The sequence below is a fragment of the Elgaria multicarinata genome, chromosome 5, assembly GCF_023053635.1.
Source record: "Elgaria multicarinata webbii isolate HBS135686 ecotype San Diego chromosome 5, rElgMul1.1.pri, whole genome shotgun sequence".
Taxonomy (NCBI): Eukaryota; Metazoa; Chordata; class Lepidosauria; order Squamata; family Anguidae; genus Elgaria; species Elgaria multicarinata.
Window position 1 is genome coordinate 111,013,844 of NC_086175.1, and position 60,948 is coordinate 111,074,791.

The 60,948-nt window shown below is 40.3% G+C and overlaps 1 protein-coding gene across 3 annotated transcripts; it reads right to left on the reverse strand.

Annotated features, from left to right (window-relative positions):
* Window positions 1-24,692: 24,692 nt before the first annotated feature.
* WASF3 (WASP family member 3) lies at window positions 24,693-40,262 on the reverse strand. Of its 3 annotated transcripts, none has more exons than XM_063127815.1 (9): window positions 40,083-40,262; window positions 37,862-38,004; window positions 37,154-37,288; window positions 35,720-35,873; window positions 33,952-34,069; window positions 30,038-30,204; window positions 29,123-29,383; window positions 27,516-27,886; window positions 24,693-25,218 (listed from the first exon to the last, which is right to left on the reverse strand). In XM_063127815.1, exons 2-9 carry the CDS (start codon window positions 37,992-37,994, stop codon window positions 25,061-25,063), a joined length of 1,497 nt encoding a protein of 498 aa, XP_062983885.1. In that variant the 5' UTR covers window positions 37,995-38,004; window positions 40,083-40,262; the 3' UTR covers window positions 24,693-25,060. The 3 variants fall into 3 exon arrangements, with proteins under 3 accessions (XP_062983885.1, XP_062983888.1, XP_062983886.1); XM_063127818.1 differs by lacking the exon at window positions 30,038-30,204 and adding an exon at window positions 31,638-31,813; XM_063127816.1 differs by lacking the exons at window positions 37,862-38,004; window positions 40,083-40,262 and adding an exon at window positions 37,581-37,637.
* Window positions 40,263-60,948: the final 20,686 nt, after the last annotated feature.

Here is a 60,948-nt window from a genome sequence, read left to right on the forward strand (position 1 = left end):
TTAGGAATCCCTCCCAAGGAACACTTTTGCAAAACAGAAGAGAATTGGGTTTTTTATTCTTCCCTTTCATGGCTAATTCATGTAACTTCCCTTTCATGGATAATTCATGTAACACCAACCATGGTTCAGTTCAGGCATGATACTAAACCCTGGTTTGACATTACATGAGAAAAAGGCTGTCTTGACAGTGCCAGGTTGCTGCCGTTTTTAGGAAAACCCTGCGCTTTCACTGCTGTGGGGTGTGTGTGTGGCTAATCCCGATGCAGATGGCAGTCTCTCTGGCAGCCATTCTGCCCACCCTCTGCCCGGACTTTTGGCAACCAATAAGGGGTCTTCATCCACTCAAGAACGCCTCTGCCTCGACGCCAGAGTGATGGTGGAAGGGCCGGAGTCAACTCACTCCAGCATAAAAAGTTGGGGTAAGTTCCCGACTTTTTAAAATCAGAGCTTCGCAGGAAAGCCCAGAGTATAACCAACGCAACTCTGCCGCACAGCCGCCACAGGGCTTTTAAAACATATAGACAGCCCCCAAGCCTTAGGTTCATACATGTCCTCCTCTTCCTTATGCACGCTTTGATTCCCTCCCATCCCACGTTCCTCTGTCTCTCTCTCCTTGCTTCCCTCTCTTATTTCCCTACTGCCAATTTTACACTGTAAGCAACTTAGGAGCAGGGACTTGCCATGTGTTGCTTATGAATCTCTGTATGTTGCCATGTGCACAGATGGCATAGTCTAAAAAGAAGCCGGGGAGGGAGAGGAAGAGGGGTGGAAATGAGAGGCTAATTCATGTAACACCAACCATGGTTTGGCATTATGTGTATCGGTGTGCCAAAATGTACCAAACATAAGATACGTTTGGCAGGCTCATTTGGTTTTCTTCTCTTCAGTGACGTTTCTGGATTATTTGCAAGTATAAGATGATTGGGTCGAACAGCTAAGCACAGTCGTAAATCATCTCAAGAATTCATTGAGTGGAGGGGTGATTCAAAAATAAGTTAAATAAAGAAATGCAGTTTGCAAGAGAAATTTTAAATCTGGCAGAAGATGAATGGACTAATGCCATTTGTTCAAGCAACATGGGGCTCATCTACACCATGCAGGATATTCCACTATGAAAGCGGTATATAAAAGGCAGGAGCCACACTACTACTTTATAGCAGTATTGAAGTGCACTGACAACTGTTGGGGCCCATAGACACATACCACATACCTCTTTCATACCACTTTCATAGTGTTATATCCTGCTTGGTGTAGAGCTGGCATGGGCCCCAACAGTTGTCAGTGCACTTCAGTACCACTATAAAGCAGTAGTGTAGATCCCGCAGTGTACTTCAATACCGCTATAAAGCAGTAGTGTGGCTCCTGCCTTTTATATACTGCTTTCATAGAGGAAGATGCTGCTTGCAACACGAATGGGGCAATCTTCATGGACCAGGGAGACATGCTCCATGGCTCTTTTCTGCTCAGCCACACATGAAGGGTTGTATCCAGTGTTAGTCTACCTTAATTCCCATTCATTGCAGTGGGTCTTCTCTAAGTAGGACTAACGTGGAATACAATTCTAAGAGCTGCAAGCTACATTGGAGGAGGGGAAGTTCACTTTCTGCCTGCCTGCATTTCACTCCAAGCATGTGTTTTCCCCAAAACATTCCCAAGAGATTGCTTTACAAACTACAGGGGTGGCCTTCAGGTCACTTGTGAAAACAACCTGACCCTAGCTTATAGCTGTATTGGAAGAATTCTGTTTTTATGCAGATCCGTTGCACAAAAGCCAATCATGATATTAACTTTAATCATAGTTGGGTGATTTCTACAACACTGAAGGCCATCCCATCTCATGAACTGAAAGACTGCAGAGGTGCATGTGTTCTACATGTACTATTTACCCAGTAAGCATACAAATGTAGTGGACACATAGGCCCTTTTCTGTTTGAGACCAAAAGAATGTTCTTTGAATATTTTTTTTAAAGTGGTAATCAATTAATAGGCACAACATGCTGTCATACTTAAAACCTAGCCCCACTGATACCAGAGCCACCAGCCTCCACTGGAGTGATGCATTATTAACTCTGTCCCTTGTATATATAATACTCATTTTAAAGAAAAAAATCCCAATGCATTGGAAAGTAATAACTCCATTCCTCTGCTTACCAGCTGAGTCTTTCAGCCTGTTGAGAGTGACTAAGAGCCTTGAAGGGCTGTGTATCCCCAGATGTTCAAAATCATGAGTCACCTCTTGATTTTAAAACATTATAAATGTGGGTTGCTTTTCTAACGCACCCACCCACCCCAGTTTGTCCTGCTTTCTACATTTCTTTTTCTACATTTCTTTTTCAATTCCCAAAACGTGTCGTCATCGTCATCGCCCGAGATGTGGCCACCAAATGACTGCTTATGTGCCTCACTCTGGCACAAAAGGTTGAAATAATCCAAGCCTCAGATTGATTAATTCATTTAGGGTGCAATCCTATGCATGTTTAGACAGAAATAAGTCTTACAATTTCACAAATTTCCCAGACAGCATGTTTAAACATGCAAAGGATTGCAGCCTATGTTTAGACAGAGAGAGAGAAAATCCTACAGCTCCCAGCATTGCCCAACCAGCATGGCCGGCTGAAGTTATATGACTCCACCCCACCCCCCACCTAAACACGCATAGGACTGCACCCTTAATGTATTTCTAACCTACCATTTGGGGGCAAGCCCTCACAAAGTGGTTTACAATAAAAATGTTAAACAAATGATAGAAAAACAACATCAGATTTACTATTTTCTGAAATACTTCTAGCTCACCTTTTGATTTATGGTCTCCAAGATATTTAACAATGCATTAAAAATAATGGGTTGGATCCAGGATCTGTCTTCTGCACGTGGAAGGCTTTTGATCCAGCAGAGTATTTCTCTTGGTGGAACATAGGAAGAAATAAGCAACAGATCGGCATGGGCAGGATTTCACTAGGAAAAGAGTAAAGGTTCAGGTGCTTCATAAGTCAATACAGGACCAAAGCAGTGGGGCATCCCAGGCACTCCATATTTATTTATTTATTACACTTATATACCGCCCCCATAGCCAGGCCTCTCTGGGCGGTTGACCAAAATTCTAAAATTAAGATAAAAACGAGTATACAAAATTTAAAATTTTAAAACACAGAACATATACACACAAAGCATTAAAAACTGTTTAAAAACTAAACATGTGGGTGATTAAGATGTGCTGCCATATGCCTGGGCAAAGAGGAAAGTCTTAACCAGGCGCCGGAAACATAGCAGCATTGATGCCAGATGAGCCTTGTCGGGGAGATCGTTCCGTAGTCTGGGGGCCACCACCGAAAAGGCCCTGTCCCTCGTTGCCACACTCCGAGCCTCTCTTGGAGTAGGCACCCAGAGGAGGACCTTAGATGTTGAATGTAGTGACCGGGTATATTCACGTCGGGAGAGGCGTTCCATCAGGTATTGTAGTCCCAAGCCATGTAAGGCTTTATAGGTCAAAACCAGCACCTTGAATTGGGCTCGGAAACATATAGGCAGCCAGTGCAAGCGGACCAGAGCAGGTGTTATATGGTCGAACCTTCTGGTTCCCGAAATCAATCTGGCTGCTGCATTTTGCACAAGCTGCAGCTTCTGAACCATCTTCAAAGGCAGCCCTACATAGAGTGCATTGCAGTAATCTAACTTGGAGATTACCAGAGCATGGACAACTGAAGCCAAGTTATCCCTGTCCAGATAGGGGCGTAGCTGGGCCACCAACCGGAGTTTGTAGAAGGCACTCCATGCCACCGAGATCACTTGAGCCTCAAGTGACAATGTTGGATCTAAAAGAACCCCCAAGCTACGAACCTGCTCCTTCATGGTTGGGGACCAAAAGACCAAGGAAAAGTGTAGGTGCACAGAGGGTAAGGTGAAAGCATGCAGAATTTCGGATATTGCACAACATCATCACTGATCCTGGAGCAGAGCAGTTAAGGCAGGGGAGCCCACGGAGGTCTCCACTTCCTTCCCACTTGTTCAGGCAACATGCTAAGCCACGGTGGTCAAGTATTTTGAGCTACATCATTAGGGATTATTATTATTATTATTATTATTATTATTATTATTATTATTATTATTATTATTTCTTACCCACCTTTCCCTCTGGATCGAGGCAGGGAAGAACATAGAATACAAAAATATTATAAAATACACAAAACTGATTAAAACATACAAAACTAATACATTATTAAAAGAGCAGCCAGACATCTTGGGACTGCAATACCTGATGGAACACCTCTCCTGACATGAACCTACCCGTACACTGCGCTCAACATCTAAGGTCCTCCTCCGAGTGCCTACTCCGAGGGAAGCTCGGAGGATGGCAACAAGGGAGAGGGCCTTTTCAGTGGTTGCCCCCCGACTGTGAAATGAAATGATCTCCCGAATGAGGCTTGCCTGGCGCCAACGTTGTTATCTTTTCGGCACCAGGTCAAGACTTTTCTCTTCTCCCAGGCATTTTAACAGCATTTAACAACGTTAAGTTTGTTTTTAATGGACCCCAGAATTGTTGTTTTTAAATGGATACTGTTGTTTTTATACTGTTTTTTTATGTCTTTGATGTTTTTTAAATTTTGTATACTTTTAATGTTTACCATTTTTAATTGTTGTAAACTGCCCAGAGAGCTTCGGCTGTGGGGCAGTATATAAATGTAATAAAATAAATAAAATAAAATAAATAAATCTTAAAATTTGATTAGGTAGGCCTGCCGGAAGAGATCAGTCTCTATTGTTCTTTTTATATTCGGAAAGAGTATTGAGTTGGCGGATGTCTCCTGGTGGGCCATTCCACAGTCTGGGAGGGGCAGAAGAAAAGGTCCTCTGGGTAACAGTTGTCACACTAGTTTTTGCTGGCTGAAGTAGATTCTTCCCAGAGGACCTGAGTGTGCGGGGCAGATTGTACGGAAGAAGGCGATCCTGCAGGTAACCTGGACCCAAACCATGTAGGGCTTTAAAGGTAATAACCAACACTATACTTCACTAATTGGCAGCCAGTGTAGTGATTTTAAAGCTGGTATAAAGCATGTCTTAGCATGTCGTGTGAACCATTCTTAGCCATGGTGGCTACATAACCACAGTTTAAACACACTCGCTATTTGCTGCAAAGGTGTTAGTGGCCTAACCATGGCTTAATGTGTTGTCTGAACAAGCCCAATAAAAACCTTGGAAAATGTAAGGTCACCAGGGCCGGATCTATACTACTGCTTTAAAGCACTTTAAAGTGCTTTATAACAGTTTTGACGACTGTATATGGAATGTGTCCTGGGCCCCAACAGTTGTCAAAACAGTTACAAAGCACTAGTGTCGTTCCTGCCCAGGTCCTCCTTCCTGTTCTTGAACCTGGCCCTGCCCAATTTTCTTACACCCATTTAGACCTCCCCCTCCACTCCCGGCCTCTAGCCTCGGTTGGTCGTTTCTCTCCCCACAACCCTTTTCCTCACTATTTCTCTCCCTTCCTCATTCCTAGCCTTGCTTTCTCTCTCCTACTCACCCTTTTATCCCAGTGCTCCTCTCCAACTTCCAGCATTGCTGGTTCTTTTCCCTCTACCCCTTTGCTTTGATATTTCATCATGCCTGGCTCTTTCTCCCTCCCCACCTCTGCCTCATCTTCAAGAGCATGGGAGGAGTGCGGATTGCTGTTATTCTCCACAGTACACTAAAAAGCCAACATGAGATAGCCTTAACTCTTGTCTTAAGCTGGTAGGTTTTTTGTGTGTGTGTTTTTAAAAAAACGTTGCATTATGCTTTAGCTATAATAAGAGCAAGGCTGTATTTTTCTCATAGGAAATAATTAGAGACCTCAAAAAATCTAGGGCAGGATGGGGTAGGTGGTGGGAAGGTGTCATTGTGTAATCCTGTTTGCTGAAACATTGTAGCTTTGAAAAATAGGACACATGATTCTCTGTAACATCTTGCTAAAGAAAGATTGAATAGCTGGCCGGGTTTAGTCTCCTGCTCTGCGGTGGAATCACAAGGTGGTCTTATGTGAAGCATTCTTTCTCATCCTCACATTCCCATCTGCAAAATGGGGACAATAGTGGCTATTGTGAAGATTAAGAAAGAAAGAAAGACTTTAAAACCTTTGTGCCAAAACCCAGGGAGTTTAGTTAGATATGCCTAAGGACTTGTGTATTTCCATTGGGGGGGGGGGGTTGCCTCTAAACACATACACACCCCTGGCCCTGTGACTCAATGCAAAAATGATTCTCTAAGGGCACAATCCTATGCCGGTTTAGACAGAAAAAATATCCTACAACTCCAAGCATTCCTCGTCTGGGGAATGCTGGAAGTTGTGGGACTTTTCTCTCTCTCTAAACAGGCATAGGATGCACCATAACTGGCAATACAAACCTAGGGTTGAGGAAAATGACCAGATGTTTCATGATTTATAATAATGTTATAGAACAGGGGTCAGTGAGTCAGACACAGCTTGTGAAACAGGCTTATGTGGGGAGAAGGTAAAGTCACCAAGGGAGGGCCCCAGTGACATTTTCCTTCTGCTTTCATAATACTAAAACCCAATGGGGCCACACCATGAAGCTGATTGGTGGGAGATCCAGGACAGCTAAAAGGAAGAATCTCTTAGATAGTCATAGTTTAACTATGGAATTCACTTCCACCAGACCTATTGAGGACCACCAATTTGGATGGCTTTACAATTCCAGGAGTAGAAGGCTATTGAGGGCTACTAAACCAAGATTATGGCAACCAGCTTGATTGATAACTGGCAAATAGAGGGGGAAAACATGGAGGCAGTGACGGACTTTGTATTTCTGGGTGCAAAGATTACTGCAAACGCTGACTGCAGCCAGGAAATCAGAAGACGTTTACTTCTTGGGAGGAGAGCAATGACAAATCTTGATAAAATAGTTAAGAGCAGAGACACCACACTGACAACAAAGGTCCGCATAGTTAAAGCAATGGTATTCCCCGTACTAACCTATGGCTGCGAGAGCTGGACCATAAGGAAGGCTGAGCGAAGGAAGATAGATGCTTTTGAACTGTGGTGTTGGAGGAAAATTCTGAGAGTGCCGTGGACTGAAAGAAGATCAAACCAATCCATACTCCAGGAAATAAAGCCAGACTGCTCAATTGAGGGAATGGTAATAAAGGCAAAACTGAAGGACTTTGGCCACATAATGAGAAGACAGGATACCCTGGAGAAGATGCTGATGCTAGGGAAAGTGGAAGGCAAAAGGAAGAGGGGCCGACCAAGGGCAAGATGGATGGATGATATTCTGGAGGTGACGGACTTGACCTTGGGGGAGCTAGAGGTGGCGACGGCAAACAGAAAGTTCTGGCATGGGCTGGTCCCTGAAGTCACGAAGAGTCGGAAGTGACTGAACGAATAAACAAAGTCCTGATAGATATATGCTCCCTCCAGGATCAGAGGCAGTATGTCTATGTATACCAGCTGCTGACGAACATGAGTGGGGAGTTGCTGTTGCATTCATATCCTGCACCTGGCTGGCCACTGTGTGAACAGAATGCTGGACTTGAGGAACTCTTGTTCTGATCCTGCATGGCTGTTCTACCCAAAGCCTCCCCCCCCCAAACTTGGAGCCAGCGCTGGAAAAAGAGCTCCACCCAAGACCTTTGAGAGTCACTCCCAGTCAACACTGAACCGGATGGACCAATTTTGTGATTCGTTATAAGGCAGCTTCATATAATATGGGCTTGTCTCGGATGGAGTGTCAACTGAAGAATGCTGCGTTGTCTCCCGTGAGACTATGGGTTCATCTACACCAAGCAGGATGTTCCCCTATGATAGTGGTATATAAAAGGTAGGAGCCATACTACTGCTTTATCGTGGTATTGAAGTGCATTGACAACTGTTGGGGCCCATTGACACATACCATATACCACTTTCATAGTGGAATATCCTGCTTGGTTTAGATATGTCAATGGGCCCCAACAGTTGTCAGTGCACTTCAATACCGCTATAAAGCAGTAGTGTGGCTCCTACCTTTTATATACCACTTTCATAGTGGAATATCCTGCTTGTGTAGATGAGCCCTATGACTACTATGACCTATAAAGCCTTACACGGCTTGGGACCACAATACCTGACGGAATGCCTCTCCCGACGTGAATATACTCGGTCACTACGTTCAACATCTAAGGTCCTCCTCCGGGTGCCTACTCCTAGAGAGGCTCGGAGTGTGGCAACAAGGGACAGGGCCTTTTCGGTGGTGGCCCCCAGACTGTGGAATGATCTCCCTGATGAGGCTCACCTGGCGCCAACGCTGCTATCCTTCCGGCGCCAGGTTAAGACTTTCCACTTTGCCCAGGCATATGGCTGCACATCTTAATCACCCACATTTAGTTTTTAATCGGTTTTTAATGCTTTATGTGTGTATGTTCTGTGTTCTAGAGTTTTAAATTTTGTATACTTGTTTTTACCTCTATTTTAGAATTTCTGTAAACCGCCCAGAGAGCCCTGGCTATGGAGCGGTATGTAATAATAATAATAATAATAATAATAATAATAATAATAATAATAATAATAATACTTTTGCCCGACCCAGCAGCCCCCCGATATGTTGAATTACAACTCCCATCCTCCCCAGTCAGCATGCCAGAGCTGGCTGGGGGTGGGTGGAGCTTGTAGTCCAAGTCATCTGGAGTGCACCAGGTCAGGAAAAGTTTCACAAAGGTCACGTCAGAATCGATCCTTGGTGGAATGTGATAGCAAGAAGAACATCTGCATGAAATCTCCGAGACAAGAGACAAATGCTCTGAGACACTGCTTACGTTTGGTACAGTAGTTGCTATTTAAAATGCTACATACATTTGAGTCTCATGTGAATCTTCCTTGGGCTGGATATTTGGAAAGGGGAGTGAGGGAGGCTCGCTTTGGCCTTAGCTAGACCTAAGGTTTATCCTGGGATCGTTCCAGGGTCATCCCTGTTCATGTAAATGACACACGGGATATCCCGGGAGCAGGCAGGGACGATCCCGGGATAAACCTTCGGTCTAGCTAAGGCCTATATTATGACATGTCTTGAATTCTCTGGCTTTCTGGCCACTGTATGAACAGAGTGCTGGACTAGATGGACCCTTAATCTGATCCAGCATGGCTCTTTTTATGTTCTTATATTCTTATTTCTTACATTTGGATTCTTATTTTTGGTATGCAATGCTCTGCTGTATCTCACTCTTTGAATGTGAGTCACACTAGTTGACATTCAGAAAGCTGGATTTGGAGGTGATGTGTCAGCAGAAGCCTTCAATTGCAAAATATAGCTTTAGATGCAAGTCTGAAATCCCTCACTTAAGAATCAAACAAACATTGCATGATTCTGCATGAAATGTTGCGCTTTTTTGCTGCAAAGAATGAGAGAGCAGTCAATATATCTCAGCAATATGTGTTCAGTTGAAAGAACTTTTGTGATGATTGCAGTTGGCATAGAAGAAGCAAAGCAACCAAGTGTTTTTTGCTCTCCATTCCTCCAGCAAATGTAGCTTCAAAAGAAGGACCTGCTTCCTGCTCTCATAGGACTTCCAGTTTTTCGCTACAATCCTGGGGCTTCTCCACATTCAGCAAAAATCTCGCAGCCTTACTGGGGCTTTATTTTCTTGTGCCGTCACAGGTTTAACAATTGGCAAAACAGACATGCTTCCCCCACCCCTTATTTTTGCCAGTTCCCTCCCTTAGCTTTCAATTCTACCACCAGCAGATGGCACTGTTTTATAGCACATTTTTCATTTATTACTGCATTTGCAGGGTTTAATAAAATGGCGAATTCCCACTTGAAAAATGCCGGGAGAAGTGTTGGAGGTTGATGATGTCATGTAAAGAGTCCACAAACTTCCATAAGAGACCAATCACAAGTGTGCAATAAATCACTTGTATGGAGAAGTTCATATACACACTTACGGGAAAGTAAATTCCATTGAGCTCAGTGGGGCTTACTTCTGAGTAGACATGTATAGGATTGCATAGTAAGTGTAAAGTAAGCCAGCCTGGTAGTACTGATGCCACCCATGTTCCCCAGCAACTTACTGACTCTGATACTGGAGGTAGCATATAGCCATCAGGACTAGTAGCCATTCATAGCCTTCTCCTCCAGGAAATTATCCAACCCCCTTTTAAAGCCATCCAAATTGGTGGCCATCACTACATCTTGTGGTAATGAATTCCGTGGTTTCACTATGTGCTTTATGAAGAAGTCCTTTTTATCTCTCCTGAATCTCCCACTAATCAGCTTCATGGGATTACCTTGGATTCTCATATTATGGGAGAGGGAGAAAAATGTCTCCCTATCTACATTCTCCATACTATGTATAATTTTGTACACTTCTATCAGGTCTCCCCTTAGCCTCCTTTTTCCAACCTAAACGATCATAGCTGTTGTAACTTTCCCTCATAGGGAAGATGCTCTACTCCTTGGTCGTTTTAGCTGCCCTTTTCTGTATGTTTTCTAGCTCTACAATATCTTATTTTTTTAGGTTTGGCAACCAGAAATGTGATCGCACCATAGATTTGTATAAAGGCAGTATGATATTGTCAGTTTTATTCTCAGTTCCTTTTCTATTTATGCCTAACATAGAGTTTGCCTTTTTCTTTTACAGCAGCTGCACACTGCATTGACATTTTCATCAACCTGCAAAATCTCCATCACAACTTCAAAATCTCTTTCTTAGTTGGTCACCACTAGCTCAGACCCCATAGTTATAGCAACAGCCCTCTGTGAGCAACCATTCGTAGCCGTAATCCTTTATAGCAGGGGTGGGCAACTTGTGGCCCTCCAGGTGTTTTGGCCTACAACTCCCATCAGCCCTAGCCAGCATAGCCAAGAGTGGGGGATCATGGGAGTTGTAGGCCAATACACCTGGATGGCCACAAGTTGTCCACCCTTCATTCATTGTTTTCCATGGGTGTTTCCAGATGAGGCTTTTATTGTGCAATTGCCCTCCCTCAAAACACAAATATTTAGTTGGGGTGTCCAGATATTTGTAACCTTCTCTTGTTTTCCTGCTGCTTCCTCTGTCTTTTTTTCTTATCACAAAAAATAAAATAAAAAATCCATTAAGGAGGGAAAGATGGGTAAGCTGCACAATGTCTTTGTTGATTGTTAGCACCAGAAGCTGTCCATCTGGAATCACTCTAAGGCAGGATCTACAACACTGCTTTAAAATGGTTTATAACAGTAGTGACAACTGTTGGGGCCCAGGACACACTCCAGATACAGTTTCCAAAACGTTTTCAAAGTGTGTAGATCTGGCCTAAGATGCTGCACAAGCTGTTCTGATCCATTGCAGAGTGGAAACAAGTAACACAGAATAAATTTGTAGTGTGTGCATGTGGATTATATTCTGGGTATGAACATGGTATGTGTTGCCCATTTATTGCAGAACATGCAGAAAACCTAGCAGCCTGTTCTGCCATACAGTTTTGCAATGCATCACGGACCTCTTTCCTTCCTTTCTTCAATTTTCACACCATGTTGCCAGCCTAGTATCTTGGAGGCATTACTTCCTGTGCATGCTTTATTTATTTATAAATAAATAAATAAATGCTTGCTATGCAAGTAGATTTGGCAGTTTTGGTGCTTATTACATCTGGCCCACCTAGTAATGTGCGACTGGTGAGTTTGGTTGATTTGGCACACTTGGACACTGCCATTCTGGCCTGTTTTGCACAAGATGGACTATCACCCAGAACGGGTATCGGAACATGGTTTCTGTGAACGATTTGTGGCTTATTGCACCCCTGCCATGGAGTTACATGTGACTGGTGAGTTTGGTTGATTTCACTCAATCACAAGTGGGCATTCCGGGCTGTTTAGGGCCAGTCCATTCTGTTCCAGATGTGTTTTGCAAGTTATGGGGTTAATAGTAATATAACATTACAAGCATTTTAGTCCTAAAATATTGTTCTCAAGTGTTTCAAACACGTCACTATTTTTACCTATATATATATATATATATATATATATATATATATAAATAATGGGGTCGTTCTGGCCCGTTCCATTCCAGCTTTTACACCGTACTGTTATTGACTGTGGCATGAGATCCAGCTGCCTTTCCTTGAAGCACCACTTCCCTTGCAGGGAAATCACATTTATCCAGCACTCAAGTCACACTATCCCATTCCTGAACGTTCAGGAATGGAATAAAGCTTCAACTATCAGACCAGACTCAGAGAAGTTTTTTCAACAGCAATAGTGTTGAAGGTGGTCTTACTAACACTTACTAACCAGAGCAGCAATCTTGGACAAAGAGCCTGACCCCTGATTGGAAGGATTTAGGCTAAGGGGAGACATCTCCAACGTCCGCATGGAGCAGATGGAAGAGAGATGCTGAGTTGCGGATTTAGGATCTGACTCCACCATCAGGTATGAAGCCCAACCGAACAATTGCAGCAAAAGCTCAAGAATTGACTTGATGCTCTCCGCCCAGGCAAAGCAAACAGGGCACATGTCTATTCACACATGCAAGTGTATTCCCACATCGAGGGGATCTGCAGAAGGGTCCCTCAGAATGGTGACCATCCAAAATTAAAGCACTAAAACAAAAAGCGAAAGAAACTAAAGGAGCAGGGGGGAAAGAAATAACCCAAAAAAAGTCTCAGAAGAGATGGAGAAAATTCCCTATTTTGGCTGCTAATGCAGTGATCAAAAGGGAACTGAGGAGCTGGACAACACACCCTCTAGGCTTGGTTCCTGCCCAAAATTCCTCAGCCAGAGGAGGTTCGTGAACAGGGCTCCCTGCAGGTACAGAACACAGTGGTATGATGCACTGAGACCATGAAGAACATCTCAGTGCAATTATGGTTCTTTTAATGTTATCTCATGATGCCATTACATCAGTTTCATGACATCATTCCAGTATGGAATAGTGGCTAGAGTGTTGGAGTCAGGAGATCTGGGTTCTAGTCTCCACTCGGCCATGGAAACTCACTAGGTGACTTTGAACCAGTCAGAGATGCTCAGCCCAACCTACCTCACAAGGTTGTTGTTATGAGGATAAAATGGCGAGGATTCCTTGGAGGGGGAAAAGTGGGTTATAAACATAATAAAAATATAAATAAATCCAATTCACTATGTTACAGGTAGGGAACCTTTTTCCTATGAAGGTCTGTTGAGCCATAGGAAAAGTCAATGAGGGACGGGCAGGCCAGGGTGGGTGGAGCAAAAGCAGAAAATGGGCAGTTTGCAGCATTGCAGAGCTCTTTTTCTGTGCCATCCCACACAAAATTAGACCAAGGGACACAGGTTCTCCATCCTAGGACTGTGAGATCTGTTTGGGTGGGGTCACCCACGTGAACAATTCAGAAAAATATTGTTTACATTCCTTTTGTGCATGTGTATTAATAATCAATAAGAACAATTCAGGAAGCAGTAATAGTAGAAACAAGAGTGCTGAAAAGGATTTCGAAAGGTGACTATTTGGGAAGAAATTTTGATCCTGCCAATATTCAGTATAATCCAAAATAATTAACACGTAGCTCTAATTTATGACTTGCCTTGCTATATCAGACCAAGTGGCATCTAGACTAGCACTCTGTTCCATCAGCCAGAACAGGGAAATATGAACTATTTTCTGCCATACAATACGCCAAGCATGAAGAAGCTATTTGTGGAGAGAACTGACAAACAGCTTAGGGAACAAAGACAGGAAATATTTTTTTTTGTCCTTTTACTTCACAGATCAGCATTAACAGCCAATAAACTGTAAGCCTGAATGAGAACAAAGATATGTGTCTGGGCTAGAGGAGAACAAAGCTGGAAAGGTTGTGTAAGAAAATTGCAATTTCGATCTTTTTCCCATAGGGAACGAATTACTTAGATGTGTTTCTCTTTGTCAAATTTATTTTCCTCTGTCAATAATTAGGGCTTAGCTCCAGGCACTGTATAATGTGTGTGTTTTCCATTACCATGTTGTGGGAGGAGGCAGGTGCAGGCAATTGGGTAAGAAAACACACACACACAAAGAGAGAGAGAGAGAGACCCTTCCATGAAGAAAGTAGACACATATTTTATTTCTTGAAGAGTGACTATGCCCATTGGCCAAAAGCAATACAAACTCACTGAATATTATTGCTTGCTACGGGGTGGATCCATATCTAATCATACTTAAAGTAGATCCTTTGAAATCAATAGGACTGCAGTTAGCCATGACTAACTTAACTCAATGTACAAAGAGCATGTGTCGAGCAAGGAAACTCTCAGATCCCGTGGTTTGCAAAGTGAAGAAATCAGCTCCCGATTGCAGGGGAACAGTACTTGAACAGGGGAGGAGGCATGCTTACCTTTCGATGTGGTCCTCTTACCTGTTTTTAGATGGCGATGTGTGATACATTTTGACTAAATTTGGGAGCATCCAGGTGGGGCTTTTGGCTTTCACTACAGGACCAAAAGCTCCCCACCCCACAAACAATTTAAGCAGTACTTAAGAACCACTCTCTTTTTAAGCCTGATGCAGTCTCTTGCAAGAGTGGAGGTAGAAAGTCAGAAGATATAGGAAGGATTAAAGTTTTACTCTATGCAGAGGCTTGAACCTGGAAGGCTTGCCTATTTCTGGACCTAAGGGCCCTGTACTCTTGTTTCAAAGAATTAAAGGAACAAAGGACCTTGTTGGATTTTTATTCTTCCTTCATGGTTTCAGCTAGCACATTTTTTTTGTCCTTGCCCAGGGTAATGGGGATGAAGAACTCCCCCCACCCCACCCCAAAAAACCCCACTATAGCCCTGCCATCTCTTGGAGTTGTGGCCAATTTCTCTAGGCCTGAATCAGGGTTTGTGTCTTGGAGGCTTCACTTGGAACTGTAGCAGTTAATATACTAGGTGGGCTGCTATCCAGTGATAGCTTATTGTAGGTTAACCTTTTTAAAAACAAACCCCTTTTTATTGTGAATAGTAAGAAAACATAACAAAAAATACATCATGAAAAAGACTTTTACATATATAGGACTTTCAGCATTTTTTCCATCAAGTATACTGTCCATTTAAAAAAAAAGGGGGGGGGAGTTATGCATAGGTTTCAAGAAAAGCAGACCTATATAACACCCATTCAAATGTTGATAGCGTTATTAAGTCCTCAGTCCATTGCATTATGGGAGGTGGGCATTTATCCTTCCAATGTGATAGTATTTTAGCTATCATAAGGGCTCTGAAAACCCATTTACGCAGACCATTTGTTAACTTCCAAGAAGCCAGTAGGTAGTTTAGGAGGACATGCACATGGTTCCATATTAAAGATTGTTTCAGTACAAATTTTATCCTTATGACTTCCTCCAAAAAGCGAGCAACTACTTGGCTTTGCCAAAACATATGAATTAAAGAAACATTAGGTGCATTACATCTCCAACAGTTATACAAGTTAGAGAGACCCATATTGAAAAGCGTTGTGGAAACAAGATTTTTTGCTGAATAAGACGTAGCCTAAGATCCATACATAGGCTAGGGCAACAAGCCATTGATTAGGCAAAATGGGACGCTGCTCTATTCCAATCTTCTTAAACCATGGATGTCATATTTATTTACTATTACTAAATGCTTGCATAATATGGATTGTGGCTTGACATGTCTTTTCTGTTGCTTTAAGTGATTCTAACAATAATGGAGGATCTGAAGCTGTGAAAGCATCCGGACCAAACCTAGTTTCCAGCAAGTGTTGCAAAATTATATTTGGCATGTAAATTGGAAAATGACAAAAACTCATCGTCTGGGCCTATTAATTGATCCAAAGTAGGTCAACCTTGAGACACTTGGACTCTGAAGTGACCAGAGGCCAAATTTTCCACCAGTAAGAAAAGTGTGTAAGAGAACAAGACAAAGCCTGAATACATCAAAGCTCCTTTGAAGTGCTCTACCTTCCTTCTTGTCATTTGGGGGAGGCTTTGCTGTCTGTAGGGAGAACTGAAGAGGGTGAAAGGTCTGCCTCAGAGCAACTAATGGGGCTATTAAGGAGTCCTTGATATCTAGAAGCAGACGGGTAACATTTCTTGTCTCTAGCAAGTATTCCAGATAAGGTACCCCTAGGTGAGACAGAGGCCCATTCAGAAAGACTTAATGGAAGATCCTTGGATATAGCACTTAAAGTTTTTCTGGCTGCTTGATGTCTTGACACATGGGTGCAGAATCTCAGGTCCACGGACAAACCCTGACCTACCAGGAGGCCAAATCTGGCCCACCTGGTAGTCTTCAAATGGTCCCCCACCTCCTTTTCCCTGACCACCAATCAAGTGGTTTTCTGGCTTTTGTGCAGTTTTGCTGACACCACCAATTCTAAGAAGTTGAAATGCCTCTTCTAAAGCTTAGTTACTGGCAGTAAGAGTTTTAACCTAAAATATCCTAATATTTTTTGTCCCTGACCCTTTTGCTCCTGGAGTGCAGCCTCTAAGAACTTCTCTGAAATGGAATTCAGCCTTGAGCTAAAAAAATAATAATCAACACCTGCCTTAACATGTAGAGACCATGTTTGGGGAGATACTTTAGAGCTCTTCCTAACTCTGCTAAGGGAAGGCAGGAAAATGTTGGGCCTGAGATAAAGAGGCAGAGATGAGGTCAGCCACTTTGCACTGAGGCTCACCATCTTCTGCATCCACTGCTTTCAGATGCCTTTTGCCCCAGGCAAGACTAGATGGAAAAAAAACATCTTAAGGCAACACAAGAGAGAGGGAAAGTATTTGTTCAGATCCCACCCACAATCCTTTTAGTATTAAAGAAGTTAATCGCTTTCTCTCCAAACCAGCAGGCATGTGTTTAGTAAACATGCATGCAAATGGTTTGGTCCCAAGATTGGGAAGGTTCAGGGTCCCCTCCAAAGTCATGAAGGTGAGGAATGCTAGCCTGAGTGATCATTAGAGTTGACCAAGCAGGGTGGACCTGAGACCACCACCATCTTTGATGTAGCTTCAGCTTAACTTTGCACATGACACTGAAGGTAGAGCATTTCAGAAAGTCTAATCATGCTCTGCCATTCCACACACAGGGCAGAATCTCATTGCTACAGAAATAGAAAGAAGAGTGAACTGTCCCTTCCAAACATAGGAGAGATGGGATCCCAAAATAAGACTGCCTGGTTTTATGTGGCGATGGCTTTGAGTATTCCAAGGCTGGCATTTCCCTGATATCATTATTGAATGCTGATGCCAAACATGATAGAACAGCCTTTTCCATCCTGGGGTCCCCAGATGTTGTTGAACTACAACTGCCATCACCCCCAGCCAGCATGGCCAATGGTCATGGATGAGAAGAGTTGTAGAATAAGTTCTCTCATTATTCCATTACACTCCAATTACAGGACTGTAGCAAAAGCCACCAGCTGTCAGGAATACAAATCCAGCTATGCTTGGCATAAGGCATTGGATCCAATAGAAAAGCAAGAGTTCTCTCCCATTCCTCAGACTGATCTCAAGTGGGATTTGCATCCAAGATTAAAAGGTTCCTCTCATTGCAGGTCAACACCCTTTTAAGCATCAACGTAACAGAAAACAGATATCAAATAGCTGGGATACGAACTGCTGCTAGCATGCATTTGTGAATGATGCCTGCGTGGAGTTTTGCAGAGATGGACAACACAGATTTCAGCGTATGCAAAGGAGGATAAAAATAATACTGGTGGCTGAACTTTGTCTTTGGTATGCAGTTATACTATATTGCTTTTTTGTGTGTGAACAAGGTTTCTTATATCCCTTTCTGAAATACATTAAACGTCTACATTTGAAAACAAAACATTTTTATTGTGTGTGTTTTTATGTCCTTAGAAGCTTCATGCAATTACTTCCAAAAAGGCAGGCTTCATAGTTATTTTGCGAGAAAATTCTCAACTACAAATTTCAATATTGGAATTTTGACTGGCTTATGTTGCAATCCTGGGCAGGCTTACTTGGAAGCAAGTTCCACTGATCTCAGTGGGATTTGCTTTGGCTAAACATGCATAGGATTGAATTGAAAGTGATGTAGGCTGCAATCCTACACACTTACCTGGGCGTAAGGCCCATTGAACTCAACCAAGCTTGGAGTAGACATGTATAAGACTGTGCTGCCAGGAACTCCCTGTGGGACACATCAAAATCTTTTCTGAAGCACTACAGTGAAGTAAAATGAATAGTGATATTGCATGCTAGAGAATGTACCACAGATAACCAGCAGTGGGGGGAAGAGACAAAACATGGTTTTCCTTCACCTAAATTACTTGAAGGTTTAAATGAGGCCTATCCAAACCTGGTGCCCTCCAGATGTTTTATATTATAGCTCTAATCAGCCCCAGCCAGCATGGCAATGGTCAGGGATGATAGAAGTTGTAGTCTAAAACATCTGGAGAGCAGCAAGTTGGGGAAGACTGTCTTAATACTTCTTAGTCATAATTACCACAATTGGCCACCAGAGGTCAGTAGGTTTCCACAGAAATGAAGCAATCCTAATGCATCCAGCCCACAACCTGGCCCAGTTAAACTCTGTAGTCCCAGGAAGATGCCACTCGAAGTAGGCATTCTAATGCCACATATAATGGTTAAAAGCCCCTTATTAAAGCACAACATCACCTGTCAAATCAAGGTCTGCCAAAGGAAAACCTTAATCGAGAATAGATTAATTTGCATTTATTGTGTTGATTCTCTTTTCTATGGATATCTGTGGTCTGGTTTCACTCTGTATAGTGTTTTTATAGCAAATATGTGCTTTACAATAATATGTCTCACTTTGTGCAGTTTTTCACAGCAAACATGTTGCTTGACAATTATACATCATCTGTGCATTATATTCACAGCAAATAAGTAACTTTGATTTCTCATATATAAAAAAAATCTGTAACATTCTATGGTCATACATATACTATAAGTGCTGTGACAATAAAGAATTAAATATTTAGCTTTTTCAGTTATCCAGTTGCACAGTTTATATTCATATTATCAGTGTAATGGTCTCCGGTTTTGTGTTGGTTGTACAGGATTGGACCGCTACATTAACTTATGATCATTTCTTATTTTTGACTATCAAAGGTATCACAAACATACTGAATGTTTTCCACCTTGTGACATTTGTAGCCACTACAAATTACCACATAGGACCTCAAAACACGTGTTTCCGTTAGCTAGAATCAAATGAAACAGAGAGAAACCTGTCAGAAAATGAAAACAAAAGTTCAAACATAAGCTTTATTATACCTATTACTTTTACATAACTCAGAATAAGATATGCAAACAAGATAATATTCCCTAAAGTGTAAATTTAGCTCACTAATCTTAATTTACATTTTTATTGATAAAATACGGAAAAGAGATGAGAAAATACTTTGATTTTAGAAAAAAAGTTGATCACCTAACTATAAAATCGTATTAACTACAAATCACTTATTTAGTAGTTTAGAATTAATTCAAAATACAAATATTCTGTGAGTCAATCTGTTTTTGTGCTTCTAAAATATATTCATACTATATCTCATAATGGAAGAAACTATGAAGTCAGATTTCGCCCCCACACACACACTTCAATACATTTTTAAGAAAACCTTTCAAGAAAGCCATGTCACACCCTGACACTACTCGCCCTGCAAGATTACATTTGCTCAACCAAACGAACATGTAGAACTAGATCTTTCTGATCAACACTAACAGCATGTGATACATAATGGAGGACTCATCATGCAATAAATGATATCCCAATACCACAGGGTAGAATAGAGGGACGGAAGCGACCACTGGCAAATCCAATTCATTTTGAAGTCCAGTACACTGACCAGGAATAGAGATCAGATTTACTGGATTCACTGATGACCTTCTTCCACTTTTTAAGAGTTCAGCACTGCGGGATTCTGAGAATGCAGCAGATTTCACAACTCTAAAGATGATGGACCAACAATCCTCAAGGTCCACAACCTTTCCTGTAGTACATGCATATGACTCCCTTCAATTCCACATGCAAGCCAAGGGCATAGTTTATCCCCATAGTTTAAGGCAAAATCCTGAGTATAGACCTAGCAGGTGATGAGTAATTGCAAGATCTTAATATAGAGTCGGAGATTGTGCTTTGGTTTATGTTGGTGCTACTCAATATAGCAAGCTTCAAACTCTTAATGGGAATCAATTGAGGAAAAGCAGTATTTGCTATTATACTGTCTATTACAATTAAGATAACAATGCACAAGTTGGTAACCTTTTATGTGGTCCAATTATTTAAGAAAAATGATTCAAGTTTCTCACAGAAAAATAAGTTGTTAGGCAAGGTTGAAAAGTAATTAGATGTCAGCATCAAAGCTAAGAGTTGCTTGATGGAAAATTGTAGCTTAAAATCTTGCATAAATTTACAGCAAATAATGAACCCATTTAGTGGTAAAAGGCTACTAAGAGACGCCAGGCCAGGCCTGCACCAGCCTAAATGTTGGGGGGGGGGGGGCTCCAAAAGTAGGGGGCAGTTCATCTGGTTTGCAGGCCTTTTAAAGACAAAATTGAAAACTGTTTTTCATTATTTAATTATTAATAGGGAGGTGTAGAGAAAATGTAGCCAGCCTACCCCTGGCTGAAAGCCTCTTAAGTTCTAAGATGCTGGCATTGTAGATAAAGCCTTGTTCATTAGCACCTTGGCAGTGCCTCGGAAGGAGAGGAGGCAGTGAAACACTGTGGGTACAGATTTAGCACAAGGAGCAGCATTTCCTGCTTAGCATGTAAGTTTTGCACAGCATACAGGGACTGAAGTACCGTTTTTTTTTGTATTTGTGTCAGCACTGCAGTTAAGAAAGAAATGTTACTTTTGCAAGCTGAAAACTATTTCACTTCCTTAACCAGACAACAGCTTCCTATTAATCTCTTGCCCACAGTCAACTAGGCCCTCAGCAGGTAGCCACCAGTGTAGTAAGTTACTTACAGTAGCACCCCCAGAGCAGTACCCTACTACAGGAAACACACCCAACACAAGAATCCCGTGGCACCTTAAAGGCCAAAAGATTTAGCACAGCATAAGCTTTTTCAGGCTAAAACCCACTTCATCAGATGCGCAAAGTGCATGAAAGGGGAAATGAGGCCTTTTTATTGAATATTTCTCGTGCATTTCCTTTGACTTTGCATTGCAAATTACAAGCAAAGTGGGAAGTGGCATAATATTTTACTGACCTGTGAATTTCTTTGAAGCTGCCAAGAAAACTGTCTGTTCACGCAAAATGTTAAGAGCTCTAAGTTTATTCTTATAAAGAGGAGAAAACTACACATCATACGCAAAAGTGTGTAAGGAAGCCAAGCCGCTTTGGGAGGCTGCGTAAACAAGTGTGTGTGTGTATGTGCTTAGCCTAGTTTTCTATTCAAAATCCACCATATGTTTTCTCCTCCTGCAGGATTCCAGTTGTATGCTCACAATTTCACTTCTAGAACCTTGTAGGGAAAAAGCAGCTTGGAAGAGAGTGACTTTGAGCTGAAAAAAGGGCTGCCAGGGAAAGGGTTATGCACTCTGCTCCTCAAAATTGCTACCTCATGAGGCTTCTCATTTTGACAAACAAAAACAAAGAAAGGTTAGGGCTTCAAGACACAACTGTACGTAACCTGTAGTATGTCCTAGCTGTAGAAATTCCAAACAGATGCATAATTTGGGAGGGATTTTAAATTAATAGCTCAAGAATCGATATACTATTCAAAAATGTCTGTATTTTTGGCTTTCCTTGACTGTCCCATTACAGGCCCTGTAACTAGCCACACGGAACTGTTGTTCAACACGTGTGAAGTAATAATGGAGTATCTGAGCATATGTAGTATGCCTTTCCATTCTCGACTAATAAGCACAACTAGCTAATATCAGTATTAGACTAACAACCCAAAAATACTTCATTACCTTAATCAGCGCTGCAGTTTCTATGGCAGAGTTTCAGAAATGATGGTTTAATTTATTGCATTCCACCCTATCCTTAGGGAGGTAAGGGTAGTATACAAGGACACCATCCAATTTTCCACCGCCCAACAACTCTAAGAGGCAGGAGAGGCTGAGAAGTATGATTTTCCCAAGCTCTTCCACTGAGTTTCATGGGTAAAACAGAATTTATCTCAGGTCCTTCTGCTCTCAAACCAACACTAAGACCATATTAGCACACTACAATATCAAAGTTTCAGGGAATTTGTTCCAGCCACTGCTTACCATTACATTTGAATTTATTTCAACATATGCATGTGTAAAGTATCTTCTCATATCTAGTATCCAAAATTAGTTTTTCCTCAATTTGTCTTTAGTTTTTGTTTTTCTACCCTGCACTGTGCTTTTCACTTAAAAAAAAAATCCATGCCAAGGCAGACCCAACTTAAAAAAGAGCACCAACTGTGGTCTTCGCTGCTACTCTGCTTCACAGATATAGAAATGACATACTTCTATTACATGGGGAGCGGGGCGGGGGGGGGGAGGGGATTTGTTTTTACATCAATTGAAACTCTACCCATTTATAACTTTGTGAGAAGAGACAGGGATGACTGGAAAGAGGGAAGAGACAAGGATGACAGGAAGGAGAGCCAGTTCATGTGGGTAGTAGAGGAAAAAATGTACAGCACTGTCACAGGGAGGGTAGAGAAAAGCCAAAGGAAGAAATAGCAGAAGTACATCAAAGAGGAGAAGCAAGAGTGGGCATAGTACAAGAATAGAAATAGGGTTTCATATCCAGTTCACAGCAGGGCAAAGGTTTTTTAGTTCATATTTATGAGAACCTATGAGTACTAGGTAAACATCTGGACAAATCAGCATTCGGTAAATTACAGCTTCCATACCCAGATCTGTGCAGTGCGATCCTATGCATGTTTACTCAAAAAGGCCATTATGTTCAATGTGGGCCTTGCTTCTGAGTAAATGTCTTTGGACTGAAGCCTAGTCACTTCTTAATCTAGTCACTTGAAGGATTTAAACAGTGTCCACACAAGTACAGGAGGAGTAGGGGGCTGTGTTAAAGGTGGGCCACTGATACTCAGTGGCCCAAGGGCCCATAAAAACCTGAATATATGTATGCTCCAATATTTTTCATTCTTTCTGTCCAATCTCTGCCCTGATTGTATATGTTCTCCTGCTGTAAAATACACATTATACATGTATTAAATACAGAATATGATTGTGCGATCCACTAGATGAAAAACCACTGCACAAAACTTGAGTACTTTGCATTCCAGTTCAAAATATGTTGTGGGTTTTTTTTAAAAAAATGTGTAGTTAAATTTTTGTTGTTGTAGTTATTAGTTCCATACCTTATGGATTGTTTTGAAAAGAAAGTCAGATCAGCTTAAGGTTCCCAAGCCTTTCAGGGGACCCTTTTCTCCAATGTTTAATTGCTTACAAAAGAAGAAAAGGCATTTTGCATCTGCTGAGATACAATTTACTCTTGCATCATATATTCCAGGACAGAGTCCTAGCACTGAAAAAATACTTTGGAGCAGGGTCCTAGCTTGCCCTGGCTCACATTATTTTGATCCTTTTGCTAGGTTGTAAGTGGCATAAGGTTATTAATGAAGGTCAAGCTGTTTGTATCTTAAAATAAGAACCATAAAAGGAGATCCCTATTCTGTGCCTCTGTCTGAGTTCCCCTTGTAAGAAAAGGCATTTACATTTAATTTTATATGTTAAATCTAATTTAATAACAGGTTATTTTAGAACTGTATTTCATTACTATTTATGTGATAGTACTCCCGTCAGAGTAAAGGAGATGAGGAAAGGAGAGGAATAAATAACTTTGCTTGGTGCAATAAATTTTCTTGGGAAAGGTTGTGTGAGACCTTTTTCGTCAACAAACGTGGTGTACAATTCTCTATATCAATGTCACATTTAACAGCAATGGCCACTGTATAGCTGATTATGCAGTTACTTGAGACAAGATGAGTAGCAGTCCTCTTTGGACAACAAAATAAAAAAAAAATTCAAAGGCCTTTCACTTGGAAGTGCCAAGGAGAACACGAACAAAGGACACTGCTTCTTCTTCAGAAATAAAAGTACATGTACTGTCACCTCTTATATAGTCAGATCTTTGCAGTTATTCTGAGTAACTTCAGAGTAACTGATAGAAAATAGGAAAATAGCGTGTGTGTGTTTTTTAAAAAATGGCATAAACTACACAGAAAATGTAGATTATAACTTCAACATTTAAAGGGAGCATGCCATAATATATCACAACACAAGTGCACTCTTAAGACAACCAAAGGTATTCTGTCTCTATCCACATGTAATATATGCAGCATTGTAAACCCATACATGAGAGGTAACAGGATTATCAATCTGAGTTTAAACAAAGTCTGAAGATGTATTTGGATGCCAGCACCAAAATAAATTGCTCCAGTGCCCCACAAAACAAGCATGGGATGAGGATGGTATTCAACTGACCTTACCTTTCAAGCTCAACTATTCCTAAATTATGAACTGAGTTATAGCATTCATTTAACCATGGGCTTCAATGTGCCTGATGAAAATTAGATTTTACAAAATTTTGAAGACAAAATGAAATCAGTTTTTTAGAAAAAAGAAAAAAAAAGAGGGGCATTATTTAAACTAATGTCACCTAATATCTTCACAGATACTATCTATATAGCTTGAAGGCCCTGAATATTTTAAAGTCTGAAAGCCCTGAATCATTTTAAGGTGATTAAAAAAATCACTCTCAACATACAGGGAAGATAGAATAGGACTTTTTTAAAAAAAAAAAAAAAAAGAAAAAGCAAGAGACATTTAGCTGTTACCAATTTTATGCAGTTTAGTGAATGTGGGCCAAAGATGCAAAATTATGACCTGAGGATATTGCTCTGCAGTGCAGTACAATTAACCTCAAAGAACTAACAACTATACTAGTTTCAAAGTACCAAGGGTTTTATAATTTTATAATATTCAAGCAGCCTAAAAAAAATTACATAAGTTCATGGTCAGAATATGATCTGCTACATACAATGGCACTTCTGTGTTATGCAGTAAATACTGAAAATTAAATACGTTTTTGAATCTGCATAAGCATATTATGACCAAAATTGGCTAAGTCCAGAACACCGTCAATTCACTTGTTCCAACATACATTAGAGCTCATAAGCCATTAATAATTTCCTTAAGAAATGCATAGAATGCTTTGGTACTGTGTTCTCCAGTTCTCAGTCTGACCAGTCGTTTTCATCACATTCTGAATCATCATCCGAATCGCTATACTCCACAGCAATGCGCCTAGAAAGAATCGTGGCCACATCATTTCCAACTGGCTCACGCTTAGCTTCCTGTTCACGCTGCTCTTGTACTTTTTTCAACTGGATTCCTGAAGTAAAAAGAGTGGTTATCATAACTTATAAGGGCACTTTTTTTCTTTTAAGAAATAACAAGCTTGCAAGTACACAGGACTTAAAGGCTAATGAAAATATTTGTTTTGTACCCAATTAGAATTCACAGGCTGTTGTCTTAATATATACACACAATCTTAATGAATAAGAAATTCCATAGGTTCAGCCACATCCCCTTGTTGACTGTCCTAGCTTATTCACAGTACACTGTACATTTCAATAGAAGTGATAAATGTATCCTTTAGCGAAGTCAGTCATTTAAAAGAGAGAGAGAGAGAGAGAGAGAGAGAGAGAGAGAGATGTATATGTGTCTTTCCCCAAGAGAAAAGAGGCAACTCAGATGCTTCTCATCTTACTAGAGGCAAGAGAACATACTGTGCAGGCAGACCATTAGCTGTCCAAGTGAATAGTGTTAACCAACAGTCTATTTTCATTTCCACACATATTCACTCAATCTTTCTCTCATTCTCTTTCCATGTTCAAAAGTCTTCCACCCTAGAAAATTATGTTTAAAGTTATTTATCTGGGCATTAAGTGCTTTCTTGCTCAGAAAACACTACATAACTTTAGAATTAATACAAATAAACATTAATACAATTAAAAAGTAACAAGACTTCCTTGTGTTTTCCAAAACATTATTGATAACTTGTGAGATGGCTAGAAGAATACAGGTTTGTTTCCTAAACCTCTCCTTGAGGCACTCCAGCTATTCCATGTACAGTTTCATTCCATACACTGTATTTGTTAACTTCTACCACCAGCACACCTGATTCAACTTACTGAGGTATTGATTAGCTGAATCTGATTTTCAAGTTGTGGTGTTCAAGCTATCATAAAGAAATTTAAAGAAACTGGGTAAGGTGAAGACAGAAAATGCAGCGGAAGACCCCAAAATCTGTCTGCATCTGATGAGCAGTACTTAAATGTCACTACCTTGAGGAACAGAAGGAAATCCAGTGAAGAGTTTGCTCAACATCTGGCAGTCATGTGGCACCAATTTTTTTGTTATTTTCATTGTATTAATGTTTCTTTGTGTTTATTTCAATGTCATATAGTGTCCCCCCCCACAAAAAAACACTTATTGCTCAGATAAACAGCTTTAATTTACATTTTTCAGAGTCGCCTAAGACTTTTGCACACTACTGTATATATATATCCAACAAGACATCAGGTACCAATTTTGGATTCTTTAGATGAGAAAACCTCACATCCAAATCTTCAATGCCCTTCTGGCTATATGTAAAACTTTTACATGGGAAAGATTTAAAAATAAATTCAAATAGAATGAGGTGAGTAGGTTTGGATCTCCTAAGTTTAATTTTGGATTAGCTCTCCTTAAAAAAGGAAGGAATGGCAATGTGTTATGTAAAAGACACATGCACATATTAAGTGGCTTGAAACAGATCCTAGGAACAGCTATATCTTTTCAAATATGAGCTGGTTACTTTAATTAAAAAGCTGTAGGACACCAAGTAGGAACACTATTTATACAGCATTACAGCAAAGTGAGAATCAAATTAGATGTAACATTCGTCACATGGTTAGCCATGATGTGGAAGAATTTAAAAAACGACTTGGGAGGAGGCGGCGAACATGATCACAACTGTTGCATGGGGAGAGAGAGGCTTTTATCCTTCGGCCCTATCAGTCCCAATCGGAATTATTCCCACACATGACTGCAATTTGCATTAGAGCAAAGTTTGAGAGGTACGTTTGGAGTCATGAAGAGTTTCAGATAATGTCCTATTGTAGGCTAATAAATCACGCTGAGAATATATTTCCAAAAGTATCACCACTCTACTGCTCCTGATATGCACTGAATATAAAAAATGAACATATTCTTTCCTGAGGAGGGATTATAGTACCTAAAAGCAACCATTTACTAGCTAATTAAAAAGTGCTGAATTCATATGAATGCCTCATACCTCCAGGTATATTTGGGGCAGGGGGGCTTTATAAAACCCACATGGATCCAGATTTGTGAAAAGATCCAATTTATGTTGTTCCTAGCCTAGCACTTGCCTAGTGGTCCAAGAATGAACATGGTGAGTACTTTCACAAGATCAACTCCCACACTGAGGCTCATTACTGTACTTTAGGAGAACTGAAAGCTATGAATCCAACTTCCATGACTGAAAAGCCATTGCCTAGCTTTCAATCTGGAATACCCTACCTACAAATTAATGATGTGGATTATACATAGGTACAGAAAACCCCAAACACTAGGAAGTTTAAGCCCACATTCCAGGGCTGAGAATCCTTAGTGTGCCCTTACCCATCCGAATGGCAGCCAGAAGATCACTTCGAGCATCACTGATGGGTGACTGTGTGGACTCGTGTCGTTTTGCCTCAGCCACTGCAGGAGCATGCATCGGAGAGGAGGAGAGAGAGAATCCTGCAGCAGGAGGGCCTGGAGGGGGAGGAGGCGGGCCTGGAGGAGGGGGAGCTGTAACAACAAGCCCAGTAGAAGGAGGATGAAGAGCAGCAGAATACATAGATCCAGTCACTAGTCCAGGATGGGAAGGTAGCACAGGGATTTGGAGAGGACTAACAAAAGCGGTCTGTGCAGAAGGAATCATGGGTGGAGGGGGAGGCGGCGGGGGTCCTGAAGGATTGTAATAATCCACCATCTGAGCTGCAAGCATCCTATACACAAAATAGAACACAATAGTTGTTAACCAAAGTATGGGCTGGCAGGTCTGCAGTGTGCACCCATTAATATAGGCTCCATTTGGTTATGAATTTAATGGCATTAAAAATACTTGGTTACATTGCACTGCCTATCTTTTCTGGCAACTCTGATTTCCCCCCCTGGAAATGCTAGAGCATATAATTGTATAACAGCTTTTGTTGAGTTTTTAACTGGTTGTTTTAAATGGATATTGTTTGTTTTTATGGTTTTAAATTTTGTATATCTGTTTTTAATGTTCAATGTTGTAATCTTTATAAACCACTCAGAGAGCTTCTGCTATGGGGCGGGATATAAATATAATAAATAATAATAATAAAATACTACTACTAATAGTTTTCTAGTCACCTTACTCATACAGTAATGTAAAAAAACAACAACTTTGAGACAAGTTACACACATTTCCCAGTTTCAATGTCAACATCACCTTTTCTCAAATCCATTTTTATATTAAGTAGGTATCACTGGAAAGCAGTAACCCTTCCTTATCGACTTTGCTGGGATGTTTTATCTAAGTCTATAAACCTCAAATAGAGCTGCAGTCTAATTATTCAACACTTACATCCACCACTGAAACTTATGAACATCAACCATAGTTAAGATCTCCTCTTCTCTCCCCATTTAGGGATGTATAGATTTTGTTAAATCTGTTCCATCTGTCAGACATTTTCGTTCCATCATCTGCTCATTGACAGAATCGGATTTCTTTTGGGATGTATGAAAATTTTGTTCCACTTGCACTTATGCACATGAAGGCAAGTGCAAATTTGTGCAAATCCCTCCCAATTTTTTTTTAAAAAAATAGTCCACAAGCGTGCAGAATCCTGGTGACTTGGAAAAAGCTACTCTGCTGCCGAATCTGCAGATCAAATTTACAGAAATCGAAACTCATTTGAATCAGTTGTGGATTTCTCCAACATCCCTATCATCATCCCTCATTTCTTTTGTGTTATGTCTTTTAGATTTTAAGCCTGAGAACAGGGACTGACTTGCTATTTAACTTATGTAAGCTGTTCTGGGAGACATTTTGGTTGAAGAGCAGGGTAGAAGTGTTTCAGGGTACAATCCTATGCATGCTTAGACAGAAAAAAAAAAGTCCAACTCCCATGCTGGGAGTTATTGGACTTTTTCCTCTGTCTAAACATGCAAGGGATTGCAGCTTGAAATGAATAATAAGAAAACAAGAGTTTTACCCATAATCTGCTGGTACCAGGGCTACCGTGCCAAGGGGTCCATCTAAGGCTTGGGGTGGGGGTGGGGGTGGTTGCTGAGGTCTGCTCAAGGTCGCCTGCCGCATTGTTGTAGAAGGTGGCCTGTATTCATGTTCATGGCCCTGGCTTGCAAGCATGTACTGAGGGACGTCTCCTGCTCCATATGAAGGCAATACTGGCTGCTGATGAGAATGATTTGGAGTAGCAGGATATGAGTAATTGGTAACATCTGAGGCATGGGATCTAAAATACAAATGGGAAAAAAGAGGGAGATGTGAATGAAATGTATTGGTTCCACTCTGTCTTGATGAGAAACTTCCTATTTAAAATTTCCAGTTTTTATGTGTTAGTGGATCACAATATGGTAATAATTATTAATGCAGCCACTAAATGCAGTTCATATTCACAGAATCTGAATTTTCAAAGTGACGAAACACATGAAATCTTAAAACTGCAGGGTATGTATTATCTCACATATAATGGTATATTAGTTCTACAACATTAACAATAAAAGCAAAAGATGAAAGCAAAACTATAGACTTGAGACAAATAGATTATCGTTTATCAAAAACAAACCACCTCCAAGTCTTCAATCTTTTAGAAATTGCCTGTTTTTTGCAAACAAGTAATTGGATTAAAGAAGCAGAGAAAAAGAACTATTAGTTGAACACAGAACTTATAAAGCCGCAATGCTTTAGCGCATGTCAGTTAAGGACAACGGATGATCTCTTTGCATCTCTGAGCTGCAAAAAGCTGCATTAGTAAACCAAATTGTGCCATGCTGTCATTTGGTTAAAAAAGGGTGCCAGTAAAATCAGTGCTCATCATCTTATGCAGATGGGAAGCAAAGCAAAGCAACAGAGACCCAGAGCTTTTGAGTAAAACAAAATGACAAACCCTTTGGGCAAGCTGGCCTCTTTTGTGTTTCCTGCCTGCTCTTGTTTCTTTATGTCACTTATGAACTCAATGCCCATTTTCCTTCTTTCCCACTCTTCTCTTCTCGTTCTTACTTTCCTCACATTAATTTGCTGGTGCTGGCTTGGATTCAGCTTGTGTTTCTCTCTCTGGATCACAATGGGCATAGTATAAATGAATTGTAAATAGAATCCCACAGTTTGGAAACAGAATTTCAAATTCCAATAGTTACATGATATGGAAACGCTAGCTAATAAATATTTGTTTTACATGCTTAAGTTGTGCAATAACAAGTCGTGAACTTGTGTGTGCCTGTTTTAATGCAACAGTTGTCTTCACAAAATTCTTAGTTACAATATATTCATAGCAGAATGAGGAATACCTTTCATGCTGCAAAAAAAAGGGAATTTAAGTCAGTCAGTTAAAGGAAGACAGTAGACCTAAAAGACTGGAAAAAGTGATTTAGTTAACAGAATTGGCACGATGGTGATGTAGAAATAGGTCTCTCTCCATTGCGGAGAAGTACTGCTTCCTATGTGATTAAGTGACAAGGATTATTTATATCAGTATTTTCAGAAATATTATTTGTTTACATGTCAGAGAACCATTTTACCTAGGAGGAAAAAGTTACATAGCATAGTTGGAGAATGTTTTCTGACTGCAGACAACACATCCTGAATAAAAACTCTAGAAATACTAGATAGCAGTCATTCCTTTTAAAACTTGGTTTCCATGATAGTCAGTTCATTCAGCCTTCCTGCAATCACTTCCTTGCTTTAACAGCCTGAGTTTTAAAATTTTTGTAAGAAGGCATAAGCAAGACATAACAGATGTTAGTGGAAGTGTGAAGCAATGCTAGGCTGCACTATTTGTTGTGTTTGTTCCTTTCTTCTAATTTACTTCCAGAACAAATATGAAAACAAAAATCTCTTGGCCAACCAACTTGAAAATTCTGCTTTCTCTCTGCACACAGACCTCCCACTTAGCTCAAAGGGAGCAGAACACAGAGGGAGGATAACACCAACGGCAAGGACTGCTGTGAATATTTGGAGGACTTTTTTGTCATTGTTCAAAGGCATTTTTAAACAAAAACAATGCTTCTGTTTCTTCAGCTCCTGTCTGAAAATAAACTCAACACTGATAAAAGAGAGTTTATTACGCACAACAGTCTACCAACAGCCAAATGGAATCTCTCCTTGCATCTTAAGAAGTAATACTTCTTAAGCACCATAAAGTTACTGAATCCCTGTCAAAACAGGCTAAACCTTATAATGATCTGTGATCATTTAACCAAGGAAAACATATGCACTAAACTGTCTATATAGCAGCACAATATTCCAAACTAGAAAAAAAAGTCAACAAACATACAAAGCAGATGTATAGCAATTTAACAAGTGACAGATTTAAGTCACATGGATCTTTTAAGTACATTAGAAAATATACTTTAAAGCATTTATGGAATGTTTTGCTATAGTTGTACCGTTGCATTCTTAATCAGTTGAACTCTTAATCTGTAATAAACTTAAGGATACTAAGCATATCTGAATGTACAACGCAACAAAAAGCCTTGCTGTAAACAGACCTAGTATCAGGGGACACAGATCCCTCGGATGATGCTCCATGGTACAGATTTTGAGACAACCTGTTGTCTGGTCTAAGCTCTTTGTCATATGCCATCATATTCCACTCCTGGCGCCTGTTCCTTGCTTTTCTAACCTTTTTCACCTCACGGGTTGTGCCATCTATACGTTTTTGCTCCTAATGTTATAGAAAGAGAGGAAGCATGCAAAGGAGAGAGACAAGGAAGGAAAGAGCAAGTTAAATGCTATTAAGAGTATGAAAAAGAAGTAAATATGCAGGTAAGCCAAGCAAAAATATTATAAAAGCATACACTAACGACCTCATAGAAGGTTATTTATCTGACAAATATCAGCTATGCTTTAAAAGATATATAGCAAGCATACACCAAATGTTACTTAATACTGTTTTTCCACAATACAATTGAGGGTAACTTTATGGTTTGCAAAGCTAGCTTTAAACAACCCAGTTGAAACATCTGTGATAATATCAATGTCATACAAGCAAATCAAAAGTTTCAGAGTGAATTGCAACAAGTGATGTGAAAATATTTTCCCATCACAATCTGAGGGGCTGTACAAATGTACAAACAGGGCTTGCTCTGGGGGTTTCCTGCTGTGGAGCAAACTTCCCTGCAATGTCATTCCTTAAATACACATGTATTTGTTCTGAAACCAACTCTGATTTCCTCTTTACTGATCCTCTTGTGATAGAGGCAGGCTGCTTGCTTTTTTTTAAGCTTTCAAGTCTTTGCATGTTTATCTAATTAGACTTAGAGTAGGCAACTTGGAACCCTCCAGATGATTTGGATTCCAACTCCCACTGGTCCTAATCAGTATGGCAAATGGCCCAGGATTCTGGGAGCTGAGGTCTGAAACTTCTGCCCAAGTTGCCCACCCCTGGACTAGACATTGATTTGGTGTTGTCATTTTTAAAAGCCAAATATAATCAGATTTTTTTAAAAATTTGCAAAAGTTTCTGAAGCAGGGGGAATGGCTTTATGGTTTGTCACAACAGCCAGCCAATCATCAGTGTGCACAGCCCCTTTGATTGCAAACAGCTAGAAGAGATTCTATTCAAAATGGTGCTTCCACACCGAAGTTTTTAAACTGGTGAATGTGCTTCCACAGTTGGCCCTCAGTCTAGACACACGCTGACTCATCAGATATTACTCACAAAAACAGGTCCTGTGCATATGAATCATTATGATTAATAACAGTTGCTTTGGGGGACAGGGATGGTTAGGTTCATTGGCTTTCAATAAATCTAATAAAGAAAAAAGTCATATAACAAAAACATCAAAATGTATGCTAACAAATATTAAACATGTCTCTTCTGCTTCTCCTCCTGCACAAGTGCTCATGGGCAGCACAGACAACCTAGACCTGATCAATCTGGTTTCTGGGATGGTTTCAGTACTGAATCTGCCTTGGTCACCTTGTAGATGACCTATGCAAGGTGAGGAACAAAGGAAACATGACTCAATTGCTCTGGGGCTTCCAGCAGCATCCAGTATCACTAATCAATGAATCCTGCCTGTGTGTATTCATGGTTGGAGCCATGTCTTTGCAGTGATCCATTTTGTTGCAAACTTTGAAATGCCGGTCACTGTATTTTATTGCAGAGGCCACACCTCCAGGATGAAAACCCAGATTGGCACTGATAGCAATTGGTATGTCTGTTTACGATCATCTGATCAGAGATGAAGGATGAAGTACATTATAGTTTCTACTTCATTCAAATAAAAAAAACCCAACAGTTCAAGCCAATATAACTGAAAATGGGTGTTTCACAAGTTCAAAAACCAAAACCAGAAATGCATTGTTGTCACACCAACCATATTATCCTCCCACCCCACTTCTCCCATATATCTCCACCAAATCCCTCTTAAGATAAAGGGTAAAAGAACAGCTTGCCATATAAAATAGTCTTGCTTTAACAGCCATTCCTATGTTGAAAAGAATATTTAAATGATAAGCTCTTTAGCTCAAAATATAGCTGATAAACTAGAGGCAGACAATGTGGTATCCATAGGCACTAGTGCATTCTCAGATACTTTTCTTGGTATCCAAAAAGATTACCACATTATTCTACCATCTGTGGATGCAAAGGAGATGTTTAGAGTGTTGGGGCTTAGACCCCATGTTTGTCTTTTGGGCAAACTTGTCCTTTGTGACTAGCCACGCCTCCCATGGTAGCCAGGTTGCGGTGGTGCTCAGGACTGGTCCCCAAACTGCTAAATGTGCTCACAGGTCCAAAAAGGTTGCCTACCCCACGCTAAACCATGTGTATACATTCTAAAGCCTGCCTGTATTTACCTTTTGTCGTCTCTTCTCTTTTCTTTTGTCTTCCGTATCTTGTAACATTTTCTCTTTCCAGAGGTCAAAGAAATAAGATGGATCAGTATAGAACTTCAATCCATCTTTTTTATCATCTCTGTGAACAAAATGAAAGAGTTATTGAAAAAATAAGGGTGGTTTCACACACACACACACACACACACACACACACTGACCCTAGCAAACACGCTAAGGTACTTACTCACCTAGGAGGAAGAGTTCCAATCTGCTAAGGGCTCTAACTTCAACAAACCTACTCCCAATGAAGTACTAGAGCAAACTATCTGGCAGGAGCTCTGTTGCAAGCAGCAAGCTAGAGCCTTCTCTGCCATGTGATCATGAACAAGCACTCATCCCTACTGCTTCACATGGGACACTGGGGTGCTTACTTATGAGCAGATCCAAAGGCCTTCATGGCACTTGCTCAGATAACTCAGATCATCACAGGTTATTTAACACAGCTCTACTCAGGAAATACTGCAAACTGCACTAGTTTAACATATTGTCTGGGGAAAGCAAGAGCAGATGGGTCTTTGAAGCAGTTTGCTATGACAGGAACTAATGTTCGAGCGATGCTTAAAAATGTACAAGCATCTCTCATGTTCCCATTGGCATTCTTAATATAAAATATATAAATTTTATATAAAATTAATGACATATGAAATCATATTTACTCTGAGAGGTAAATGTAGAAGGCTCCAGATTCATTCCTCATAAAGTCCTGTGAAAAGCATCTTAGCTAGCAGGGAGATCCTTTGAACATGGAGAGCTGCTGCCAGTTAGAGTAGACAATACTGGGCTAGAAGGACCAGCAGTCTGACTCATACTGTCCATTTCATATGTATTCCATTTTAGCCATTAGAAGTCAATTGAACTAGCCTAGGACTGGTCTTTGATTAATTATTTGAAGGCTATAAGTATACTATACCAGACCCTGAAGAAAATAATGTATCTGGACAAGAAACCTATTCGCACAATAACCTGAATGTATAAATTTGCTATAATCAACTATCAAATCACCAGTCATGATTACGCAACACTGGAAAACGTTCCATGATTGAATCCAAGCAGTTTTTATCAAGAAATACTTATTTTCCCCCCTTGATAAAGAGGTTTTCTAAATATGGTGTAGCTGTCTTGTTTCTGAAAACATACAGACACCAATATAGTGCCCATATCTTATTCACTAGAGAATAAGATACGGGCACTATATCTTATTCTGGTGGGGGTAGAGAATGAGACAATTAACATTAGGAGAACCTTGTGTGTGGGAGGTTAACCCCCTCCCCTCCACACCATGACCCTGATTCAAATCAGGCTTGCACTGCTGCTTTTGGAACAAGAAAAAGACCTTGGAACTCGAAGTCATAGAATTCCCACTTCCTATCTAGCTTGGTTCTGAACAGAGATGAAGGATGTCTCCCATGAATGAGCCCTTACGTACAAATATTATTTGATTACTACTTTATTTATTTATTACTTTATCTACTGCCCCATAGCTGAAGCTCTCTGGGCGGTTTATTACTTTAGCCAAGCATATGAACTTGCCCCTAGCATTTATAGTTATCATTGAAATACCAACAACTTGGAAGCTCCAAATGTATTTACATATTTAAATTCAACCTGACAGCACCTTCTTATTAGTTTTCTTCTGCATCAGTGTCATATACAAGAGTAAGAAGAAAAAGCTCATGTCATACAAAGGTGAAGAAGAGCAGGACAATATGTCTATTTCAAGTTACTGTACCTATATGAAGTAAGAATATTCAGTGGAGGAGGTTTGTCACTCCGATTATAAATATCAGCTACAGGATTGGGAATGCTGCTCTTTGAAACCACCTGCTGGTCTTGTATTGTAGAACTTTTGAATGCTTTTTTCATGTTAATATCCTGTAATGAGACTGTTGACCCAAAAAAAGAAAGAAAGGAAGAAAAATAATTACGTTTACATAAAATTTAGACTAAGGAGGGATAACTGCAACACTGTAAAGTAAGTCAAATGAAAGTTTGTTCATGAACTACAAGCAAGAAGAAATGAGCAAAATGAATTAAATTCTCATTCCTAGACAGAATACATATTTTGCTCCACACATATATGGTAATACTTCCCAAGCAATATTTTGTTAGTCTTGCTGATTGTGAGATGGTATGCTATGAAGGAGAGGAAAAAACTAGTCTAGGTGACTGATGTTTTTACCCGATAAGCAAAATACTTCAACACACATATGAACAGCCATAATAGGTCAGAATGATGTCTCCAATAGTGGATTCACTAAAGGACATTATTTTTTATGTTATGGACTTTTTATGAACTTTTGAGAACCTTTTCCCCCCAAAATCAAGTATATTAGCAAAAGGAAATAAGGAAATGTAGGCAGCTTACACTGCCAAGTAAAAATTACTTGCATACCATGTCAGATGTAAAGAGCATATACTGTATATGCATACACATTGCTGATTTTCCATATGAGTGGATTTTTAAAAATTAATCCAATTTTAAAAACTTGTGGGTTTTTTAGTTATATTAAGTGCCCCTTAAAATAACAAGATTTAAAATATCTGAATGTAATAACAAGCTTATTAAATTTCATGTTCATACTTCCTTAAAACTGAATCTATAACCTGCCTATACAAAAACTGGGTATATCTGAAGTAAAAGAATGAACCAAAGATAAAAATATTTTTCCTCAGAAGTCACAAGATTAAATATTTACCATTATTGTGCACATTAAGTAACATTGGTTGGTGTTAATACATGTGTAGAGAGAAAGCCAAGCACAATGGTTCCTTGACAAGATAACATTGACCAAAACTGAAGAACAGAGAAATCTTTGGAACCAAAGGACAGCTCTGCTTCCTCATCAACCTACATCAAATTAAATTAATAATGTATGAAATATACCCAACAGAAGATTTAATTAGGTAGAAGTCCTACAAAGAGATACAAGGACATGGTTTCTTAGCTGGAAATATTAAGGAATTCTAATATTTGTTTCTCTTTGTGCTTTCTCTCTTTCCCCCACACTCACAAAGACCTTTTCCCAAAGACTTTTCTAAGAAAGCCAAGACAAAATATCACTCAATACCAACTCCAAAGGAAAAAGTAGTCATTGTTGTGCAATTAATTACTGTGCTCTTGTCGATATCACTTCTGGCTCAATGCTCAAAAGCAATTACCCACCTTCTTCCACAGTTGAATCCAGCTGGGTAACTTTGACAGCAAGGCGGTCAATTCTATCTTGAAGGGAATTTGCCCTTATGTAGAAGTTGTTGGCCTCATTAAACAGTTCACCAAATATGTCTTCAGCATGCTTGCCTGTAGAGAAAGAAGAGGATGTCTGTTTTAAACACTGTAACACATACTATTCATAAGTTTTCACACAGAAAAGGTGTCTTCAAAGAGATAAATGTTAAATGTTGCCCCTATAGCACTGGTGCTTTCTGCAAGCTATCAAGTGTAGATCTCCCACATTTATCCTTCAACTTGACTAAAAGGCTGCATGTACCCACCTCCACATGGCCAGAGCAGTTCCAGGTCTCCCCACTGGCAAGGGGAAACAAGCAACTGGGAAGAGAGGGGCAAGTGCACCCAGCCCCCAAAAACCAACCTTTAAAATCACAATTGTTGTAACTGGATGCTTCTAAAGGAGGGAAGTGCTGTGCAGGAGACCATAGGATACAAACTCATCCCACTAATGCTGCCTCTTCACATGGCATGGGTGCTAGGATTGTTAACCCCAAAGTCCACAGGCCAGCCAAGACAAAATGTTAAAAAGGCTCAGGCTCAACATTCCATACATATATACACATATATGTATTACATACACACACACACACACACACAGAGAGAGAGAGAGAGCAGGATTTAAAAACCCATTTAATGACTTACTTAGGCTGCTAAGTTGACGTATAATAGCAGCAAGAGTACTATTGGTTACACATTCTAATTCACTAGTAATTCCCTCAGGCAGAGCTCCTCGGCAAAGGTGCCGAGGTTCAATGCTCCTTTTGACTAATGGCATGATTCAATATCTGTAAAAGAAAAGAACAGAACATTAGTCTCACACCACTCCCCTCAAAAGTTGTAAAAGCAGCAGCTGCCATTGCAGTACAAGAACAATAGGGTTTGAATACTACTGGATGGGAAAGTGGACTTAAGGTGCCGAAGAGAAGAGGAATCATCCAGGGATTCACAAGGACTCAACTTGACAACATGAGCCAAAACCAAAACACTTCTGTAGACAGCTCCTAAAGATAATAAAACTGAATAACCCTGTCAGCCAGAAAAGAATCTTAAAAACTCCCAAAACTAAGGCTGCTTACTCAAAGGGAAATCAAGCACAGCACACAAATATTAAAAGCTGAAAGACTACAATGAAATGCTGCATAACTATAGCACACATGGTGTTTGAAGGCTTCTGCTGCTCATATGAAATTAAACCTATTTGTAAAGTATCAATTAAAACAATTCCCTACTCAAAAATAGCAAGGTGTTGGTAAGGACTTACAAGTGCAGAAAAAAGAACAAAGGCTCTATATTATTGCAAACAATGAATGTGCTATACGAACCAATAAGCATGCACAATTTGTTCAGAAGACACATTAATTCCAGAATGAGAAACTGGTTTTAAAAGAATCTATCTTTTTTCTGTTGGCAATTTAAATAAGTACACCCTGTGACCAAGGGGCAACACTAAGGTTGGGGGCAGACATAGGAATGGCCATCACGTGGAAATCTGGCCCTTTTTTGGCTCGTCGGATTTCTCCGGAGGCCCCAGTTCTGCTTATATTTGTGAGTCGAGCCATGGGCTTTTCTCAAAAATCCAGGAATTTAATCACCCTTTTCCCCTAAAATTGCTAATTCCCCAAGATTCCAAAACTGGCATCTGTGAGTACAATTTGTGCAAATTGCAATTTGTGACCAAAATTTACACAGATGTTATTTTTACACAAAAAAATCATATTTACAGAAATCTTGCCAGGCTGTTCCCACTTGTTGCACACCACATTGGGCTAGCTGGCGGAAGAAGGAAACGAGTCCGGGGGGCAGGGGGAGCCGATGAACGTTGAGCTCCACCCCCTAACCAAATTCCTCCAACATCCCTAGGCAGACCTGTTTCCCAAGGCATTGGAATCATCCATGAGATTTTAAATTTTGTATATTGATTTTTAATGTTCAGTCCTTTTAATCCAACCTTTTTAATATTTGTAAACTGCCCAGAGAGCTTTGGCTATGGGGCGGTATATAAATGTAATAAATAAATAGGTTCCTTTCCTCTCAGCTATATCACAGGTTGCTGCTTTTTTATTCTGCTTAGAACAGAATCTGCCACACGGGGAACCACTATGAGCTCCATCAGCCAAGCTTTGTATTGCATGCTCGTTACTGGGCACTCACAGCCTTTCACAGGTACCTCTCATGACATTGTCTGCCTCCTGCCTCTTCTAGCCTTTTTCACATGACAAAAAAAGCACCCAGTAAGTCAGTACTATTCTTAAAAACAGAAGTTGCTGCTATCTCCTGCTGTGTGCAGGAGAAGTGACTGAAGGCAGTCCCTGAATGGGCCGTGTGCAACGGAAGACAAGCATTGTTTACGCCACACACCCCACCTGATGGAGCTCTAAAAACTCAGGTCTGTTTCTTAGTCAGCCCTATGGTTGAAAGAATGGAAGGACCTACAAAGACACAAAGATTGCCCAAATGCTCACCATTATGCATGTGTAATTTGTCTGCTTCTATCATTCAAAGCTCCTGACATTACAGCAACACTGTCCTGAAGTGGAGCACCATACTTTTTCTGACAGAAGTGAATGTAGTCACTTCTTCAAAGAGAAGGCAAATGGAGAGTAAGAAGCATTCACACATCCCGCTGTGCAATGGATAATTCTAATTAACTGCAACATCATGGTTATTAGCCCGGCAAAACAGCCGTAAACGGCAAAAAGTCAAATTAGCAGCTGTTTCTAGAACAGCTGTGTGGTGGACAGGAACTGAACCTGACATAGTAAGGTCTGAGGCAGGAGAAAGAAAGCCTTTGTTCAGAATCTTACACTTTGGTAGTCAAGAACAAAGGAAACAGAATTGCCAAAGACAGTTAACGGGTACTGACCTTTTACCACTACTATGTCCTTCTAGAGCATGGATGGGCAGAAGGTAGATCGCCAGACGTTTTCGACTTCAACCCTCAACTATCCTGACCATTGACCATGCTGGCAGGGGCTTCTGGGAGTTCTGAATAGCACAGAACCCCTCTTTTAGAAGAGCAGACAAACTGGTGCCCTTCAAATGGTTCCCTGAAAGACAAACAAAAACAGAAACCTGTAGAAACAGATTCTGACACCAGAGAAGCCCTAAATATTTTTAAATATGTTTGGTAAACTAAGTATTGGGTAGGAGATGTTAAGGCATCCAGCAAATACTTTAATAAAATTATTTTTGTCCTACTTCCTTTACAATTTATTTCCTACCTCTTGTGTGTCAGGAAATAAGCAGGAGAAAGTATTAGAACAAAAGTCAATGCATTTAATGGAAGCTCCAAGTTTAGAAGTAGTAGCTGTGAGTAGCAGCAAGGGAGGACTATTGCCTTCATGCCCTCCTACTGGGCTTCTCAAAAACATCTGGCTGGCAGCTGTGGGAAATAGATGCCAGAATAAATGGACCTTTGGTCTTTCTGATATAGCAGTGCAGCTCTTTTGTGATTTCCTTTAGCCAGAATTTACTTACTCACTTCATGAAGTCCCTTTAATTTCAAATGGAAATTACTTAGGAACATGCTCAGGTTCAAGATTTGAATCTGCTAGTGTTAGGTTCAGCTAGGATTAGTACAGGGGGGCTCCTTGAATATCTACTGCTTAGATAGGAGTAATTCAGTTATTTCCTTTCACAGACAAAGCCAGTTCATACTTACAGGAGTAGGGCTGTCCTTACATACTGCATGCACACCCATGTGTACATGAGAAAAGGCTTGTGCGCCTCCGCTATGCATATAACATAAACTGAAACTTAGGCTATATGCACACATATCTGTGCAATCTTCCCTCCTCCTTTTCTGAGGAAGAATTGTACAAATCATTCACATATGCAGCCTGTCTCACATTTTACACTGTAGGGATAAACACCATATGTCAAGGATGTGCATTCATTTTCACAGAAAGCCAGATGTATGCCCTACGCTATCCCTATAGTTGTGGGGCCCTGCAGGAAACAACACAAAATTAACAATGCTACAAGTCTAAATTGTGAGCATTGGGAGCAATAAAGGGTGTGTTCAACCAGTTAGCTCCATTAGAATTACATCAAGATATATATTTGCACCAATGTCAGACTGAAGCTCACTGGAAAAAGGGAGAGTGCAAAGCACTCTCTCAAACTTCTACATACCAATCAGAAACACAAAGTGTCTCCAAGCCAGTCCTGGGACGAAAGACTGGCACAAACCTTATCTTAGCAAAACATGGATGAAATTACTATGCCACAAATAGCTGCCCACACTGCACCTTAACATCATACCACATGGCAAGCCAAACTGTGAAGGGCAGGGAAGGTAGAACAATGTTCACATCTCTTAATTATTGCTTATTTATAGAGGCTCACCACCTACTCTGTATCAGGTACTCAAGAGAAACATTCAGACTCACAATTTGTGGTTTTTTTTACTCTCTAAGGACAAAATGATTCACCATAGCAATTCAACCTTCAAAACTGAAACAGAAGCAAGTTGTTCTTACCATGTATTAGATGTGAGACTGTACACAGCTATGTAAGTAATGCAAAGGCATGCAACCAAGATCATAAGAAAAATAACTGTTAACAAATACTCCCAAAGCAGCTAATAAATCAGCTACAAACATCAGCCACTATACTATTTCACTTTATTATTGAATCATTTGAACACAGATCTTTGTGATGAAGCTGTTATCTTGACTATAAAGGAAGGCTAGCACAGAAAAGATAAATCACCATTTTACCCTTTAACAATTCCTCTCCTTCCACTCCAATATGCAATTTTGAATTGCATGGAGCTAGTTAGCTATTCAACTGCCCCTCCCCAAGATACAAACAGCATTTTGCATTGTTGTTCTTTCACATGACCGGATTACAGAATTAACAACAGAAGATGCTAACAAGTTAATCCTGTTCTTAAATGTGAAGGCTGTTTTATTTGCACGTAGTGTATTCCAGATGGCTCTCAATGCCCGAGAGCGGCCAGGCAAAACACAGAATATATCCTATGTCATTTTAAAATTGTTCAGCTTCCATGCTTTGGATATGATGGTGTAGTAAGTGATACCTTCAACAGGTTTTGTGAATTGTACATAAACACAATGAGCACAATCCAGCCAACGTTAAGTACTTTAAGTACCATTAGTTGCAATTTGGATGCTAGACATTGGCTGCTTGATTTCAAACACCCTAAAGAGCATATCCCATGAGCCCAGCCACTTACATATCATGCTTGAAGGTTTGGGTTAAAAAGGATTAGGGGAGAGTAGGCTGGATCTCTCTCCCAGTGGCATCAGGGGAGACAGCTGGCATCACCTGAATTCCCAAGTTAATATCCCCAAAGGCTATGAACATCCCTACACCTCACCAGCCAGGGGGATGTCTGTGCAGGGTGGTGGCAGTCATCCCAAAAGGAAAGAGTCATGTGTGGCACTTCATTTCAATTGGCTTCATTACAGATAGATTTTTGAAATGAAAATAAAAGTACAGGCAGGAGGAGTGAATGAAGAAGAAAAAGCAAGCATATAGAAAAGTAAATAAGTGCCGGTTTTGAATTAAAATCCAACAAGAAGATCTAACAAACCATAGTCAGGGCTACTTAAAACATAAGAAGTGCCATGGTGAATCAGACCAAGGGTCTCTAGTCCAGCATTCTGTTCACACAGAGGCTGACCAGCCATTGATGGGAAACCATAAGCAGGATACGAGTGCAACAGCACCCTTCCACCCATGGTCCCCAGCAATTGGTGTACATAAGCTTACTGCCTCTGATATTGGAGGTACCACAGATCCATCAGGATTAGCAGACATTCAGAGCCTTCTCCTCCAGGAATTTGTAATTTGTAGCCTTCTCCTCCAGGAATGTGTAGTTAAGAATTTGTAGTTAAGAAACTACAGAAATCTGTACTAATGATAACCACTTACTTGATTAAAACATCCTGGCCTGGTGCTCCAGGTCAGTCCCTGCTCCTGCCTCTGATGACCTCCTGCTATTTGATAAATAACCTGGTAGATAAGCAAAACTGAATGGGCATACATCATTTTAACTTCAGTAGGACTTTCAGCACAACTTGTCTGAAAACAGTATTCAAAAGAACAGTAACAGTTCAGTGTAAGACTGAAAAGAACTGTATTTCACAGAAGTCTGTCCCTGGATCCAAAGCTGCTCAATATTTTATCAAGTACTTAAGTAAAAGAACAAAGTATGCTTATCACAGTTATAAATAACACAATAACGGAGGTAACTACAAACTCTATTGAAGATTTTTAAAAATCATAAATTTCAATTCTAACACTGAGGCACTGGACCACGAAAAACAAAAATTCAGCAAGGTAACAAATTTGGCAAGGCAAAAACAAAACAAATAAACCGCTAGTGAGAAGGGTAAGGTTTTATATGGGACCCACTGTGTAAATATGTCTTAATGTCACGCCATAAGAAGACTAAAACCACTTTTTAAGTCACATGGACAAAAAGGGAAAATATATGAGAAATATAGCACCCCATCTTGGCCAGGTAAAGCCACATTAATCATAGAAGTTATGCATACATTATCACACACCTGATTTAGCACCCTGACAGAGCTCACCAGGACAAGTGCCTTGCATGCCTCCCAGCCCCCACCACTATTTGGGACCCCCCACCTTGCTTTAACTGTCAACTTCCAGCTCTTAGGAAAGTGAGCTTATCTGGAGGCAGCAATGCTATAGTGGGTCAGAAAGCTGAACAGCCACTCCACTCTCCAATCCATTACAGCATCAGGTAAGCTGCCCACTTTTCACTTTGGCCTACTAATGGCATGCAGCCCCCAGAAGGTTAGCCAAGTAGGAACAAGGCCCTTGGGTTTCCACCCCTGGAATAGGTAGGTCTCTTGCAACTCTTTAAAATCCTCTATTTACTCCAAAGATCTCTCAAGATAGCACACATTATTTCCCATAGCAGCATTAAGGGTACTGCATAAACTTCTGCATAACACATTATGCTGTCCCTGAAGATCTAGCCAATTAATGTCTTGGCACTCCTAAATGTCGAAGTTTTCAGAACCTTACAACACAGTGCGGTATATCTGGAAAGACTATACAGTTATTATAGTCTTTTTGTGAACTGCCCAGAGAGCTTCGGCTATTAGGCGGTATAAAAATGTAATAAATAAATAAATAAATATTAACCAGACTTCTCTATTTTGGACCTTTAGAACACACCTTTGAATAACACCATGCATCCTAACAAGATGACAACAAACAGGAAATTGATCTTTTTTGAAATGATCCGCCTTTTTTCAGTAATACACTATTACGCATTCTTAATGGTGAATTGTGTAGTAAAAGTATCTTGTCTGGAGACAGTCGTGTACATTATCTACAGGCTAGAAACCATGACCTCTTATTTATAATCCATAACAGGAAAGCTTCGCCACATTTTTCAAATGCTACTTAAAATTGATCTGTCATTTTAAACATGAAAAAGTAATACATGATTCAGAAACTAAATTGTCAAGGTATTTTAGCAGCTGTCAACTATAAATTGGTGTCTGACTTATATTGATCTATCTTCTCATTTAACATCTTATAAGATTTCAAGGATACTGAATATCTGTCCGGGTCACGGCCTACTGTGACAACTGCAGAACATTATGGGCCTTTAAAGATCCAAAGTGCAATGAGAATGTGTAGGTTAAAGCCCCAGAAAGCTAGCAACAATAAAACCTCAGACAGCTTCCCCTCCTCTCTTCTCTATTCCAGTTAACACAGAAACAAAACCTGCAAGAATGGGAAGAATCCATTTTTCCTTCTAAAACATTGGAAGACCATCTTGTCGACACTGAATGGCAGCAGCTCTCTAAGGTTTCAGGCAGGATTCTTTCCTAGCCATTACCTGGAGAAGCCAGGGATTGAACCTAGGATCTTCCGCATGCAAAACTTTGCTCTACCATTGAGCTACAGCCCCTCCCCCCAAAGGAAGAATTACACTTCAGTAAACAAATGCAATAGTAGTAATTATTTTCACATTTCTGCTATCCAATTAAGTATTGGGGGCAGGGAGAGCAGGGTAAAAGCAACTCTTTTTACTAGTGAGAAGGGAACTGGAAGCAGCTCCATATATTATTATTATTATTATTATTATTATTATTATTTATTTATTTATTTATTTATATAGCACCATCAATGTACATGGTGCTGTACAGAGTAGAAACAGTAAATAGCAAGACCCTGCCGCATAGGCTTACATTCTAATAAAATCATAATGAAACAATAAGGAGGGGAAGAGAATGCAAACAGGCACAGGGTAGGGTAAACAGGCACTGGGTAGGGTAAAACTAACAGTATAAAGTCAGAACAAAATCAAGTTTTACTCCATATATAGTGCCTACAAACATTCACTTCCTGCCATGTGGTCTTTCCAAAGAATTATGCCTGTTATGTTTAATTAAAACAAGATTTTTTTAAAAAAAAATCCCATTTCCATCTGAACAAATAGTGCTGGAATGACTGAAACTTATTCTTGTTTAATTTAAACCAAGCCAACAAATACTGCACATGTGATTATTCATGTCTGCATTATATTAATGGGGGTAATGCACAGATCATAGCAATGGGATAAGACTAAGAGAGAAGCAGTTACACAGCCTCCGAGCAGGAATTTCAACATGAATCTGTGGGAGAAAGCAACAAGAACGTAACCTGAACACCCATTTGTGCAGGACAGAATTTCAGTAGAACCATTTGTACAGGATCTAAGAATTAAATGATGTTTTATGTTATGCTGTAGTATAAAAACATTTTCAAAGCCTCAGCATATTTATCATGAGGGATAGTGGGGAAACACAGCCAGGATGCATAGTTAAGCTTTTTTATGGGGGGGAAAACTGTTGATGTTAAGCAACATTTTTTTCTAAGAGTCAGTTTTAAACAAACTCAAATTGTCTTTTCACTGAAGAATGGCAAGACGTTAAGTCAGAGGATGACTAACAGGTATGCTACTTATAGATGCAGAGTTGTACTGAAAACATGCAACCTATGAAGTCAACATCTGCATCATAGATCACAATGAAGTCTACAAAACACAACATGCCATCATACACATATTATTTGCTGGTTCAGTTTGTGTTAAAAAAGAATTAAAAGAAGTGAATGGATCCCCTCGATTCCTTTTTAAAAATTGGTGTTACATTGGCCATCCTCCAGTCCTCTGGTACAGAGGCTGAGCTTAGGGATATGTTGCATATCTTGTCCTAAAGGAGCCATATCTAAGAGGGAAAGATGACTACATCCAGCACTATATATTTTAAAATCACATGAGGAGGCGCTGAGATGATTGGAGTTGCCAAGTGATGTAGTCCAATTTTCGGCTTGGTCACAGTGTATTAAATTGAGGCAGGACTACTTAGACGTAAGCCCTCACTGAGTTAATTGGGACTTACTCCTAGGTAAGTGTATATAGGATAGCAGCCTTAGAATCTTTGTTGAACAGTAGTATATTGTACTATAAATTAACTGCCTATCTGATAAGACCTTAAGACAATGTGTACAAATTTGATGAATATTATTTACTGGATGGGATCATGAAGCTAATAAGTAACAAGGGACCTGTGTTGACAGGCTCCTTAGCTTTATAAGCAGCTGTTCAGAATTTATGTAGTAATTTCATAACATTAAAATGTAGCATAGGTTTGTGATAATTACCCACACAAAGTAAGAGACTTCCTAAACCAAACTGAACCATTTTCTTTTTCATTACACATTGATAATTGTAGATAACACTATCACTTAAGCAATGTAGCTGTCTAATGGAGCAAAGGACTTTTTACTGGGATTAAACCCAAGTGAAGAGGTGTTCCTAGTTTCTGTCACCATATACTAGGGCCAGATCTACAACAAACAGGATATAGCACTATGAAAGTGATATGAAAGCAGCATAAAGTGACATGAGCCACACTACTGCTTTATAGCAGTACTGAAGTGCACTGACGACCGTTGGGGCCCATGACACATACCATATACCGCTTTCATAGTGCTATATCCTGCTTGGTGTAGATCTGGCCCAGGCCACATTTTTGTTCTCACATGTAAAATACTGAGGATACTCAAATTTGAGAGCAGTTTAAAAAATAACAGAAGTCACAAATATTTTCAAAACAGAACCACACAGAACATTCCAATTTAATAACAAACAGTTTTATTTATCACGTTTAAAGCCTATATTTCCTCCAAGAACTCAGAATGGCAGACTGAGGATGCTGGAGGGATTACTCATCCTTATCTAAGAGCACCCCAGCACAAAAGTTAAACAGTTACCTGCAAGTACACCACATTGTCAACTAGAAAAAATGGCTGGAATTCCTGTTATAATTGATAGTAATTTAGAATGCAGGGAGTTTAAGCCCTATGTTTCATATTTAGGTTGCTGGAAAGATCAAAGTTACTTATTTAGCAGCTGGACAAAGTTTGAAGATTTGCCATTTGAGAGGAAAATCGTAACAGAATAATAATTGAAGGGATAATTATAATAATGGATTATTTATATCAAAAAACAAAACAAAAAAGTATTCTTGAATTTATATGATGCTTCTAACCAAATCAGAGTTGGTTTTCTTACATGTTTACCTTTAAAGGTACAGCTCATTTTCCTTTATTCTCCATAGCTGTATTAAAATTGTTAAGGTTATTTAGTCATCCCTCACAACTATAGGGCAATCTATAGAGGAAAGCTCAACTTTGGTGTTGCATTCTGATTTTCACTTTATTCCCTCCCCCACAAAAAACTTAATTTCTCAACTTTTCCCTTAATCTGGTCATCTTCTTGTTCTATGACTTCTTGGATTTTGAAATCAATAAATATTTTAGTAACTTAGGCTGCAATCCTATATAAACTTATTTGAGAGTAAGAATCATTGAATGCAATAGATCTTACTTCTAAGTAGAAATGCATAGAATTGTGCTATTAATCACTGTCTTCAGTACCACCTCAATTTAATACACTGTGACCAAAACGAAAATTGGGCTATATCACCTGGCAACTCCAGTCATCTCAGGGACTCCTCATGTGATTTTAAAATATATGGTACAGGATGTAGTCATCTTTTTGTCTTAGATCTAGCTCCTTGAAGACAGGAATGAGTGTAAGCATCAATCTCTCTCTTACCATTATGGTGGCACAAGTTTCCCCCCACCCTTGATTAAGAAAGGTGTATTATGAAATAGAACTTTAGATCAAGTTCAGCATTCTGCATCTTCACCTACACATATACATCTTAAATAGTTGGCTGTATGCACTAAGGCATCCCTGCTGCAGACCAGGAGACAGAGAAAACCAAAGTGCAGACATCAGGAACAGGGCTAGTCAGCATACCTCCACTCCTCACATCGGTACAACGTATTATTATTATTATTATTATTATTATTATTATTATTATTATTATTATTATTATTTGTATCCCACCTTTTGCCCAATACTGGGCCTCAACATATGAGCAATACTTCTGATTGAGCTTTACTTGGATATAATTATATAAAAAGGAGCAAGCTAAATACATTCAGAATTGGGACTCAAGTGACTTGATTTGCATACTGTGAAATGGTCCCTGTTTACTTAAGCTTTGCAATAACATTTAATGGAAGGACATCCATCATATTCTCCAAATGAGCACAGCCATTCAGTTATATATACAGTTGATCTTCTCTATAAAACAGAAAACATAAGAGGCTAGTACAAAAATATATATAAATCCTAAGGGCAAAACAGAAGTGCTTGCTGAATCAGAAACCAAGGCAAATTAAATCTGTTTTTTAAAGTCACTATTTTAATTCCAGTGAATGAAACACTCCGCTTGAAATATGATTTATAACTATATAGTTTTATTCATATTTACTCTCATTTATGGGTTGCCTTCTAACAAAGCCAGAAAGGAAGAATAGACTACTTTAAACAACCTAAATTTATTTATCTATTTATTTTATTACATTTATATACTGCCCCACAGCCGAAGCTCTTTGGGCGGTTCACAAAAGCTAAATTAAACTGTTTGGTCACTCGGCACTTCAAAATTATTTTGATTGTTGATTTATTGACACTTCATGCCCATATAAGCTTAAATTAATCAAAACAAAAGGGGTAATGTAGTTAGAACTTCATAGCAATACTAAAACCCACTCCAGAGGCCCTTTCAAATCCTAGAAGCTTGTGGTTTAACCTACATAACTTGAATATAGTTGTAGCAGCTTCTGTAAAAACTTTTTCCCCATACTCTAGAGGGGGGGAAAATCTCAAATTTTACATCAAGTGACCGTGAAAGATCTTGATCAAACAGCTGATATTTTCACACATACATACAAATCTCCAATCAGATTGCAAACTATTCCTATTTGCAAATCTAGACCAAGAATTGCTTGGGTGCAACAAGAAATAAATTATTATATTATATTGTGCTGGAGATAGTGAAGCCTCACCATGAATAGTGTATGCATCAGCCTAGGAGGTGGAAGGAAAGGGGAAATCCAGAAACAGGTAGAGAAAATAGAGGGAAGGGTAACATGAGAGAAGAATGCTAGACAGAATGTGCAACTTATTTCTCATAGCATGCTATCAGTTATCACACAGCATACTAGTGTGACCTGAATCCAGTTTATGAATTATTGGATTACTGTAATAAAGTTTTTTAAAATAATTTGTTTCACATGTACACAAATGTTTAAAATCACAAATAACTATTTTCCAGTTAACATGTTAGAAATATTTTAAAGCCTTTATACAAATCACTGGTGTGACCACACTTGGAATGCTGTGTATTGTAGAGCTGGAAAAGGTCTAGAAAAAGACAACCAAAATGATTAGAGGGCTAGATGAACTCTCCTACCAGGAAGGATTCTAACATCTGAGGGATTTTTACTATAGAAATAAAGAGTAAGGGGTACATTATAGAGCTTTATAGAATTATACACGGCGTGGAAAAAGTGGACAGAAGAAAGTAGCTCAGACAGTGCATAGTTAAGCGGTGGAATTAGCTACCACAAGATGTGGTGATGGCCACCAACTTGGGCAGATTTAAAAGGGGATTAGACAAATTCATAGAGGATAAGGCTATTAATGACTACTAGACCTGATAGCTCTAGGCTCTGTTGCTTTATTAATTTTACTGCTGGGTTCTCAATGTTTTTAGTATTTTAAAAACGTTTTTAATGTTTATCATTTTTATACTTGTATCATTATTTATTTATAGATGTGTTCTTGTTGTAGTTGTTTGGTTTTATGAATGTAAACCGCCCAAGTGCATTTGCCAGTTGGGTCAAATGGAGCATGCTTCTGAACACCAGTTGCTGGGAAACAGCAGCAGGAAAAGGCTATTACCTTGATGTCCTTGTGTGGACATATTGTTGGCCACTGTGAAAAACAGTATGCCAGACTGAAAGAGCCTTTGGTCTGATCCAGCAGGGCTCTTTTTATGTTCTTATTTTCTATTGTCCTATTGCTGGAGCTCAGTATTGCTCAAGCAGTAAATGTGCCTTCCAGGAGGCATTGAGGAAGCGCAACACCAAGTTACAGCCTTGCACCTTCCCCACCCCACTCCCTCGTAACCACATGCAAAATCAAAGAGTTGGGAGAAAAGGTGGGAGAGATCTGAAAGTGGAATCAAAAGGAAGTAGCAGAAACAAAAATGCAATCTGTTGATCCTAAAAGAATTTGGCTCTCAGCAACAGCAAAGTAAGTGAGAAGACAGAAAAAACATGCAAGGGAAAACAAAAAACGGAAAAAGGTCAGTAGGAACAGTTGTGGATAGAGGACAGCTGGGTAGCAACACAAAAGGAGGTGAGTCACCATCTCACTTCAGATTGCTTGCCTATGGTCAGCACAAACTCAGTCTCATATGTGGGACTGCAAAGAAACTACAAAAGAGAACAGAGACAACTATAGGCCAGTTGCTAACATGTCTTGAGCAAGATGCTCAAGTGTTTGCTGATCAACTCCAGTGCCATGCCCCCACTGGATTATTTCTCCTTGGAAGAAGACCCACAAGTGTCAGAGGGCCTGGAGGAGCCTTGGTCCTCTGTAATGCCCGTCCATGACTTACCCCTGGAGAAGGAGGGGGATCCGCTTCAAAGGCAGAAGAGAAGCCCCCATGAACAACATAGACTGAAGAGGCAGGCCAGACTCCTCAAACCCAGGAGAAATACCTGGCTGTAGTAGCAAACACCTCAGCAGTAAAGGGGCTCCTCAGAGTAAGGAGCTCTCTTTACAAGGAGACTATTCTCAGAAGCTACTAACAAGCCACAGCTGGATCCAGGGCAGTGTTCTGACAGCCTCTGCTTAAGAACAGCAGTTAGGAGCCTAACGAGTTGGTAAAATGTCTATTCTCTTGTTCTGGTTCCAGCCCTCTGTGCTCTAGGATCCTTAGCTCTCCATTGCTGAACCCTTGAGAATATCTCCTGTCTTTTGACTACACTTCCTGTGGAGTCTTACCTAACTCCAACTCTCATGAGTAGCTTTTAGGGTTATCTACTGACCACTTTTCTTCCCTAAACCCTGCTTGCTGTGGTGTCTTGGTCCTCATGCTGGCTCCACACTGATCTGCCTTGCCTCTGCTTATTCCTAAACTGTGTGTAACTCCCAAGTCCTCCTGATTATTGACTTTAGCCTGTTAAGAAAACAGGACATCCAGCTACTCTTGGCTGGAGCTGATTTTCAGTCCAGCTTTAGACTCAGTTTAACTGCCTGCCTTAGTCACCCTGTGGGATTAATTTTGCTGAGAGAAAGGAGGCCAGGGTAATGAAATCCTGTTGGTTTTCAGCAGCTTTCAATATCATTGATTATGGTATGCTTCTGAATCAGCAGTCTGGGTTGTGGGCATTGTTTTACAGTTTCATTCCTACCTGGGATGGCTGTTTCCAAAAGGTGGTGCTGTGGGATTCCGACTCTATTCTGTGAAAATTATATCATGGGCTTCCACAGGAACTGATTTCACCCCCTGCTATTTAACCTCTAGATGAAATCACTGGGTGGTTACCCAGAAATGAGACTTCATCAGTATGCTGGTGACACCCAGCTCTACCTCACCTTTTCATGTAATCAGGAAAGGAAATGGATGTCTTCAATCAGAGCTTGAGCAGGATAACTGAATGGGTGATGGGCAATAAACTGAACCTTAATACAGATAACACTGAGGTCTTCTACCCAGTTCAGTGGCATGCCTGATGGAACGCCTCTCCTGACATGAACCTACCCGTACACTGCACTCAACATCTAAGGTCCTCCTCCGAGTGCCTAGAGGATGCACTCAGAGGAGAAGCTCAGAGGATGGCAACAAGGGAGAGGGCCTTATTGGTGGTGGCCCCCCGACTGTGGAATGATCTCCCCGATGAGGCTCGCCTGGTGCCAACACTGTTATCTTTCAGGTGTCAGCTCAAGACTTTTCTCTTCTTCCAGGCATTTAACAGCATTTAACAACGCGAAGTTTGTTTTTAACAGACCCCAGAACTTTTGTTTGTAAATGGGTACTGTTGTTTTATGTTTTTGATGGTTTAAAATTTTGTATATTTTTTTAATGTTGACTGTTTTTAACTTCTGTAAACTGCCCATAGAGCTTCGGCTATGGTGCGGTATATAAATATTATAAATAAATTCAACCTGTTCTGTAGGGGTCGCACTATACTATACAACTATCAGGTGCATAGTTTGAGGGAGCTCTTGGATCCATTATGGTCACTTTAGGCACAGCTGGCCTCAGTGGCTAGGAATGCCTTTTATTAGCTTAGGCTGATATACCAGCTGTAATCCTATCTGGACAGAGATGGCCCAGCAATAGCTTTCTAAGTACTAATAACCTCCTGGTTGAATTACTGCAATGTGTATTGTACACCGCTCAGAGACCTTTGATTATTGGGTGCTTTAGAAGTAAAACAACAACAAAAATGTCGCATGTGGGGTTATCTCTGAAAACAGCATGGAACTGTCTCAGTTAGACCAAAGTAGAGCTGCAAGGCTATTAACTGCGACCGATTGATATAATGATGTAATTCCAATTCTTCATTAGCTGCAGAGACTTCCAGACCATTTTCAGGCCTAATTCAAAGTTTTAGTGTTGGTCTTTAAAGTCTGCTGAACAGCTTGGGATGTAAAGAAACGTCTCCTCCCATATGTGCCTGCCTGGATCCTTATGGGTGTCCTTGCCAAATGAAATAATATAGTTTCTGACAAGAAAGAGCTCCTTCTCAGTTGTAGTGCTCTATTTCTGGAAAGTCCTCCTCTAGACCCTGGCACCCACACTGTTATTCTTTTTTCCTAGGCATTTTATTATTATTATTATTAATAATAATAATAATAATAATAATAATAATAATTTATATAGCACCATCAATGTACATGGTGCTGTACAGAGTAAAACAGTAAATAGCAAGACCCTGCCGCATAGGCTTACAATCTAATAAAATCATAATAAAACAATAAGGAGGGGAAGAGAATGCAAACAGGCACAGGGTAGGGTAAACAGGCACTGGGTAGGGTAAAACTAACAGTATTTTAGATTTGTATTACTGTGATTTTATTATCCAAGGCCTTTAATGTTTTTATTGAATTCATTGTTTTTTATCTGTCTTTGTGTGAACCACTCAGAAAACATTTTGCTATAGGGCAGCAAACAAATATAAATAAAAACCAGAATATCACAAATAAATAATATAATATAATAAAGAGTACTGCTTCATTTACAAGTTCTAGACAACAGACCAGGGTTGGAAACTCAGGCTTCTGGTATTTATATTCTGCTTGGATATTAAACCCTCTTATTGCCTTCCAGTCAATGGGAATACTAAGGCACATTCCAGATAAGGTGGTTGCAAATACCCTGACACAAGAGAACATGTTGCAGTTTCATGTTGTGTTGCATCCTCTTTAGAAGATCAACAAGAGTTATATTTTGTTTTGAAATACAAGCATTGTATTTAGTATTCCGTTTAAGCTCACAAAACACTTAACATTTGATTCAGCTAAACGTGAGTTTCTGCATCATGTTTTAAAGAGAAATTTTTGTCATAACAAAAATGCAGAAGTTATGACAGAAAAGATGGATGCTTTCAAACAACAACTGTTTTCAGAGGAAAATACACATTGATCTTCTCTTCAAAAACCACAGTTTGCAGTTGCATTAAATATGCAAGCATCTGAATGGTCTCAACAGGAATTCATGGTTGTAAAACTAATATTTTTCATTCTCTTCAATTCAGAAACATTTGAAATCATTTTAAGGATAAGTGCTTTATAAATCTACAGCTTAAGAAGTCCAAGATCTTTCAAATGGGCCACAAGGCCTTAGTGAACACACACAAAAGAAAGAGGATTGTTTTGGTGCATGACCACCATTTGTAAGGAAGAAGGTGGTTTGAAAAGGGAATATAATAAGGCTGGGAGGAAGACGGAACCACAATCAAGCAGAATACAGATATCTTAGCCACTAATGCATTGAAACTACAAATCCTGATGCAGAATCAATAGTCGAGAGGAGAAACCAGGCACATTTTAGTCAATTAAACAAAGTAACAGGTCCGTATAGAACAAACACACACAACACTTCCCATTCTCCCACCCACATTTTTTAAGGATGTGTTTCTCCTAGGGCCAATCTACACTAGCAATTTCGTGCAGAGCAAGAGCACCATCAGGGTCATTTGCAACACATGATGCTGTCACCACCACACAATAATCCCGTAGCTTCCTTCTCCTAAGGGCACATTTTCGGAAATACAATTTAGTGCATCTTTTCCCCTTAAATGCAACTCTGGCATGGTTCAGTTGCAGTGTGCCTCATTCCCCTGAATTAATTGAGGCATACAGGGCATGGTTAGGAGTGTGTCAGTGATTTGGATGTGATCTGGGTAAAGGGGTAGTGTTCCCCTCCCCCCATTTTTTCTGCCATTTGCAGTACCACACTTTGGACACAGATTAGGCTTTTCCCCCCATGGTAGTGCTATTGCAAAATAGTGAGGATTCAGCCTCCCACTACTTCACTCCCCATTGCTGCTTCTCTTTTTTATTTGTTAGGTTGCACTTTTTTGCAATTGCACTACTGTGAAATCATTCCAGTTCATGGTCTATCCCCCGCCCAAACAAGGCATGCAGCTTGCCTTGCACCTTGTTTGGAAGGAAAACTACCACTTCTTTGCCACTGCAGCAAATTACACGACAGCAGAACGCAGCCCCAGTGGGTGGGTGGGTGGGCATGGTTGGCCCCTCACCTGCAGAAGTTGCCCACCCTGCAATATACCAAGCGCAACACTGAACAGTCTGAAAAAAGCTATACACTGGCAGAAAACAAAGGAAAGGTCCTCTTAAGAGTTTTACCCAATGCCACATTGCTCTAGCTTACAAGATACGTGTTTCCAACAGCTAAAAGAGACCTTAATAAGCAGAAATTAACACCAGTAATGCTAAAACATCAGCATATTCCTGGTACAAGTGTGCTCTCTTCTTTAACTGCCACACTGATGTGCAACCAACAGTATAGAGCTAAAAGGGTATTAGTTCTTAACTGATACAAGGGCTTTAAATGCAACTACTGAACACACCTCACTACCCATGATTAAGGAAGTACTGGACCATTTGTGTGGACAGCACTATACATCTATAGTTCTCATTCTTCAGTTACGCTGAAAGGCCCCCACTCTTATGACAGCTGAAGCACTATATTTTTGTCATGAAAGTCTCTGTTAAGTATGAAAATAAATGAAATGTGAAAAGTAGATCAGCTCTTTGGTTCTTAGAGTCAATGATATTTTCTATTGCAATTGGCAATGGGTATATGAGAAGTATTGTGTCACCTCACACTTACACAATGGAGAACCTTCAAATACATACAGAAGGCAGTATTGAAAGGACCTATTTGTATGCGGCCCATGCCTAAGACAAATTGTGAGACTAATATGTAGCCAAAGATGCACAAAGGCTATTCAGCAGTATAAGCATTTTGTCCAAGTTCTTTCACTTAATTATGTAAAAGAACAAAGTACAAGTACCATAAGCGGTTTGAATAGAAATTGTCCCCAAATGAATAGAAGCTATGCGTTTCATTACTATGATTGTTTGTCTACTAAAAACAATGCACACAGAACTTTACTTAATTACAAATATACAGACACAAAAGATATGAAGAATGCTCTCTCAAACCCAGTTCATTTTTTTTTATTTGTCAGCTGTTCTGAAAGCTGCTTCAACTGAACAGTGGGGTAAAATACTTAAAATAAATACATACAATATCAATAAAATGAGAGGTTCTGATGAGTATTTTTAAAATAGTGAGAAGAGAATGAATGAGAATGGTGGTTCTCTCACATAAGAATAATGGGGACTGAATAAAATACAGCAAAGAAAATTTCCTACAAAAAGCACTATTTTAATTATAAGTGAGATATGAAATCTATTAATATTAAAGGGTTCAAATGGTATTCTGAAATCTGTTCAATTAGCGCTCGTTGCAACAGATGTTGCTAAAATCCTAAAAACATAATCCAAATTAGAAAAAACCCTACACATTTCTAAGAAACTCAAGATTAACAGCACAATGGTATACAAATATACTCAAATGTTGGCTATTCCGAAATGGACGGAATTTATTTATTTATTTGTTACATTTATATACCGCCCCATAGCCAAAGCTCTCTGGGTGGTTTACAAAAGTTAAAACAGTAAACATTAAAAGTATACAAAATTTAAAAACATAAAAACAGTAATATAAAAACAACAGTATCCATTTAAAAACAACAGTTCTGGGGGTCCGTTAAAAAACAAACAGCCTTGTTAAATGGTGTTAAATGCCTGGGAGAAGAGAAAAGTCTTGACCTAGCACCTAAAAGATAACAGTGTCGGCGCCAGGTGAGCCTCATCAGGGAGATAATTCCACAGTCGGAGGGCCACCACCGAAAAGGCCCTGTCCCTTGTTGCCATCTTCTGAGCTTCCCTCAGAGTAGGCACTCGGAGGAGGACCTTAGTTGTTGAGCGCAGTGTATGGGTAGGTTCATGTCAGGAGAGGCGTTCCATCAGGTATTGTGGTCCCAAGCCATGTAGAGCTTTATAGGTTAAAACCAGCACCTTGAATTGGGCTCGGAAACATATAGGCAGCCAATGCAAGCGGGCCAGAATTGGTGTTATATGTTCGAACCTCCTTGTTCCAGTTATCAACCTGGCCGCTGCATTTTGCACAAGCTGCAGCTTCCGAACCGTCTTCAAAGGCTGCCCCATGTAGAGGGCATTGCAGTAATCTAATTTGGAGGTTACCAGAGTATGGACAACTGAAGCTAGGTTATCCCTGTCCAGATAGGGGCGTAGCTGGGCCACCAACCGGAGTTGGTAGAAAGCACTCCGTGCCACCGAGGCCACCTGAGCCTCAAGTGACAGAGATGGTTCTAGGAGAACCCCCAAGCTACGAACCTGCTCCTTCAGGGGAAGTGCAACCCCATCCAGAACCGGTTGAACACCCCCCTTGAAGAACCGCAGCAGCGGGCCTTCTCTGTAGCACACTCTGGAAAACCCTCCCACATGTGGTCTGGGAGGCGGAAAATGTAATAGCTTTTAGACGCCTCCTGAAAATGTACTTCTTAACACAGGCTTTCCCTGGACTGTACTTTATGTATTATGTATGCATTATTGCATTTATATCCCGCCGTTTTTCCTCCAAGGAACCCAAGGTGTTCCTCCTCCTCTCCATTTTATCCTCACAACAACAACCCTGTGAGGTGGGTTGCGCTGAGAGTCTGTGACTGGCCCAAAGTCACCCAGTTGGTTTCCATGACTGAGTGGGGACTAGAACCCGGATCTCCCGACTCCCAGTCCGACACTTTAGCCACTACACCACACTGGCTATTGCACTTTTACCTTTTAATTTATTGTATACTTACTGTATTTTTTATGGTTTTCTACACTGCCTGGAGAGCCTCGGCTATGGGGCAGTATAAAAATGTAATAAACAAATAAATAAAAACGTCTCATTAGGTTTAATGGGACTTATTCTCATGGGTGTACAGGGCTGAGTCCCAAAAATTTCAGGTGGAAGAAAAAGAAGTACTTACAAATTGGTAGTTAAATATCACTGGTACAAAGAACACAGAAATCAATGACAAAACCAGCAACAATAGCATATGTTAATAAAGTTAACTCATAACTCATTTCTTCCATGAACTCAAGGTAATTAGTGTACATAGCCTGGGACCCCTATCTTCTATCTATGCATGTATGAAACCCAGACTTGGCAAGCTTTACCATGGGGCTGTCTACACACGGGGAAAGCCCCGCTGTGGCTGTGCATTTGTGCTGCATCAGTTAGACGATGCAGAGGCAGTTTTGGAGCCACCGCGGGGCTTCCCCGTGATGCTGCATTTTGAAAAGGGGATTTACCCCAACTTTTTCAAACAGAGTAATGTCAACATGGTGCTTCCGCCATGTAACATTGCTCCACAGCCAATCCAGGGCTGGAGCCTGGTCAAAGGCGGCCAGCAATTGGTTGCCTTCCACCAGGAGGAGGGTGGGGGAGTCTCTGGGAACTGGATGGCTGCCCAGAACCCCTGCACTACCACCTTGGCATAGGGATTACCCGACACCACCCCAGGAGAGGGAAAGTGCAGGGCTGAGGAGGGAGGCAGCACCAACCCAGTGCCGTGAAGACAGCCCCCATGATTGCACCATGTGTCTTCAGACAATGCTCTGAAGTTTCTCTCTTGTGGTACTTCCTTGTGTTACACTTTGACCTCATTCACATGATCACCCCAGCCCATTGTGGCTTATTTAGGCCACAGTGGGTTGCAGTGTGTGCTGGTGGCCACTGTGAATATTCATTTATTTATTTTATTTTATTTATTTCACTTATATACCGCTCCCATAGCCAGGGCTCTCTGGGCGGTTTACAGAAATTCTAAAATTAAGATAAAAACGAGTATATAAAATTTAAAATTCTAAAACACAGAACATACACACATTAAGCATTAAAAATCGTTAAAAAACTAAACATGTGGGTGATTAAGATGTGCCGCCATATGCCTGGGCAAAGAGGAAAGTCTTAACCTGGCGCCGGAAAGATAGCAGCTTTGGTGCCAGGCGAGCCTCGTCAGGGAGATCGTTCCATAGTCTGGGGGCCACCACCGAAAAGGTCCTGTCCCTCATTGCCACACTCCGAGCCTCTCTCGGAGTAGGCACCCGGAGGAGGACCTTAGATGTTGAATGTAGTGACAGGGTATATTCACGTTGGGAGAGGCGTTCCATCAGGTATTGTGGTCCCAAGCCATGTAAGGCTTTATAGGTCAAAACCAGCACCTTGAATTGGGCTCAGAAACATACAGGCAGCCAGTGCAAGCAGACCAGAGCATGTATTATATGGTCAAACCTTCTGGTTCCCAAAATCAATCTGGCCGCTGCATTTTGCACGAGCTGCAGCTTCCGAACCATCTTCAAAGGCAGCCCTACATAGAGTGCATTGCAGTAATCTAACTTGGAGGTTACCAGAGCATGGACAACTGAAGCCAGGTTATCCCTGTCTAGATAGGGGCATAGCTGGGCCACCAACCGGAGTTTGTAGAAGGCACTCCATGCCACTGAGGTCACCTGAGCCTCAAGTGACAATGATGGATCTAAAAGAACCCCCAAGCTACGAACCTGCTCTTTCAGGGTGAGTGCAATCCCATCCAGAACCAGTAGAACACCCGCCCCCCATCCTGTCAGCAGAGTCACCTATTAACAGCATCTCAGTCTTGTCTGGATTGAGTCTCAGTTTATTAGCCCTCATCCAGTCCATTGTCGCAGCCAGGCACCGGTTCAACACATCCACAGCCTCTCCATGCCATGGCTTATTGTAACATGCCAACCCAGCACACGGTTGGCATGTTGCATGATTAACAAATCACCCACAACACAAAAACAGTCCATGTGTTGTGGATGGTTTACTATGGCAACAACCCACCCTTGTCAGGTTCACGTTACAATAAGTTGCAGCAACCGCATGCCACAGCCTGAAGATTCATAATGGTTGCCAGCATGTACCGCAACCCACCATGGCTTCAGTACACCATGGTGGGTTGCGGAGATTGGGCAAACCAGGTCTTTGTGTTCTGTGCTATCAACATTGGGGAAGCTGCCATCTGGATGCACTATCAAGTACGACTCATGGTTGAGTGTCTCACCATACCAAAAAAAAAAAAAAAATTGGTTAACTGACTTATTTTTTGGTTAACTGACTGACCAAATATTAGTGCTTTTTAAAGCGCTGATGCAACTGTGAGATCATAATTATGTCCAAACCCGGAAAATGTGATTAGATTTATGTATGCTTTACTAAAACATGGCAACTTCAAACAGTGGTTTTGAAGTTGTCTTAAAATTAATCACAATTTAGGGTTCAGACATAAAGCTAAATAGACATTCATTGAAAAGCTTCCAGTCTCTTCACACCTGCACCATAAGAGCTCAGCTTGACAGAGCGCATGCTTTGCATCCAGAAGGTCCCAGGTTCAATCCCTAGCATCTCTAGGTAGGGCTAGGAAAGAATCTTGCAAGTTCTAAATTGCTTCAAGTTCTAAATCAGTGTCTGATGGTGGCGATAGAATGAGGGTGAACAAACTGAATCCAGACAAGATTGAAGTGTTCCTGGTCAGTTAAAAGGCAGATTATGGAACAAGAATTCAATCTGTGATTACAGGGATTACACTCCCCTTGAAGGCTCAGATTCACAGTTTGTGTGAACTCCTGGATTCAACTCTCCACCTGGATGCCCAGGTTTCAGCATTGC

Bases quoted from the DNA above. Each gene is read 5' to 3' on its own strand.
- WASF3 (XM_063127818.1), bottom strand. From the start codon at position 37,994: ATGCCATTAGTCAAAAGGAGCATTGAACCTCGGCACCTTTGCCGAGGA. The intron at 31,814-33,951 runs GTAAATACAGGC...CTATAACATTAG, and splicing joins AAGAGAAGAGACGACAAAAG to GAGCAAAAACGTATAGATGG. The intron at 27,887-29,122 runs GTAAAACTCTTG...TTTTGTGTATAG, and splicing joins CTGGTACCAGCAGATTATGG to GATGCTTGCAGCTCAGATGG.